Source organism: Amia ocellicauda, chromosome 7 (assembly GCF_036373705.1).
Source record: "Amia ocellicauda isolate fAmiCal2 chromosome 7, fAmiCal2.hap1, whole genome shotgun sequence".
NCBI classification, from domain to species: domain Eukaryota; kingdom Metazoa; phylum Chordata; class Actinopteri; order Amiiformes; family Amiidae; genus Amia; species Amia ocellicauda.
The window spans coordinates 35,987,318-36,059,406 of record NC_089856.1 but is presented as its reverse complement, the minus strand read 5'-3'; the positions used below and the strand labels follow the sequence as shown (position 1 = coordinate 36,059,406).

The following is a 72,089-nucleotide window of genomic DNA, read 5'->3' as shown; positions in this document are numbered from 1 at the left end:
AAGATCTGCCCTTTATTTAACTAGCCATTGCCAGCACACCGGGCCAGGTCTGAGAAGATGAAGTGAGGCAATTAACAGATCCCTGTTTCTCACTGATGCAAATTGGACTGGTTGACATTACAATTAAATAGACAATTTAAATGGATAATGTGAAATGTTTTATGCAGCTATATATTTAAGCATGACTGTTTTGAAAACATTCTTTAATTGCATAGGTGAGGCTAGGAGGTGTCGTTGTGAACTTGTAAAGCTCATTCTTCTTGTAAGTAAATATACCTTCCTCATTAATAAACAAACAGAACACAACTGTGCAGATATCGATTGTTAAAATTCCAATTAATGCCAAGGTAAATCTGGGATTCCACCTTTGGCCTCCTATCGGATTCATGCACCTAGATGTAAATCATTTTCGGTATGGGTCATTTCACACAAAATGAGAAGAATTTATAATATTCCACCTAAATGTCAAGTTCAAAGGGAATACGAGAAAAATGTGTCAGATCAATTTCACAAACGAGCTCAACTGTCAAATAAATAAATACGTAAATAAATCGATAACTGAATACTGTTCTGTCAGAAATTGCTTTACAGGGGGAGTTTTACAGGGCATTTCTTCAGGGGAGCTTAAATTTGCTTTTAACTTCAGTTACCCAGTTCAACAGTTCAGTTGTGAGTGGAATGGCAATATGTTTTACACTTTAGTGGATATATATATATATATATATATATATATATATATATATATATATATATATAGAGAGAGATATATATATATATATATATATATATATATATGTGTACACCTTCATATCTTTAGTACCAAGTGAGGAATATGATTTTCCACATTCCATAGCGTCTGAACATTTTTGTCACACCAAACATATATTTAAATCTAGTTTTAAGCCAACCATTGACAATACTTGATTTTGTCTTCCTACATTTTATATCTTATTTTGTTCACCTTTGGTCTGTTGTTCTTGCAATGTGTCCAGCCAACTGCCGTTCTAACATTTTCAATATTTAAATACACAGTTTTTGTTTTTCAGTCTCTTCTTGTGATCACAAAGATAGACAGACTACAGCACAAACACAAACACACACACACTCACACACGCAAACAGTGATTACCAATGATTAATCCCCAGTCATTTTACATGCCAGGTAAATATGAGACAATGTTGATGTGAGATTTATTGTAAGTATTCTCCGTCCGTCTCCACCAGCGGTGCATGACATTTTGCACAGGCTCTGTAAATGCAATTATATTTACTTATTTTTTAATCAGTGGCATCACTCCTCTCTGAGTTCTCCATAGTGTAGCCAAAAGCAAAGCAGCCTAGTTTATTGGCATGATTCAAAATGACTGCACTTGAAGTACCTGGAGAAATTGATAATATCAAGACATGAGTCAAGGAGAAGGTTTCAGTCTTATCCGCAGGGCGAATGAGATTGATGTAGAGGAACCAAGCTGTTAGATACCTATTGCTAATCTCTCCTGATTAATTTAATGTTTTTTTGTCCTCATGTCTAACACAAGGAAATGCACATATTGCTGTAATATACACAGGTGCTGATGATTTTTAATTATTATTATTGTTATTATTATTATTAAAACCAACTTTGCATGTTTATTACTCAGACAGAAACCAGCATTCACTTTTAAAGGGATTTTGCACAATTGGAGAGTAAGAAAAATCATAAATCACTGTAACATCACAGAAACACCTTTTTTTTATAACTTATAAATTGATGTCACCAAAATATAATCTGCCAGGATTTATTTATTCATTTATTTTTGCTAGGCCACTTTCCAGCTCACAGTATTTTGGGAGCATGCCAGCGAAGCCCTGATATGTGTCAAAGGAGTGCCATGGGAACTTTAATGTCCACAAAATAATTAGAGCATGGAAAATTGTCACCACTTAAATTATCCTATTTGTTAATAGTGTCAAACTCTCCAGTCATAAAATCTGTATAATGCCAAAACAAATGTCTTGAAGGGAGGTTAACACTCCACACATTTGGTGTTCTTTTGATATAACAAGCACTGAAAGTAACTTCATAAATGTCAGCTGCCTTTGCCCATTGTCTATCATTATGTTAATAGGATACACAGAACTCTGCCTGAACAGAAGTGTTCATTTTTGATGGTAAACAAACCGGTATTTATCAGGGCCCCTAATCATAACAATAAGTCTCACTTTCAGTTACACATGGGCCAGTGGTGAAGCAGAATATGTTCAAATAAAAGGAATCTAACAGTGTTTTATATAGAGACAATTAAATGAAATGAAAACTAGAGAGAAGTCGACAGAGTTGGTAGCACATGTACACAAAAAGGAGAGCGCTTTTACAAGTCTGCTATCCGTGCAAAGGGGGGCACTACAAACAACAGATCTTAAATACTTATCCCTCCAAATTCGTTGCCAGATATGTTTAAATTTTCAATTAGACTAAAATAGTTTCCGCTTAGGTCAAACGCTCTGTTGGAGTTTCATTAAGGCAAGCATAAGGTTTACACTAGAACTGATGAGAGCCAGCTCTGAACAAACAGAGAAACAGTAACCATTTAACTGATTCAAATAACACAGTCTTATGTGCATATTAATAGAAGGTCATCCATAGATAAGGGCTAGAAAATGCCAAGTGGAATGTTTTTTCCCTTCTTATTTTTTTCTTTTTTCAGGTGACATTGAATCTATATGCTGAAAAATATGGAATAAAATATACATGCTTTATATTATGTTCTGTCTTTTTCTTAAAGGGGAAATAGAACAGTACTCAAAATTATTAGTTCATATGCACTTATGTGTGTTAGTAGGAGTGTCTAAGTATAGTATCCTTGTGATATCTCTGCTCCATTGTATAATTTATGTAACTTTTAAAACTTAAAAAGTATAACCTTCATCACAATCATGGCTACTGTAAATACCCCAAAGAGAGCTCTTCAGTGTTTAGGATCTGAGGTCTCAAAACTTAGCAGAAAGCAGAAACGACTACTGGGATTTGCCAAATTGAGTCCCATTGCACTGCAAGAAATACATCGAATGAAGTCTCTAACCACCTTCAGAAAAATTACAGATGCTTAACTTATACACTACTACTAACACATGAGTACATATAAATCAATAATGTAATAGAACATGCTAGCTCCCCTTTAACATAATTTCAAACTGTTCTATTTAGCCATCTTGGTATTTAGTTTTACTCCAAATGTTGAAATATTAAGACTTCAAGAAAATCGAGCCTCATGACACATCTAATTGCATTGTTTTTAAAAAAAAATGCCTAACAGTGCTATATCTGTCTAAAATCAAAGTAACTGAAAGTTAAACAAGGTGTCACATTGCTTTTTCACGAGACTATCACATCCTGAAATAAATAAACAAACAAACAAATAAATCTATATATAATTTATGAACAGCTGCATTTGTCTTCATTTACTGAGCACTACGTGGAAAACAAAAATAAAATATTGACGTGTATGATATTTGAGAATCTACTTTAGTTGAATTATAGACCATCAGCACAAACACTGAAATAGTGCAAAGGTATATAATATGCATCTTTAATTATGTGCTGCCTTATTCATTCAATGACTTCTAGCATTTTAATTTCACACATGGCAGGGCTTAAGGTCAGGCAAAGGCAAGAGAGAAATGCCAGCCAATGATAACTACTAAGCACTGACAACTTCACCAATCCCACAGATGCCCCTGACAGTCAAACATGTTAATGTTGCAAATCCCCTTTCTGTCTCCGAATCCTCTCAAAATTCTTCCTTTGCTACTTGTGCTCTCCAAGGCAAAAGGTTTCTTGAAGCAAAGCCAGGGACAAAAGTGGAGAGAATACAAACTGGGGTATGATTTCACTCAGTATGACTTCTAATAAATGTTAACCAAGTTTGCAATATAAATACAAGGCATGATGTTATCCTCTGTTATTGGCATTTTATGTGACTCCACATTCCTCACAGTTCAAGGAAAAGCTGATCAGAATGCTGGGGGCAAAGAAAAACATTACAGTAATCTTAAAAAATGAAGAATTTGCATAAATTATTGATCTTCAGGAAGACAGCTACAAGTGGTCATTTTCACCTTTGTATAAACAGAATGACAGCTAAGGTCAGACAGAAAACAGCAGCTATGCTGAACAAATCAGTGCCAACGCTTCACTCTGCACAGTATACTTGTATAATACCTTAATGCCTGCTTTTCCATATTTCATTCATTCATTCATTCATTCATTCTTTCTTCATCCTTTTAGTTCTTTGTCTGTCTTCCAAACTCCAGCTGCTAATTAATAAATAACATTTGTGAGATTTAAATGCATTATGAGATTCCCTACATTTTCCAAAAGTATGTTACAGTAATAATAATAATAATAATAATAATAATAATAATAATAATAATAATAATAATAATACATGTATATAGTGTTTTAATTAACTGGATAATATATATACTTTTAAAAGTAATAAACTAATAGCAGATGACCTGCTACTGTGGTTGCACCGAGTTGCCTTTGGATGGCACTGTGGCCCTGGTGATATCAGTTCACAGAGATTACAGGGCCGTGATGCCTGACAGTGCTTAGCTCTTCAAACATTTGTTAGGAGAGAATATTCTCATTGTTGTATTGCATTCCATGAACCTGAATTATTTATAGTATTTTTATAGAGTGGTTATATAGTGTTCGTGCAGTTCTTTAAGACTCTGGTATGCTTTTGTAGTAGAGGAGTCTCTTTATAACTAGAGTAGACAGGGACCGAAAAACGTGTAGTGATACATTTTGACTGAGCTTTGAATTAAACTTTAAAGCAAAGTGTGGTTTTGGGTCAGATGAGCCTTCACGGAACAGATCCAAAATGCCACTTTTGCTGAACATGTAATGCAGTGTACAGCAAGCCGCATGTATATCAGGGCAGCCAGCTGCTGAAAGTTTTAGTGTTTACACTGTGTTCTAAACATTCTGAACTTGAATAACTGAAGATATCTTAAATTGAATGTGAGGTACCGATGGTATCCTAAATGAGGCTTTCAAAAGCCTGAGGCATATTTTTACATTTGTCACTCTGACCAGATGAGAGCTGACACAACATTATAGAGAAAATAAACAGATAATGATAAATATATTATTCTTTACACACACACACACACACATATATATATTTATATATATATATATATATATATATATATATATATATATACACACACACACACACACACACACACACACACACATATGTATATATACAGCTCTGGAAAAGAGACCACTCGAAGTTCAGAAATCAATGTTAAGTGGTCTCTTAATTTTTTCCAGAGCTGTATATATATCAATATGTTGTATTATATATAATATTACTAATAAGCAAGCACATGAGATTATTAAAAAAATGTTACATATTACGTTCATTTTTTCAAACCTTTTTTCCATTTGGGAGTATTTTAATAGTGATCAAGTTTCTATACATTTCACACATCAATTAAAGCGACTGTAGAGTCAAATATATTTGACTGCTCTCGTGCAACCTTTCAGATCTTGCTATTCTAACATTTTACATTTTATACAGAACCATTTCATCATTATTGGCAAATGGTGAGCCAAGGGATGATGTTTAAACCTATATGGGAAGGCTAACAGTAAACACTTTGAAAATGCCAGTTACCTCTCTTACTCATTCAGCAGTATCCCCAGCCACCAGCCCACATCCACCTACCTGAACTGGCAGCCTAATTACCTGTACCACACACATTACAACCCGCAACCAGTAAAGACTCATACAATAAACACTGAAATCGAATTAAATATCAAGAACTCTCAGCACTCCCTCAACCTGCTTACAACACATTCCAACAGTATTTCAGATTAAGCAGTAACTGTCATTATTTTGTTTGCCTCGCTTGGATATTGATAAGAAACTTCACAACGCCTCCATCCCCCCGAAAAAAAAAAAAAAAAAAAAAAAGTATGGTTTTACTTCAAACTGAGCATTGACACCTCTGCATTGAAGACCCCATTTTGAAGCCGCCTTTCATAATATTTCGGGAATGAATGGTGGCAGGTAAAAGAACAGAGACCTTTTTAGGGCATGACTAATGCACATCTGAGTAATCCTGGAGACATAAGCACTAAAACATTACTCACCTCCACAGATCACACATATTTTCCACAAATAAGAAGGATACTTGTAGTTGAAAATGTTCAATAGGTTTTTTCAGTTAGGTTTCTGAGGGGCAAACATGACTTTGTATCTCTATAATTGTTCACTTTTGCCAACTGTATATTCAGGTGCATAATGTTCATTTAGCTACCTTAGACTGATGAAGAAAGTCACTTTATGGGGGATAAGGTCTTTATATCTTACTCCTGTTTTCCAGGTGTTCTTAACAGTCCTATAACAAAGACACAAATGCTTCACAAACAAGAAGGACTTAAATCTGTGCCTTTCTGAAAACAAAATTCATACAATTAACCCAAGCGTTAGTTTAAAACAGATATAAATATAAGACTTCAACGTAAATTAAATGGCTTACAAAAAAAAAGAAGCTTGCCCGAGGCAGGAAGTGCAAAATTTTCAAGGCATGTTATACTTAATTACATATTGTTACAAGACAGATTAAGCATTTGTTAGCTGCAATTATATTTATGTCGTTGAAACGTCTACTGGATTCCCTTATTAGTCCTCAATGTCTTGTCCACCCCCCCAAGCACGTACAACCGCTTACTTGACAGCAATTTAAGCATATTAGTTTCTCTGGTAATAGTCTCCTTCCCTTCACTTTCCTCTCACAAATCAAAGTTTACATGTTCCTAATGGCACTGCTGTGCAAGTGATGTCGTTTTTTAAACATTAGGTGAAGCACTGAATGTATCTAGGTGCTTTAAAAAAAAAAAAAGGAAATGTTCCTATTATTATTACAGATTGTATAGTTAGTGACTTCACCTGCAGAAGCCGACACTTTCTCAATCTTGTTGTCTGCGTGATCTCATTCTGAATCTAATGAGGTGAACAATTTCAACAGTTCGTTTTCTTTTTTAAATTCTTTTCAATCCGTTAAATATATTCCTATAAAGAAGTAATACAAAACATCTTTATTTTTAAATTAAAAATAAAAAGAATGCCTTCTCACCGAAAGGTAGTGAGTTCAATATTCTTTACAGGTCTTTGGCTATTTATAATAATTGAACACAATCATTTTAGGAGTTTTTGAAATGTTCTTTTATTGAGTTATAATCTATTCTGGCATATGAGTCCCGATGCCTCACAGAGACGGCAAGATTGGAGTGGAGTTTGTGAGAAGTCATACCATTTTTGCTTTTATGAATCACACCAGGAGTTAAAGGTCATCTGCCCTTTAAAGTGGAGAGGTTTATAATTAGCATAAACCCTTCACATGAGCACCCCCAGCATTACTCCTAAATAATTATTCTGGATGTTGGGTGCATCACTGTATACTAGGCTTTAATTAATAGTCCCCTGATAATTTTGCAATCTGTTTTCAATTATTAGCTGTAAATGATAAAAGTTACCAAATGTAATGAGGGATTAACAAACAGCACGTTTTGTGGTTAATAGCTATTGCCTCTGAAACCAAATCTAGCAATTTACTAATGAGTAATCACTGAGGGGGAAAAGGTATGATAATTACTAGTTTTATGCCATGCTTCAGAATAACGTCGACTCAATTCAAGTTGTAACTATTATGATCAAAAACTATGTGGGCCACTATATGATTATGTGTATTTTCTTGTACATTTTTCTTTTATCCATTTGGGCAAAATTCGATCCCTAGATTTGTTTTCCTGACGTACTGCACATGGCCATCTTTTGGTATTACTTGTGTCCTTTAATGCCGCAGACAGGGATGTATACAATCCTTCCTCTTCTACCGGAAATTATACTCTTCCTTGTACAGGACTCCTGTCACAATGGGGACCCTCTCAAACTTCACTGAGCTAGAAACACATTCTTTAATGCATAGTTCACAGAGGTCCTGCAATAAATATCTATATTGCTTGAGGAATGGGACACAGTGGGAAAGAAACATTGTTGCCTTTTAAAGGTTTATCACCTCTGATAGCAAATCCATCTTTTCCCCCCCTCCCTCTCTCTCTCTGCAGAAGGATTCACGTTTGACAATCTCTTTATATGCAGAGTACTCTATAGTCTGCGATTTGTGTTTAAGCACATCACAATTTTGCATACCACAACTGAGGCATGTCCAGGACACTTTTACCAGATGGGGAAATCGGCGGGAGCACGTTTGCAAGCGGACTGCAGCAACTGAAACCCAAGAATGCCACTGTAAATGAAAGCAAGGTTGTATGACAGACCTACAGCCGGAATGTAAAGTGCGTATTAACATCAACTGGGAGCAGTTCGAATTACCAGGCCGTCATCCTAAATTAGCGCTCAATGTACCCCTTGGTAGAAACCCAGTAAATAAATCACATCTTATAATTAGAGAAGAAAAGCGGTTAATTCCAGCATACATGTGTTACATGGTGTAGCTTTGTCAAATATAAAGGTTTGGTTAATCAATTATCAAAGGAGCTGCACACAATATTTTGTGAACCAAACTTGCAATTAAAGTAAGCAGACATAGTCACACACCAAGTCTGGGCACAGAGGGGATTTGATTCCATTAATTCCAGTGATGAGTGGATGATACGACTCCTTCCATGGCCCCAGCAGTACAGCCTCCTCTCTCTCTCCTATTTTATTTCACGCTGATTAATTCAAGTGCTGAGCAGTCTCCAAGATTTAAACAATACACAGGAGGAAGGTTCACCACACTTTATTCCCCCGAATATTGTAAACACACATTGTTCTGCCCGGGATAACAGCCAGGTTGACACTGGAGGGTGTACCTCAAGTACCCTGTTGTCTGAATCTCCCAATACCTTTTTCTTCTTCTCCCTCTCTCTCTTGGTCTTCAAAAGCTATTCATCAGATTCAGCCAACTCAGCTCCATGCCTCACAAATGATCTATCCCTAATGATCCATACATCACAGCACAGTGTTACATCAACCCACTGCTCTATTCACCTAAGCCTATTGTACTTTTTGAGTTACCTACCTTTGCTTGCTGTTGGGGAAAGCCGGTTTCAGCACAATGTGAGAATGGTAGTGATGATTCAGCATTCGAGAGACCTTAAAAATGTGCTTGCCGACTCATAAAACACACGTTCCCTGTTCGTTGTCATATTCCATCATTGTGATTTTGCCCACTATGCAGGTAAAAACAGCTGGTTAGAATAATGATTGCTGAAGAATGTGTTAAGAGGGGTTTTCTGTAACTTGTAAAAATCAAAACGAATCTATACGGAGCTATGACATTACATTTTAAGGAACACACCAGGGCTTTTTGAGGAATCTAGTTTTATGGATGGGGGAAAAAAATTGCCAAGTGTAGTATAAATTAATAAAAAGGCTGGCGTCGATATTGAAAGTACCTCACAGTCTTATTTTTATACTCTGCTGTACTGTTTGAAGAGGGGGTGGGGCAAGGTGATAAAGTTGATTAGCCGACCTTGTTTGAGTTGAATGGCACTCTTTCAAAAATTCCGTTTCATCAAGTCCCATCTGATTTAATCACCCACGTGCTCTTCAATGTTTCAAGACAGACGTGGCACTTTTAGTGAGCCAGGCTTCAACTGTCACTGCTTTCCCAGAAACACTTGCATCCCCCTGTTTACGGCATGGTCTTGATTTACTGCCGTTCCATTAATGGGAAAATGTGCTAGAAGTGCAGAAAGATGATTAAAAATATATCTGACGTGAAAAATGCGCATAAGCGAACTCATTTGGAATCCTCATCATTCACAGACACGGGCTTCACTTCCGACGTTAACTTTTCCCGCACATTTGATGTATGAAGCATTTAACAGTACATGTTTTTTTACTAGGGACTTAAAAGTATACTTCTGTTTGCTTAACAGCCCATTTGTTCTTTGTTTTCAACCAGCTCCCTGTGCGATTGCATACAGTGAAACCACTGCAGGGGTCAGGGCAGTCTCTCTAGAGAGGAGACATAGTGTCAGTTCAGTTTCACGATGATGCATCTCAATAAATCAGAGATTCATATGCTCACTGCGTGCCCTCTAAAGACCCTGTCCACCAGCTTGTGAAGTCATTGGGTTAAACATATTTATATTTATACCACATTTGCAGCTCTAACAGTTAAAAACACATGGCCGGATATATAAATTAAATTTGGTTTCTCTCTGTACGACCACCAGACCAGTTCTCCACAGTTGGCCTTGGCATTTGAAACCAGAATGATTAATTTTGTAAAGAAAAAAAAAGAAAAACACACATATTGCTTCATTCCTTCTACAGAATTGTACTGAATCATCTTAGGCAGATGGAAATGAAAAGTTATTTATTTTATTATTTAAATAAAATACATTTCCTTATCATTCTGAAACCACATTACAAAACAGTGCGAGGAGGCAATGCAGACTGACAACAGCATGGTGTACTGAAGACTGAAAGATTTCTCCTTACCTTTTGTTTTGCTTGACACCGATTTTTTCCACTGATCGTTTTCTATGCATGTTTGATTTGCAGCCTTCAAAGGCCTGAGGACCAAAGCCTCATTACCTAAATATGCTTTAACACAGTCATGGTCATTTGTTTTGGACATTACTGCTGTACATTGCATGCTCTTTCAGGTCACTTTTGTTTACCATATCACATGTACAATGGCCAACTAAAGGATAGTAGTAAAGATAGTAAAATAAATGTGTAAAATAAATAAGACTGTGTTCTGTAGGGAACCAGGGAAAGTTCCCAAGTGGATGGTCTCATTTCCATTATGCTAGTAGAAATTTGTAAAAAGGCTTTGAAATGGGTGTTTGTCAAGTAGTGAATTTTGTATATGTATTATTTATAGCCAGCTGCCAATTGAATACATTCTTTTTTATTAAGTTTTTGCTGGTTCTTACAAAATACACTAAAAGTACATTTTTAACTCAGTGACATACACCCTGAAATTATACTATGGTCTAAATAATAATAATAATAATAATAATAATAATAATAATAATAATAATAATAATTGTAATTATTATTATTATACATTTTCGAAGCCATAATTCTTCTTTGTCAGAATAAAAAAGCAATGTCAGCCTTATTAACAGACAAATATTGTGGGTGATATTTTATCCAATGGAATTAGAAAACCTAATTTAGAGAGCTATCTGTGGTCCAGCTATTTAAAAAGGATTTTTAAAGTAAGAGATTTCTCCTCATTGCCCAAACTGAGCTTTCTTATCAGGTCTTTGCCAGACTGCTTGGGATGCCATTCAACCATTACTGATGACTGCACAAATGCTAACTGGTTTCTACTTAATAGTGCCTTAAGCCTGCACCTTTTCCCTACTACTTATCACCCCTTCTCATTCATTGGCTTCTACCTTTATCATACTTAATCTTCAAGCATTTCCAATATCCCTTTAAATAACATTTTGTATAATTTGAAGGTGGCTTTGTGGTATATACTTGTGTATACTAGACACTCAACTGAGGTCACCTTCACTGATGATATTGGGTATTTAATATATACAAACTCGAGGAATCTGATTCAGGAGGTATTGCCACGTGACGACAATGCTTCGGTACCTGAACAACACAATCGTTCCTGAAAAAGCAGAGAGAAATGCAGGCCCAAGAAGCCACCCCTACACAACCCTTCTCCAGCTGTGAGAAATGTGAAGAATATTCTAATTCTCGAACATGACGTCTGTTGACTGCATTCAGTGGAGGTTTATTTTTCAGTGGATACTGTTACAGTACAATGGCTATACACAGTATTGGGGAGCGATCATTCAGACCGTGCTCAAGGTTAGAACAAATTCCTGAAATTGTCGAAACTGGAACAACAATGCATATGTCCTTGTGTGAAGAACTTGACTTCATATTGGGTGCAGGTAATTATTTTAATATAGATTATTTATTTCTTGGTAACTGGAAAAAAATGTTTTTTTCTAATGATGACAAATATATATTGTATATCCTGTATTGACACGGAAAAACACTCTATCAACATGAAATCTGCATTCAAATTAATTACATTTAAAGCCTGATGAGTCCATAAATAGATATTGTTAGTCCTCTACCCTTCATCATTATTAGCTTGAGATGCTTTAATTAGGCTAATTAGCATGCCAAATTAAATACACATTTTTAAATCTAGAGAATTCTTTCTAGCATTCCATGCATTAGATTCAACAGTGTGTTCCCCAGGCTAGAATGCCATGTATCCTCTTCATTGTGCGATACACAAACAAACAACATTGTAATATTTCACAATTTGATTAAACACAGGTTATCAGGTTTGAGACTGAAGCTGTTAGATAACTATTAGGACATGTCATGGAAGGTGACTAATGGTGTCCCTTTTCACTTCATTGATTTATACACTTGTTCTTAGCCTATTTTTTTGCTTTTACTTTGCTTTTTACTATTCATTTATTTTGTACAAAATGTTGTATTATTGATTGTTTGATTCACTTGATTGTTTTATTGTTTATGTTTTGGTTAATCACCATAGTTGAAGAAGACACCTCCTGTCTGGCTTTGGGCGTCGGCTAATCCCGCCTACCTACAGCTGCACTCTGTAATTGCTAAATCTGCGAATGGTAAGTATTCGTTCAGAGTCTAACACGGGGGCGGTTTCTGTCTGTCTAGCTGAGCTTCTCTAGTCGTCTGCCATCCGGAGGAGGTGTGAAGGAGAGCAGAGGGATAGTGTCAAGATTTCATTATGGGAGCTAACCCAAGGGAAAGCAATTATGCTTACTTGAGTGTGAGTGGGATGAGCACATGGAAGGTGAGTTGGGCATCCATGCTTTACCCAGGGTGATTTTAACCGGTTGATGGTTTTATGGTTTGTCAGTTTATTTAGCGCCTCTACTGCGCAGACTTTACACTCATGACAAACACACTGAAACTTGTGCGAATTAACTTATAACCTTCATTTCTTAGTCCCCTAAGAGGGTACAGAATTATTTACATCTTTAGTGGATAGTTGTCATAAAACCTTTAAAGCCAAAAGTGTAACTACATTCTCTGTGTAAATTGAAAGGAAGAGGATGTTTTTCAGGTCTAAAACTCCATGAAGGAACCTCACAATGACACTTATAACCAGGAGGGCAAACACCAATCGCATCAGACCAGATTCAGAGATGCTTTGTAGTTAATGTGTTTTTTTTTTCTCTCAATCTTCAAAGTGATGTTAATAAATTAAGATTATTAACAAGATACACGGTAATCTAATTAAATATGTGAAATGGCTAATTGCTGAAAATGGTTTGGATCGTTCCATCATTCCATCCTTTCTTGGAGAAGCATTCTTTCAATTATAGACTCATATCCTGTAATTGCTGATTTTATTTGTTTATTCTCAATTACAGTTTATCGCTGATTTAAAAAATGAAACCTATTGCACAACAAATCAGTATTGATGTTGCAAGAGGGAGTTGTTCTCAGATGAACAGTTTTACAATCACCTTAGCTTTGCCTGAAGTTGTTGATAGTTGGCGATATTTCTTTCAGAAGCTAATTGAGTCAAATTACCTGATAAAAGGGTTTTTCATCAATGTAAGCTAATTAATATTAAAAAAAGGGCTCCCAGGCAATCAATTTATAGATTACATGTCCAATCCTAAGCGTATCAGAATGGGATTCCAGATGAGAGGAACACAGTTTTATCTATGTTGAATTTACATTTAGAAAATAACCGAAGGACACACTACGTTATGTGCTCCTGGATGTCAAGGGGCTGTCTGGAGTGTTTCCAAGGAATGTTATACACCAACTATTTCCCTGAGGATGTTACACAGTTACATTAAATCTCGAAGTGGCAACTGTTTACAGGTTCATACATACACTATAAATTATAATAAACCATTCTTGTTGTCTTAACTGAGATTTACCGAAGTGTTAATAAACACTAATGTAGGGGACAGAACATTATAGTGGATACCCTACAATTAAACCTTTCTTGAGAGGATGGATTATTGTATCCAACTATTAAAGTCTGTGCCTTATCTGTGATATTGATATTCAACTTGCCAAAATAGATGTTATTCTAAATGTGCTGTACAGCAGAATGATATCAGTAAGCAATGTGAAACCACAAAGAAACCATTCATTTCAGTTCACCTACACGTCATCCCATCAACCATTTACGTCCTACATTTATAGCCCCATACATCTCACTGAGAGATATCAAAATGGATGCGTGGACATTGCAGTGCATCACGAGATCCGAACCATCTCATCCAGAACATCCTAGTAACTGTGACTCTGAAACTGCCCCTGGGAATATATTACATTACATCATACATCAACACTTCCCCACTGGCTCTACAAGGTTAATTGCTCAGTGAAATGAGAAATCAAGACATTAAACATCATAACATATCAGTATGCAAAAACAATCTAGTTGAGAAGCCACGATATGGGCATGCTATGAGACATGGCAACAACAATAGTAGTGGTGGGGCTATATTGCTGTCTGAAGAAGTCTTCCAGATCTTGATAACCGCCAGAGCCAATTTCAACCTTGGTTTGTCCTACTTTTTTTTCTTCTTTTTTTTTTACCTCCATTAGAAATGTATTTTTTATTTCAGCCATTTCCCAGACACTGCCATCTAATGTGACTCAGGTAATCTATTTTAAAGTCAGATAAATCAGATGTGCGCACAGTCATCTGCAGCATTCAAATTAAACGTAGGCCTCATCGGTTCTGAGAGCAGAAATTCAACCTCTCTTCAGCCATGGCACACTGTAGCCGATGGCAAGAGATTGTTGTACAGCACTCAGAAATCCAAATCAGAAATGTCAATCCAGCTGTGACACCAGAGGCTTTATTTTATTTATTTTATTTCTTTGTTAGTACAGTATTTGCTTGTGGTGATAATCAGCCAATTCCAGTTCAGCTGAATCAAAATCCTTTAATATGTTCATGTGGTTGGAAATCAACCGAGCATCCAGGATTTAAGTGAATCTGTCATAGTGAGAAAAGCCTTCTCAAGTCAACTTTTCAAAGCATCCTTTGAATGAATGTATATTTTAAAGATATGTGACTATATGAAATGGGATTATTGTTTGGGCAGTGAAGAGTTTTGTTTGTTTGTTTGTTACATAATTTGCTATTTCAGTTCAAACCAACACAACCCCATAAACCTAATGCACTGAGAAACAGATGTCCCAGATAACAACTAGATCAGAATAACCTTAATAATGTATACATTAGCCATTACGGATGTGTACTACACATACAGCACTTGATAAATCAAGGCTACCTTCAGTACTGAGATTAGACAGTAGATTTCCACCACAAACAGGATGTTTAATTTTAGAATTCTGAAGAAAATTAATTCTAGTTAGAGTAAGGGTTAAGGTGAGGGTTTGGGTTTAATGTTTGGGCTAGAGCTAGTCTTAGGGTTAGGAACAGGAGTAAGGTTTATGATAAAGTTTAGTGCTGGACTTGGTTTTACGGTAAGTGATAGAAGTAGTCCTCAAAGGTTAGTGTTGAAGTGTTACACCTCAGATGTTATTGACTTGCTCAAACTGATCATTTGGTTGAGAAGTCTTATTTCCAGACTTATTTCAGCACCTATCAATGGCGTATTTCTGAAACCTACAGGAATCCGAGCCTCACAGCCTGGAGCTGCCCATCTCTGATCAAATCAAAAGTAAGAGAAATAACTCCTTGCTAATTTTTCATTCATTCAACATCCAGGTTAATATTTATATTAGGGCCTGACAGATATATCGGAGCACTGATATTATCGGCCGATATTGGCCTTTTACAGAAATATCTGTATCCCAATTATCGGTATCGGACCAAAAATAACAGTATCGGTCGGTCTCTAATTTTAATGTTATTTTTTTAAAGAAGACAAAACAAAAACAAACAAAAAACCAATTGAAACATACAAAGAAAATTGAACTGTAGTCAATTCTACAGAAACTCAACTATACTCATTGGAAGGCTGTAGTGATATGTGCTTTTATTTAGAAAGAATCCTGATTTTGTATTGTCCTAAGGGGGTCCAATAAAAATCTTGTACTGGATTATGAACCTATTTCTATTCCTCATATACTGTAATTGCATTTAATGTATTGAAGAAAGATATTAATCTAACCTAGATGGAATTAATCTTAAAACTATAGGGAAAATAATTTCCAAATGTGCCTTCCTGTTTATTGAAATACAATGTAATTTCTATTATAACAACCTCTTCATTTCATCTTATTATTTTCAATCCACCTTTTTTTCCTCAAATGCTTTTGTCTGACAACTTTGAGTAATGCCTTATCAATGCCATTCTTCTTACACTGTCATTATTTGCCTCGAAAATTAAATCATTTAGTGCAATGGCAGCATGCAATAATTTTTCTTTTTGCTCCACAAGGAAAATTCATTGCAAAACAGCATTGTAATTAAAATAAACAATGCAACCCAAAAGTCATACAAAGAAATCATTAGGATTAAATTCTACTAGATTGTTTTAGAATCTCATATCGGTGTGAACCTCCTACAGCAGTTATATTACTGCGTCTCCAGTGGCATAGCACAAACGATAAGTAGCTGAAGTTACCCTTTATATCTTTAGGTTATAATCAATAACTGGACATGCTTTTAGGATTGTTATTTTTTCAGGGATAACATTTTGCCTTTCAAGCTCATCAAGGTGCAGTAAACCTTTCTTATGATTGCTTTGCTTACGGCATTTCATGGAGGAGGGGGAATCATTGCAAAAATCAACAGCACCAGCAGCTAGCTATTCGATGCTGGATTCTGATTGCTTATAGCTTGCGAACATAAAAATACTGTATTATAAACCTTGATAATGGTACAAATAGCTCTACATCTGTGAACCAGAACATACCAGAGCAGTTAGAAACAGAGGCAGTGCACTGAAATAGACATAAGACCATCTCACGGGATTGTGGGTAGTGGTTAGATATCCAATTTGAAGAAACAAACAAGGTACATCTGCTTAAAGCGCACAGGCAGCTAAGAGACTTCAGTGTTGCAGTAAACCTATTGTGAAAAAAAGAACAATAAAAAGAGCAAATGGTCTACAAATCGGGAAAACAAGAACCAAAAAAAACCCAAAAAACACTTTGACAATATCTATATCGCTAATGAGGCCTTTAAATGCGGGAGGTCCCATATTACATGTTTCCTTTTTTGTCATTTATGCAGTACTAGCAGGCATTTCTTTATGAAGTGATCTGATGTCACACATTGTGCAGAATCCATGTTTTTCACAGTAGGTCCCTGTCACAGCCTGCCCTTCTGCAATGCACATCCCGATGTATCCCTTACATCACAGTCGGGAAGATGAGTCACTACCAGAACAGGGCGATTTTCAAAGCTCCTGACTCCAGAGCCCATTGTGCTCCCTGGTTTCTGAATGCAAACTGTAAAAGTTGAAAGTTGCAAATCTATCTGCAGATCGGATTATACACTAGAGAAGGACATCTGCTAAGAAAGAAATGATAATAAACAACACAAAATAATAATAAACTTGGTGAACAGGCTTGAGTCTCCCTTTTTGGAGGCTTTATTTTTCTCGCACAGAAGAAAGAGAGAAATCACAAGACACTTGATCCGACCGCCAGTAGCAGCCGCGGAGGTGCATGCTCTGTAGCGCAGGTCTGTGGGAGGGAAGCACGCTCACACAATCTGTTCTTTTGTGGAGGAGCAGGCAGGAGAAATGTTTTCCCTTTTATGTTGGAGAAAACTGTGCTCTCAAAATGGTTCTTGTGAACTTAGTCTAATTGACCCCAGGTGTCAAAATCGTGATCATGATCTTTCTGTTTGCAATTTATAAAACAAATATAACAAAAAAAGCAGCAACAAAGATTTTGCTTCCACCTTCTAGATGCAAGTGCTTGCCAGTAAATGCGCAAAAGAGATGTTAACACCATGCTTGCTCAATGGCTGGGACCTGTGGCACTGCTGTCAATTAACACTGATGTATTGAGACTTTTACTGCATTTGTTGAAGATATATTTGTAAACTGCCAGGAGGGAAAAAAAAAAAAATCTAATTATTTTATAATTTTGTCAAATATATAAAACATAAAACACAAACACCTCTGGCTTTATAACTCGAGGGGTATTTCAAATCTTTAAACACCCTCTGGAGAAAACTCACCTTTCATAGTCACATTTTATAAGTGCAGAAATGACTGGAAAAAGAAAACAAACAGCATTTATATTTAAACCGCATTGTTGTAATCTGGTCAATGAGCAGGGAGCTAATTAATTGAAAGTGATTATTTGAAACAGCTTTATCTGACTACTTTCTATTAATTAGCAATTATTTTTCTTCTGAATTGCATGGTATCAGTCACAACACTACAACAGCTTCGCATAATTTTATTCAGCCAATTCTGGACACAGGGAGTCTTTGGAGGCCTTTAAGCATGCTCTGTTACATAACTACAAAAGCAAGATGATTATTAAATGTGAGTGTGGCATTTTCTCAATATATTTAATTGATTGGAGCCCACTGTGGCTGTACTATTAGCTTTCAAAAGGTGGACTACAAAATGTATTAAGTGGTCAGAAAATGCTAGATAGCCAAGAGGTTACAATGAAAATGCTCTCTCTGCACTGTGACAAAACCCTTAATTACATGTTAATACTTGCATACTAACAAAGCTACAGTTATGTTCTGGAAAGTAAACTTTCAATGGCATTATTAATGATTAAAACAAATGACCCAATAACGAGCCCGGAGTCACTTAATTGCTTCAAATACTTGCCAGACTCCTACAGTAATCCCATAACTATTCTCAGGATAAAGCTTTTCTTAAAAAGATTTTGCCTGCCAAACAACTGCTAAAGGTTTGATTAAATGCATCCATCCAAGAGATTATGCATGGGGGAAAAATCTAAAGCAAAATCACCCGTTCAACCAAAATGGTCCAATCACAAGGTAAAACAAATCTTGTTAAAATATACTTTAAAACAGGCTTGATAACCACAAAAAGACACATGAATCTTGGCAGCCATGGCAGTTTATATTTAAATTTTATTTATTTATTTTTCTTTATATTTACTGTCTTGTTCAGGTAGTACTTGTTGTATCCATCAGATCCACAAAGGTAGCACTGAAATTCCTTTCAGCTGACAGATACTTTGAACTAATCCATATCAGTGTGGCATTCCAACAGCCTTGAAGTGACAGATATTATTTTATCTTAAAATGCCCAGGAGCAAGGATTATGTAAATGTAACAAGACGAAGCTTTGAACAGTGTGTGGCATTTGGAAGCTGTCACTTGTCAAAAATGGCGATACATTAGCATGCGAGAAAATCGTATAAACCATCAAAGTTTGCGTTTTTATTGTATATGTTATTGTTGTAAAGAAAACCAACTCTTTTGCTGCTATTACACTTCTGAAATAGACCAGCAACATGTGATAGGGTAGTATTATGATGTATATAGTGATATTCCTGACGTTTTACAGCTGATTGACAACTCACCGACTGATCCATCTACACTTAAGGAAAGCCAGACTTTCGTGATGTGCACGTCTGCTTGTGTTACAGTCATTTATCACAATACAAGCTGCATTTTGTTTTAAGATTGCTTTCTCAGATGGAATCTTTAGAAGAAAAACAAAGCAAAAAACAATACCACCAAGCTGTAGCATAATAATAGTCCATACCAGCTACTAAATCAAGTTCTTTTTTTTTTTCACACTTAAAATCAATGCCTCCTGAATTATGTTTTACAGAAGTCTTACACCTTGAAGTACTGTGCAAAGAGAAATGGTGCTTTGACACACTCAACCTTGGACTCCACTGACACGAGGCCATGCAGAAAAACAAGGTAAAAGACAAGTAGGTTATTGAATGCATTTGTCTGCCTTCCTGTATACATGTACTGGGTAGTGAGCCTTGATTTTCCACTGGTACAAGTACAATGGCATTTGCTATTGGTTCTAAAACTACTATACACCTCTAAATTGCCTTACTAGTACTTTATTACAAAATCACTTTAGTAGTTCATATTTTTCTGGGAATAATAATAATAGTAGTAGTAATAATAATAATAATAATAATAATAATAATAATAATAATAATAATAATAATAAAAACACGGACCGAAACCTAGCTCTGATGTGTAATCTTGCTCATATTTTTGTATTAGAATGCAATATATCTCATTCAATCATTTCACCCCAAAATATCCAACTGTCCATTGGCTTTAACAAAGTATCTAAAGTACTGAGTAAATGATGATTACATTCATACTGCATAGAATTGACATTTCTGGTTAGATACATCAGCAGATTGCATAGCGTTTTCATTCTTTGTTTTCAAAGGTAAAACAGTTGTGGAGATGACCTAGTTTCTGTTTGCTCTTTAATACCTTTATTTTCGTTGTGTTCTACTATTCATCTCAAAAGTAAGACACGGGGGACTCTGGCATGTGAATACAAGTCTAGATCTGTAAATTACATAAAAAATGAATGGAAGAAAAAAGAACAACAAACTCACAGACAAGATAATTGCATGTTTTTCTGTTCAAGTTTATGCTCATTTACAAAATTAACCTATACGGCGTACAGTTAAAGAAAAGACGGCAGTTGGAGGCGATGATCAAATGAAAATAATAGCAGCATCCCTGCTTTTGAAAAGTGTCTTCTCCAATGTCTTTGACTTCACTGGGCTAAGGAGGTTAAATAATTGCATTACATTAATCTGGTCTAATCCATATTTACACAGTGTGTTTATAGTTTTAATTTGAATGCATATTAATGTACAGCTGATCTGTTTTTGTTCAACACTCATTGAGGTACTTAAGGCACAGTTTACATCATGTCAGTGTTCTTCCTAGGTCATTGCTTTATCTTAAAGTAATTAAGATAATTTTGCCAGAACGTCTCGGTGGACTATGAACATATTGATTTCAATCGAAAGCATGTCTTACAGCATTCTGCAATTCTTTTGTAGGTGACTTTCTCAGAATTGTGTTTCATTCAAAACAGGCTGTCTACAGATGCCTACACGTTTGTTGTTATAAAATTGCAATAATTTTTTCTGTCTGTAAGGACAAAATGTAATTTTAAAATATAGGTTTATACCCATAGCTTCATTTAGTCAACTGTTTAGATTTTTGTTGTTGTTGCCGAAATCTCTCAATTCATCATCCATCGATCTTCAATAACCACTTCACTGAGTTCTGGGTCACAGTGAGCCAGAGCTTAACCCAGCAGACAGGGTACAGCTCGGATTGGACACCAGTGCATAACAGGGTTCAATTAATCATGACAAGCAATTATTAATTATTATTATTAGTAATTGTATTAGTATTATTATTTCAGAATCTGTGTATTCATTTTGTGAGGTCAAATCCCACACATTTTCAAATTATATTTAAATTTACATACGAATGAATCCTTTCATCTTTTTGTGACCCAAAGCTAATACAAATGAAAATACATTCAAAAGTATTGAATTTACAAAACCCTAATTCTTTCTTAAGCTATTGACTTCAGAGAGTGGTGGACTAAAGTTCTCTCATTCTGTGCAAACTATGTACTTCTTTTCCCTTTTCCAAAATTGACATTATTTCATAGACTAATTACAATGCTATCTGCTGTAATGATTGAACGGTCTCATTATTTGCAAGAGGAGCAGGCCCTTGTATCGACGACTGCGTGCAGTTCTGAGCACTGGAAACAAAGAATTATAAAGGACAACATTTGCCACGTTATAGCCTACATTTTTGATTATGCAATTTCCTGGAAAAGTAAAATATAACAAAATCCTTTGAATTTAGAGAAATGACCTAATGAATTATGGAACAGTTACTATTTCTTTATTATTATTATTTGACAGACAACTGCTAAGAATAATGCCAGCAAAGTTGAAGGTGATGACATTTTCGTTAAATTATGCAAGATTCATATTCAGATACATCTAGTCTCTTTTTGGTCCCAAGCGATATATAGCCTAAGACTTCTTGTAAATTAACTACAAACAAATACATGTGAAAACATCCATGGTGATATATATCACTGTATATTCTTTACTTTTGAAGTGTATGGCTATATAAAATGTATAAAGGCAAACTCAGTTTTCACTTCATGTAGCCCAAAGGTGAAGTAAACCCACAGGGTGTTAATTACTCCATACACTAAAGCATGCTTCATATTTGGTTTTAGACTGATGGGATATACAGCCAAAATGGTTCTCTGTAATGATCAATGGTACAAAGCCAATATATATATATATAAGGTTATGAGTTCAACCCAAACTGGATTTTAAGTCACTAGATTAATAAATTAGTTACATTTAGTTACATCCATAGTAAGAAATGCTGAAAGCAAGTTCTAGACAAGGCATATGACTTAAAACAATAACAGCTAACCAGGCTGTGGTTTTGATAGACTTTTCTTATGAGGATGAAATATCAGTCATTTATTGCACACAATGATGTTTCATTTGTTTTATGTATTTAACTAACATTATCATCTGTTTTACATTTTTCAGAACTGTCATTTGGCAAATTCTAGACTCTTTGCAAATTACTGGGTGTCAGTTAAAGATCAAACATTTTACCATTTTAATAATAAAAGGCAATTAGCATATCTTCAGCAACATTACTAAATGCTTTATAGCAAAATGACAGATTGGTCCACTGGTACACAATACAATAGCTTATGACAATTTGAATAGCACTGTTCTTGTATAGATGCAAAGCAAGACATGAATCAGCAATGAGACATATTTGAAAACAATAGAAGCTCAGTTGTGATAGTGACTTATATAAATGCATTGGCATTCTAGATGGTAAATTGTGCAGTTTTACTTAACATATAGCAAATTGCACATAATCTGTAAAAGAAGTAATTTTGAGAGTCATTAATACCAACTAAGCATATGCATTATTAATGGGTACAGACTTTTGACATTTATACTGAGAGAGAGAGAGAGAGAGAGAGAGAGAGAGGAATAAACATTCTGTTGAATCATCTGATATAATTTGGCATTGATTTATTTATTTACTGCTATTCTCAGAGGCTTTAATTCCAACGTTAAACATGCTGGACCATCTACCAAATTTGAAAAGGATATTTAATTTTCAGTTTAAATTTTAAACTCGATAAACAATTATAAGAGTGTTTTTATAACTAACACAATAGATTGTATTTACACAGGTAAGATGGAAATAGAGTTAAGGGAAAATTAACTTAGATCACAACAAGCTAATGTTTAGAGATGTCATGGACCAGGAAAAACACACTGCATAATCAAAATGTGTGAATATCCCAGTATAAAAGTAAAGAAAATAGAAAGTGATTTAAAAGCACCAAAAATTCAGTAATATTTAAATTATTAGTGTTTTCATCTGTAGGATGCTAGAAGACATTTTAATAGTTTTTGTGGGGGAAAATCCACCACTTGCACTTTAGGGTTATTAATGGGTTGAATGCTGACAAACCAACAACAAAAACTGAAGGATTTACATTTTTTCAATGTAAAATTCACTTTGCTTCAGCACTTTCTTGTGTAAAATACAATGTTTTGTTATGTACCAATCTTTTGCATTTATATAATTATTCACAGTGATAGTAATCAATCAGCACCTGTGCACCGGAGTTTAACAGTGCTGCTTATGCATGACATAAAAGCTTTATTTATTTTTTCCTCCCCTCAATCAGTGACATTATATTTTAAAAAGAATAGGGAAGATTAAAGGTTAGGCAGATGAACTAAAATTGGGGCAGATGGAGTCATGCAGATATTTCTATTTCTCAATCAAAACTAGATCAGTCTAATCACTGTGAGATAGGAGGGCGTGAGAATGACAGCTCTGCCCCCCCACCTACCCCCCCTGCCATGTATTGAAATGAGCGATTATCTCTTACCACGAGAGGCACGCTGTCACTCACCTATCATCTGTAAAAAAAAAATGACTCCACACATGATCTTTCATTCAAGAAGGAATGCAAACAGGATGAATAAATAGAGAACGCAAATCTGCTCCTTTCTGTGTTTCCAGAGGAATTTATTTAGTAGATTCCATCTTCTGTCAACGTCCCACTGGCAAAATGGTCTCCCCCATAGTGTGGTATATAAAGAGTCAGGCTGTGTCTTGTTCCATATGTCCATATGTTCACAAAGAGAGAGGGAAATTGACATTTATAAGAGTTGCTGCCTCTAGTAGGATGTGATCCAGGAAGTTTTGTTCATATACCGTAATCGCTTTAAAGGACTAACCTACTAGCAATCTGAATATAACAACCTGACAATGAATAAGTGTATTATTAACCTTTATTATACTTCATCACTAGTAAATGTTGAGACTATATTTTGAATGGTAGTGTTGGCTGTGAGTCAACATTTTCAAGATCTTCAAAGAATGAACACACTGTCAGGCATGTGTGGAGAAGAACCTGCATATCCTCAGAATATATAAAATATAAAAATATAAAACTAGTTAAGAATCTTTGAGGATTTCATTTGTATTTTTGCTTGAATGAATCCAAGAGGAGGTATTGGTCTCTCTCAAGGCCCAAGAAGAAAAAAAAATCTAAACAAAGAGAAGATTACAAAATCCCATCACAGCTTCTGCGCAATTCACCTGACCCAAACGTCAAAGACAAAAGACTTATGCTTGAACCCTATTTTGTTATTTTATAGTGAAAAAGGAAAATTAATCTAACGAAACCCCAATGGGGTGGTATTACTACAGATTAGGAAGAGCTTAGGTTTTCACAATGCCTAATAAGCCACAGTAATATATAATTATTCATTATTTCATGATGGCACACACTTTAAGAAAACCAAATGCATGCAGTGCACCATATTACAAGCCTTCTGTGGGTGTATGCATAACCTGGGGTTCTCACTGGTATGCGCTGGAAATAATAATCCTAATCATAAAAAACTACAGCATTAAAATAAGTTATATACAATCAACTTCTTCTGCCTATTAAAGGCCTCAACAACATTCTTCAATGTGTCTGGTCCAGACTCTGGGTAGAATATTGCCAGTGATAAAGAGAAATACCAGAGAATCTATTGATTACCTGGAAACAAAGACTTTCTGTCAGTAAATTGTCTGTTTCACAGACTTTTTTTTTTATCGTAGACTCTGGGCAGAATATTCCCAGTGATAATGGGAAATACCAGAGAAACTATCGATTACCTGGAAACAACGACTGTCAGTAATTTGTCTGTTGCATAGAAATATTCTTTATGGTCTATAAGTCTGAATGAATGTGTGTTCTATTGGAATGTCATTATTATAATTATGATATTTCTTAGCAGACTCCCTTATCCAGGGTTGATTTAAAAAATATCACCCATTTATAGAACTGGGTTTTCACTGGCACAATCTAGGTACAGTGTCTTGCTCAAGGTAACAGCAGTGTCCCTCACCTGGGATTGAACCCACAACCTCCTCACAGGAGCCCAGAGCCGTGACTGCTCCTCCACACTGCTGCCATAGTAACACTGCAACTGTGGTATGAGGTGGTTTGTACTAACCAATGAGCAACTAAACTACTGGATTAGATAAAACACTAATACATAAATTCATACTTAATATGAATTTCAGCTCTCCTTTTTTAACATAAGCTTCTTATATCATTTTTTTTCAACCGACAAATATGATACATCTCAATTAGACGTTGAATCTGACGAATATTAGAGAGAAAACAAATGACAAGGTTTATGCCAACGGTGTGATTAGTAAGCTTAGGGAGCATCTTGATGTCATCTGTTTCATTAGAGTGAGAGATTTGAATGCATAGCTTGACTTTCTTTCCTGATTTGACGAAGCACAATTCTGACAATAACGTGCAGGTGAAAAAACAGACCAAAATATAAATAAACAGACATGCGTCCATTGACTGCTTGGTTGCGTGAGAACATTTACAGATTCCACATGGCTGACCTCACTGTCCAATGCAACCTATAATGGGGAGATTCAGGACACCTTGATTCTGTCAGGGACTGGGGTGCAATAGTGACTGCTCCATGTTGGTTAAAGTAGCAGGGCCCAGGCTAGTTATTAGGGACGGGACGGTTACCACATAATCCTATCAAAGCAGACTCTCCAAGAAAGTCATGATTAATATGGATGCAGGTCTCTCAGAGTGCATCACATGCATTACATTATTGAAAGCTGTGGAACAACAATATACACTGCCTCAATATGGTGGATGTGAGGCTTGTGCTGTAGATCGGTTCAGCTCCACACGTCCGACCGATAAAGACCTGCAGGCTATACACTCGATCTGCTCCTTTGAGCTCTGACTGTGGTCTCTAACTCTCCCTTCTAATTCATTCAGAGCAATATAAATAATAGAGGTAGAAGTGGTAGCTTGACCTACTGTACGTTTATTAAAAAAAAAGGAAAATAAAGTGAAACAATATCAAGTGGATGTGGAAGCCAAGTGATTTTGCCTTGCTTTCTGTGTTTATAATCTAAAAAATGGGAAAAACAGAAGGGAGCTCCTGGGGCAATTGCATCTGGAGAAAAAACATAGATCAATAATTAGATAGTTAGACAGAAAAATAGCTTTGGATTTAAAGGGAAAGCTTGCTGTTCTGATGGTACTTCATCTTTATATCATATCAGTATGACCCAAGCCACCTTTATAATGCTAAAATATCATTCAGCATGTCAGTTCATCAGTAAAGTCTGATAAGAACCAGGTAGCCTAATGTAATATATATATAATAGATATTTCAACAATCATAACAAAGAATTTTAATTAGGGAAAAGGTCACACTGGCTCTTTATTATGCACAGCAGAACTGACAGATAACTGACACTTTACCAATGTTTTCTTGTTTTCATTTCTGATAGAAAATCTACACCTAAAATCTACATTTGAATGAATACTGTTCTTATTCTTATTTCTTATTGTTTACTTGGGATTATGATTAAATTACGTAATATAAACAATGACTTTCCTATATGTAAAATAGCAAATAATACAACATAGGTAGCCAAAAAATAATAACATTTATATATATATATATATATATATATATATATATATATATATATATATATATATATATATACACTCACCTAAAGGATTATTAGGAACACCTGTTCAATTTCTCATTAATGCAATTATCTAACCAACCAATCACATGGCAGTTGCTTCAATGCATTTAGGGGTGTGGTCCTGGTCAAGACAATCTCCTGAACTCCAAACTGAATGTCTGAATGGGAAAGAAAGGTGATTTAAGCAATTTTGAGCGTGGCATGGTTGTTGGTGCCAGACGGGCCGGTCTGAGTATTTCACAATCTGCTCAGTTACTGGGATTTTCACGCACAACCATTTCTAGGGTTTACAAAGAATGGTGTGAAAAGGGAAAAACATCCAGTATGCGGCAGTCCTGTGGGCGAAAATGCCTTGTTGATGCTAGAGGTCAGAGGAGAATGGGCCGACTGATTCAAGCTGATAGAAGAGCAACTTTGACTGAAATAACCACTCGTTACAACCGAGGTATGCAGCAAAGCATTTGTGAAGCCACAACACGTACAACCTTGAGGCGGATGGGCTACAACAGCAGAAGACCCCACCGGGTACCACTCATCTCCACTACAAATAGGAAAAAGAGGCTACAATTTGCACAAGCTCACCAAAATTGGACAGTTGAAGACTGGAAAAATGTTGCCTGGTCTGATGAGTCTCGATTTCTGTTGAGACATTCAGATGGTAGAGTCAGAATTTGGCGTAAACAGAATGAGAACATGGATCCATCATTCCTTGTTACCACTGTGCAGGCTGGTGGTGGTGGTGTAATGGTGTGGGGGATGTTTTCTTGGCACACTTTAGGCCCCTTAGTGCCAATTGGGCATCGTTTAAATGCCACAGCCTACCTGAGCATTGTTTCTGACCATGTCCATCTCTTTATGACCACCATGTACCCATCCTCTGATGGCTACTTCCAGCAGGATAATGCACCATGTCACAGAGGTCGAATCATTTCAAATTGGTTTCTTGAACATGACAATGAGTTCACTGTACTAAACTGGCCCCCACAGTCACCAGATCTCAACCCAATACAGCATCTTTGGGATGTGGTGGAACGGGAGCTTCGTGCCCTGGATGTGCATCCCACAAATCTCCATCGACTGCAAGATGCTATGCTATCAATATGGGCCAACATTTCTAAAGAATGCTTTCAGCACCTTGTTGAATCAATGCCACGTAGAATTAAGGCAGTTCTGAAGGCGAAAGGGGGTCAAACACAGTATTAGTATGGTGTTCCTAATAATCCTTTAGGTGAGTGTATATATAGCCTATGTGTGATTTGTACTGAAACAGTATGGTCAGGCTAATTTAAATGTTAATGTAAAATTAGCTTTCATATTGTGATTGGCCTCAAATTGTTACCCTACAATTATCAATACTGGGTGTTGATGTAATGTGTCCTGAATTAATTTGCTAATAAGGCTAAACACTTTATTGTTAAGTTAAGTAATGCTTAAATATGATATATCTTTTTCTGATGTACATAAAACTTTGGATGAAATTTAATAGTCACATTTTCAGTAAATCAGAAATGTATATGTTTTTGCCATTGTATTGGCTACGCAAACGTCTGGTAACAGGATATGAATTGTAGTTCACCAACACTTTAGAGAACACTAGCAAACAGCGATCTGTACTCTCCGAATTTGTTCTGATAAATACATAAACAGACATTACACTTTTTAAAAAGCACTAGGAGGAATGCATATTGTATTCTGCTGATATACCGAAGGCGACCGGTTAAGTGCTGTCAGAAGACAGCTGTTCCTATTAATTTTCCTTTAAGCTTTTCTCAGACCTGACCCATCAGTTGAATGTGGTTTTGCTCTTATTAAACCACACAAGGTTGCTTGTGTGTATAGTTTCATAATTGCTTTACAGATACAGTGAGGGAAAAAAGTATTTGATCCCCTGCTGATTTTGTATGTTTGCCCACTGACAAAGAAATGATCAGTCTATAATTTTAGTGGTAGGTGTATTTTTACAGTGAGAGACAGAATAACAACAAAACAATCCAGAAAAACTCATTTCAAAAAAGTTATAAATTGATTTGCATGTTAATGAGGGAAATAAGTATTTGATCCCCTATCAATCAGCAAGATTTCTGGCTCCCAGGTGTCTTTTATACAGGTAACGAGCTGAGATTAGAAGGACTCTCTTAAAGGGAGTGCTCCTAATCTCAGCTCGTTACCTGTATAAAAGACACCTGTCCACAGAAGCAATCAATCAATCAGATTCCAAACTCTCCACCATGGCCAAGACCAAAGAGCTGTCCAAGGATGTCAGGGACAAGATTGTAGACCTACACAAGGCTGGAATGGGCTACAAGACCATCACCAAGCAGCTTGGTGAGAAGGTGACAACAGTTGGTGAGATTATTCGCAAATGGAAGAAACACAAAATAACTGTCAGTCTCCCTCGGTCTGTCTGGGGCTCCATGCAAGATCTCACCTCGTGGAGTTTCAATGATCATGAGAATGGTGAGGAATCAGCCCAGAACTACACGGGAGGATCCTGTTAATGATCTCAAGGCAGCTGGGACCATAGTCACCAAGAAAACAATTGGTTACACACTACGCCGTGAAGGACTGAAATCCTGCAGCGCCCGCAAGGTCCCCCTGCTCAAGAAAGCACATGTACAGGCCCGTCTGAAGTTTGCCAACATCTGAATGATTCAGAGGAGGACTAGGTGAAAGTGTTGTGGTCAGATGAGACCAAAATCGAGCTCTTTGGCATCAACTCAACTCGCCGTGTTTGGAGGAGGAGGAGGAATGAGCCCAAGAACACCATCCCCACCGTCAAACATGGAGGTGGAAACATTATGCTTTGGGGGTGTTTTTCTGCTAAGGGGACAGGACAACTGCACCACGTCAAAGAGACGATGGACGGAGCCATGTACCGTCTAATCTTGGGTGAGAACCTCCTTCCCTCAGCCAGGGCATTGAAAATGGGTCGTGGATGGGTATTCCAGCATGACAATGACCCAAAACACACAGCCAAGGCAACAAAGGAGTGGCTCAAGAAGAAGCACATTAAGGTCCTGGAGTGGCCTAGCCAGCCTCCAGACCTTAATCCCATAGAAAATCTGTGGAGGGAGCTGAAGGTTCGAGTTGCCAAACGTCAGCCTCGAAACCTTAATGACTTGGAGAGGATCTGCAAAGAGGAGTGGGACAAAATCCCTCCTGAGATGTGTGCAACCTGGTGGCCAACTACAAGAAACGTCTGACCTCTGTGATTGCCAACAAGGGTTTTGCCACCAAGTACTAAGTCGAAAGGGTCAAATACTTATTTCCCTCATTAACATGCAAATCAATATATAACTATTTTGAAATGCATTTTTCTGGATTTTTTTGTTGTTATTCTGTCTCTCACTGTCTCTTTCACTAAAATACACCTACCATTAAAATTATAGACTGATCATTTCTTTGTCAGTGGGCAAACATACAAAATCAGCAGGGGATCAAATACTTTTTTCCCTCACTGTATGCATTATAAATATGTAGCCAAAACAAGTGAACATCTTAGAAAAACTGATACAGAAAAATGCTTCCTGTGATTCACATTCCTACAGTTACCGTCGTTCAACAAATCTATCCAAAAATACATGCATGTACATTAGTGTATTGTGTTTAATTATTAGGTTACTATGTTTCAAATGTACTAGGCTGCTGAAGTGACCATATGCTCCCTGTTCACTGCTTAACATTAACATCTTTAAAAAATCACCAGAACTCATTCAGGCTGAGCTGTGTCTTTAATATATTGCATGTTCATCCCCTGCAAAGAAATACAAAGATTTTAGAATGCCTTTAGGCTCTGCTTGAAAAAGTCAGAAGCCACAAAGTAGTCCGTTTTCTTGGCATGTACTGAAACCCATGAAGCCAAGCATGGCAAAAAGACCACTTTTTGGGAAAGTACTTAAAATAACAATTGCACTTCTATGTAAATATGCATATCTGTACAGAATGAATGCAATTGTATTAATCAATAGTATTGTTATTCTTATCGTTCTGTTATTAATTGTTGCCTAGATTTCTCTTGAATGCTGACATGATATAATATAACAATAAGATACAATCTCCCTACTTGGAGTATATTCAGTTCTAAATCTTTTTAATATTTTCATTTGTTGCCTCTGCTCCAGCAGTGTTCCTCCTGCAGAAGGTCCGTCCCAAATAAAATCATTGTAAAGAATAAAAATGACATACAAGGTATACTCAATTAGTTTGTTATTGTTGGTTATTTATGTTGACAACTAACATAAATGCTGCTGTTAATTAAGCACTTGAGAATTTGAAGGCAGATTGGAATGAAATCTAACCGCTACTGCATCCCCTGCAGGATTGACTGCTCATCCCTGGAAAGGAAAACTCTTTGATATATCCCTATTATTAGCACTGCATTTCCAATGATATAACTTGTATCTTTATCACTGGCTGACATGCCTTATTCAACACCTGTTTATCAGCTGTTTTAGGGCCTGGATTCAAAACATCAGCAGACCTGCCAATCATCAGAATCCAAGCATGTAAATTGAGTGCCTTTCTGTGTGCCAGTCTTCCTGCTCCCATCCAATTAAAATTTCAAATTGTTAATGAGTGGTCAGTCTGAGGATTTAAATCTGGCCTTTAGGTTGTTTTACAAACTGAAAATACAGTTAAAAAAATACATTTGCATAGTTTTTAAGTGAATATTTATGTTACTGTATAAGAAAAATGAAATCACCCTGTTGACTGTTTTGAATGATTATGGAGATTTTGCACATATCTTTTACATCTCTTGGTCAGCCACTGCTTTTTCCCATTATTTCAGACAAGTTGATTGTATTATTTTCAATTCTCATGTTCACAGCTGTTGCCAGTTTAGACCAAAAAGCAATTTATGAGCTCCAGGGCATTGATATGAGCAATTCATTTCTGATTTAAATTATAAAAATGCCCAGTAGGTGCTAGGCTGGTCATCAAAGAATTTGATTTATTTGAAAAATTTGTCCACAACGGGTTCTGGCAGGCACTTTATTTTTTTCCCCACCCATGCATGACTGAAAATGTTAAACTGAAATGCTTTAGATTTCACTTGTGGCTCTGTGTACATAGGAAGTATTTTCAAGTTAAAGTGTCTTTTTGGCTTGGGAGAGCATTTAGAAAAGACAGCCAAACAGAGATGATGGAAAGAGCAGTACAAAAGGGAAAAGAAGATTAAAATGGATTAGTGCAGCTCTATGCTGTATGTAATTGTAAGTCCGGTGGCATGCATGCAGCGGCAAGAGAATGATTTATTTTAATGGTCCTAATGTCTCAACTGGAACATGTTGTGTTGATGAGTTAAACACTTTAGAATTAATTATAGGGTGAGAAATGGCAGCCGAAATTAAATTGCATAAATCTTTATTTTTAAAATACTAAATTAAATTCTGCATTCTTTGCATCCTATAGCCAGGCACTACTGTGCTCTGCCAGGGTATGTATTTTTCTCCCTTGATTGAATAGTTTTAAATCCCCCTGTGCATACAGCAGGTCTCCATGTAAGAAAGGATCACAAGGAGCAGTGTATTCATTAGTGGTTAAGCACTGCTAAAATTCTGCACGACATTCCCTCAGCACTTGCTGCCAATGATTGTTTTAGAATGACTGGCAATAATTTAATTTTCTTTTCAGTTTGTTAAAAGCCAAACCCAATATAACAGTATGTAAGCCTGAAGAATGAAAAAAAAAAAGTTGTTAAAGCCAATTGTTATCAGCGAACCATTTAAATCAGAAATGATTCCGTCTCTATTGTGAAACAAACTTGTTGCAGAAGAACAGCTTCTTCCACAGCTACCGTGGGGGTAATTATTTATAACAAGTTTTAGCTGAATATAATTTCAGTGCTTAATTGCAATCAGACACTGAAAAAGAGGATTATGTTCTCCACCTTCCAACACTGCCTGATTAAATTTTGGTGTTCCATGCATGTTTACCAAGTCTGCTGCCAAAGAGCTTGCATTCTAAATTGGGCAATTTATTTCCTTAAAAAGAATTACACGCTCTATTTAAGAAGTTAAGTCATACTGTAAAACACTTTATGGCCAAGATCATCACAATATAAGCACTTTAATTCAACTTCTTTCTGCTTTACTTAATGTTGAAAGAACAACGGATCAAGTAAGCGGATTGATTAACAGTATGCTCTAGGATGAAGAAATGCAGAAGAAGAAACTTGGGAGATGTACGTTTAGAGATGAGTTCTGCTGGCATGATCTGCATCATAAACTTGCAGTCACAGCAGAGAAGATACCAACGATTTAAAGATTCAAAAGCTATATACATTGCTCTAGTTACAGTTGAAATCAGTCGTGAGTCAACTGGGATAAAGACGTATACTGAAAAGCTCTCGAATTAATTAATTACACAAATCAATAATAGTACTTTAAATTGTACGTCCTTCATATGCAGGTACCTCAAAATGTATCTTTCCTGAAAGGCATTTGCCTATTTATATTAAGATTATAGTCAGGGGGTTGAAAACATAATCACAACTAAGTTTTATTCTCAAATATTTTTGAAGATGAAAGGCTACAGAAAAGGGGGCTCTTAGTGTGTATCATTGTGTATGTGTGCAGGTTTGTGGGTAGGTGTGGAGGAGAACATTCGTTAGGTGAAAACTAGTTCTGTTCAACACTATGTGCACAACATGTTTCAGCATTTTTACATCATAAAACAGCCCACTCCCAGTACTGAATCATGGTGGTGCACACAGTTATAAATGCCTGGTTATGAGAGTGGAGACGGATGCATGGCACTGTATCATGTCATAATTGCCCAAAACCCATTATGCAATGAATCAAAGGTTGATGTAATACTGTATTTCAATTATGCAATGACTGGGTGAAAAATTTGACCATGACTCACCTAGGGAAAGTAGTCTTCCACTTATTAATGAAGCTCTTCCATTCCCAGGGGTCTCATGCACAATAATAGCAACATGCATTTAAAGACATAAATAGATAATAATACACAAATTGTGGATCACATACCACATGCACTGCCATTATCGTTGAAAGGATACGATTCTTCCTGGAATGAAAGCCATTTAAAGAATGGCTCGCCTTGATTTGCTTAAAAGGGATCGATTAACATTGGACTGTTTGAACAAACAGATGATCTGATGGTGATGAAAAGATTCTGACCATAAACATGTACAGCAGAGCCTGGCCATATTCAAATTAGCAGCAATTACATGCATGTTTTACAAAAGTAAGTACAGACCTGATCAGACACAAACACAACTGTTCAGGGTCCCCTGGCCTTGCAGAATTATATAACCTGCCACATGAGTTACAAAACAAGATGTCAACTGTTTTGGTAACATAATCTATATCCTTATCTATCAAGAATCATTCATATGCTGTTCATCGTGTCACACAAGAGCTGCTTAGACATCTTTGTGTTGTGTTAGTTCAGTTTAGAGTTTCACATCTTCACTTCTGATCTTTGACCAGAAGATGACACCAACCTTGGCATGCTAGTACACTCATCCAGTCAATGTTTATACAAAAACATGTTGTGTATACAAGAACAGATATGTGCCAAGAGATGTTTCTTACCCTTGTATCTTGCCCTCATCTTTAAGATATCTCTTGGCAAACTAAGCCTAAAACACTAAATACTGCACCATCTATCAGTTGCATCTGCCTTTTAAACAGCTGAACTCTAGCCTTAGAAAAAGGATCATCTCAATTTTTTTTGTCTTTTTATATCTTGGGCTACAGGTCAATTTAGAACTCTTTCAAGGTTAATGATGTGTATCTTTGAACATAAGGCAGCAGACTGAGCCAACTAAAACTACTGCATCCTGGCTCTCGCTCTACTCACAGCTTTGACTCACGACTGCATCTTCACTGGATGACCTTTATAGGTTTCATTATTAAAAGAAGAAAAGAAACTGTGACATCATGGATAGTATTTATTTTTTCAGCATGATCTTTTCTTTTCTTTTCTTTGTTTCCTCATCCTCGGTGTGCACTGCTTGGGTTTAAACTGGACGAACTGTATATATTATACAACAACATGTATTATTAGTATTATTATTATTAGCTGACTTTAAAAATCTGTATTGCAGGAATGGTAAGTGCTTGGTGGTTAACCCCCCAAAAACAAACAAACAAACAAAACAAAAAAAAACATATAAAGCTTTGATACGATAGTTTGTATTGTCCATGTAATCTAAAATTGAAACATAATTTTTCCCTACTTTTTAGTTATTGTAACTTAATGCTTTAATAGTAAAGAAATAAGGTATGTGACTGTGATTTATGTGAAAGTTATTTAGGAATAAAAACAGGACAGATATATCAACTATGTACAAACAGAAAACAACAGTATTTAAACCACCGACTGTAACTTAACAAAAAAATCTGCCTTCTGCATTTTTGTCTCACGCAATTAATAGACCTGTCATTGGTTTAATTAGTACATATGTTTGACTCAACGGGCATACAAACACAGCATTAGAGAGCAGGTTAATCAAAAACAGACCCTAATTAGGATGCTGCTTATCTATTACCTACTGTCATAGTTTAAAACACCCCAAAATTGATTCATACGGTTAATTTTCAGTTCCAAATGGATTTTCTTTCCTACTCTGACACTGGACTGATATAATCTAATACTTTCATTGCAGCTATAGATACTGCAGCTTTCTAGCATATTTCTCCCCTTACTTTGCTTGAGTATATATTGTTTTCAGGTGTTTACATTGCTAATAAAATATTTGTACTAGCTTATATCCAAGTGTTTTACTGTGTTAGCACTTAAAATGTTAATCTGGGCACAGGTAATTTCAGTTATTCATTTGAAGATGTTTTTTATTACCCTAAAGTTTCTGAAATACTTCCAGTATGATTCACTTAACACTTCATCATAGCTAACAGTTAAATATAAGTATTTATTGGATCATCAGTGCAAGAATAAAGGAACGTACAAGCAGGTTAACAGCAGTCATAAAATCACCATGTGGAGAGTAGTATGTCAACTCCAGTGTAGCTGACTCAGTTACAACTGCAATTATATGTGGTATAGGAAATCAAACGATTTTCATTTGTACTCCTAATGAGAGCATTGAAGTGTTGTCAATTACAGTTGAGCTGTATCTGTATGGAATTATTCCGGTAGGTCATTAAAATAAATTTAAACAATAAGTAATGCCTTCTAACAGAACTCAACATGTAGTCTAAAGATTAAATGAATAAGAAATTGTGCATAACATCAATGACTGACAGGTTTAAATGTACCGTAACATCTTCACCCTGTATAGAAAACATTTTTTTTTCAACTTTTTTTTTTAATATATATATAATTAGCAAACTCCTCCAGATATGTAAACCTGTTAATCTGCCTCAATGCTAAACTTATGAAGCAGGATGTCCCAGAAAGAAGGACAGCCAACAATACAGCCTGAACTTGAGAAAATGAAGTGAGGAACGGGGGCCTGCAGGTTCAGTAACCAGGTCCATTACATTCTCACCTCTGGAGGTCTTGGTCTCGATATGGGCTCGGTCAGGAATGAAATGAGTTCGGTAGTATCAGTTGGGCTCTCAGAGGACACAAGGCTACATGAAGAAAGAAAGAGGAAAAAAAAACTCAGGCTAGCTCAAATCGATAGGGGTTTTCTGCAGGCAGTCATACAAAATACAGTCCAAAGACTAAATGAATTAGAAAGCTCTCAGGAGCTCCTGTCTATCCTTCTGTGTTGCTCGGAGTCATACATTGTGTTGAACTGCATGGAGGAGTTCACACGGTGGCCACTGGTGTCGCTGTGCTGTGGAGTGGTGAACAATGCCAGTAGGCAGAGTTCAACTATCTCAAAGTCCTGTTTTTTTTCCATGTCTGAAAGGGATTATAATAAGCCCTGGAGATGTTTCCCTACACAATCCAATATCTGAACTGAAATCCCAGAGTAAATTTGTACTCTATTAAGTGAGATTGGTTAAAAAAACATGGTCAAAAACCTGACTTCTAAGTTAATTGGTTTAGTTCCTGCTGGCTTCAATATGAAATATTTTGCATGTTTCCATCTTTTTCTTGAGAGGAGGAATTATTTAACTTTCCACAGGAACTTTGAAAGAAGAAAAACTGTGTATCGGTACTAGTTGGGAGAGAGCAGTTTTTGTTGTTTTGTCTGTGTATTCTATTGGCACTCTATTTACAGTTTTTAACACCTTGTAGGTTGAATTACAAAATCACAGTTCGCTTGGTGCTATTGTCTGAAATAAAACCTGTAAAATATGCATTACTTTTTCTGTTACATTTTACATTATTCAGTGGAGGGGAACTTTTAGGTTGAGGCAAAGGTATTGTTCAGGAACATCCCGACCTTAGGAAACCTATTGATTTTTAGTGCATGTAAGGAAAGACCAGTCCCTAGAAAGACCAATCTTTCCAAGTCCAGCAGCTCTCAGAAGTTTTATTTGGACTTATTACTTAGTAAGATGGATATTTCTAGTTTCAATTTTTAATAGTATCAAAATCTTTTACTGAAGAGGCATTTCTAAACCACCTCACAGTCTATTGTTCAAGCTAGCAAAAAATAAATAAATAAGCTATATAAAAAATAAAAAAACACACACATGGATGGATTTCATTTAGCTTATCACATTCATTTAGTTAGTTACTTCATAACACTTACCTGGAGGGTTTTAGGGAGAAGGGTTTGTAAAGGGCAAATTTGTGATATACAATGTTATGCAGCTAATTTAATAAAGAAGATTAATCTTCTCTGCTGATGACGAAGCTTTATCATTCTGAACAGAAAATGCATTTAATAGGGTAATGATCATTTTATACTCTGGAAAATAGGGTTAGGAGCATTACTTTAACTGCCAAGATTTTATTCAGCTGTTACAAGGTGGTCCATCACATTGGCAAGCAAAATAAAAATGGATGTAATGAAAACAAAGTAGATTACAGTCTAGAGGTGTACAACATGTGTACGAAGTATGCCACAGTATCACATTTAGATTATATATTTTAAAGCTACACTGTAAAGATGGGCACTGATAACTTTGCCATTTAAGGAAATTAAAGTCAAGATTGGTATTTTGTTGATCTGTTCAAAATTCAGTGCCGAATGTCTTTTGCCAGGAAGGAAATGCATAATCTTAAATATATATGTAGGTCCACTGAGTTGATTCTTTGCCTAATTTGACTGACAGAAATTGCATTTTCATTTTCAAAATGTATTCTATTGCATACTTGCAGGACTGATTGCTGCTAAAGCCACATCTTAGTATGGAGAGTGGTGGCTATAGTATGGGGTTTGTCATATTTATAATATATATGTATTTTTTTTTTTTTTTTTGTATGTGCTTCTACTTTGCAAAGGCAGAAAGAAGCCACCAAGTCAGCAAAACAGCCAGGCTGACTACTGCAGATATTAGACTGTAGGGCATCCATGCGTTTTTAACCCATCATGGGAAATGTGCGCGATTAGATTGGGGAGAAGAGAAAGTGGAGGATGGGAGCTGCAGCTGGGATTGTATCAGCAACCACCATATGAGTCTGCCTAGATTTTTAATTAGGTTTGGGAGGAGGGATTGCTCAGTGAAGAGATCTTAACCCCTTACCCAGATTTCTGGTTTAACTTATAATTGCTGTGCTTGCTAAGTCTTTGCCCTGTTTCATCTTGTTTAAAGCAGAATACTCAATGCTCTTTACAGCAGTGTGTGTGCAAGTGTGTGTCTGTGTAAGTGGATGGGGTGTGAATACCCCTGTGTTTCCCTTTTTAAAACCTTCACGAGAAAATGGGAAATCTTAATAGAAAATAAAGAAATGTATGTGTCAGCAAATACATGTTTTCAATTTCAGTACATCTGAATGCTGACAGTATTTCCTTGTCATCGTAATGTCTTTGATTTAATTGTTCACCACAAAACATCACTCAGCTATTCTTATGCCGAACTGCTTTGCTCTCTGTAGGGGCACAGTCAAACTGGGCTACAAAAGCATACAAATATTAACAGAGTGGAACTGAAGTGGAAAACACTGTTGGAATCATACTGTTTGCCTTTCTTTACAAAAGTTTTGTCTGGGAAGTGAGGTTAGTATAAGGTCTTGTTAATCCCCCCTAATAAATAAATACATAAATAATAGATTTACATCTCTACTTCCTTTTGCAAGTCCCGAGTCACTCCTGCATGGCATTATGGATGCAACTTCGACCGATTTATAAATATGCAGATGCGTTTTGTCTGCAGTACCAGATATCGAGCTGCGTCATTATGAAGCGATATCGGGGGCACTCCTAATGAGATGCTAAGTCTACTAATGACGTCTCTCTGTAGTGATGCTGCCCAATTATTATTTGCATATTTAAAAATAATTCACAAAGTACTACAAGTTTTGGAGAACAAATTAGGACACTGAGAAGAAGGTAATGCTACTTTTTTACTTTTCTTGAAGGTGTGGAGAATTGGGGAAAAAAATAATTAATCCATATTACATAATTATGAGAGAACATTATTGCTGAAGTAATACAAACATGATCTAATTATGAAAATAGTAATTATAAAAAAATATATTTATCGTCATCAACAGCCCAAATAATACTGTATTGTGAACTTAATTACTTCAAAAGTTCTGGTTTTATCCTGCCTTTTTTCCACACGGCATCTCTAATGACATGAGAGGAGCAAAAACAGTGGCGCTAACAACCACTGGACAAGATATTAAACATGAACTTCCCCTGGCACTGAGGCAGGACAGACATGACACTACTGTAATTTAGTTTGTGCTTTAGAACACATACATAAATGTCACATGCATTACCATCAAGAGGGGCTCTCTCTTTCCTTCCTCACTGGTGACAGTATATAAACACAGATCAACCTGAATCCAACTGAGCTGCAGCATTAGTCCAAGGAGATGGGCTGCTGTCTAGAACAACCTGACATTTCCTGACGCTTCACGGGGATCTGGGATAATGGCTAAAAAGGTCTGCGATGCACGGACTGTGAAGCTTTTATCTAATCCGTATCCAGTGATTATACATGTGGTCAGATTGATGGACTTGCATGACATGCCATTCACCCACTTCTCCACGGAGGAGCCCAATCTTAGCAGGGGCCAGTTTTTCTAAATGGGAGCCCACTTCTCCGGGACAAATGATCACCTTCTAATGAGATCCCAAAGATGTTTTTTTTTTTCTTCTTGGAAATGAAATCCACCACTGGATGTCACTGAACTGAACAGAGTCCGTCCTCCTGTAAGACTGGCACACTACACTGGAGAACACACTCGAGGTAGACCGAAGAACACTAGTGGTAACCGTGGTTACAGAGTCCTGCCGAATTCCTCATGTTAAATTCTACACACGGTTTTCAGCGAACAGGCGTGTGAAGAGATTTGTGAAACAGCCATCAAAAGTTGTAATAACTGGGAAGTGAAATTTAAACATATATACATATATACACACATTCCACCTCCCTCTTGTTTAAATGGTACATACACTATTGTTATTTGATGTCATTCCAGGATACTAGCAAAACAGTAAAAAACAAACAAACAAACAAAATGGTGGGTGGGGGTAGGGGTGGGGTAAAACGATTTTCCTTCAGGAATATTAACATTCCTTACTCCAATGCAGTCCGCCCTTTTTTTATGAGGTATAATTGATTGGATGTTGCCTTTGTTGTGCATATTAATAGTTGCTGTGAGTCATAGAGATTTAATTCACAGCAGCAGTATAGTTTTGGGGAAAAAGTAACATTCTATTTAGGGATACTGCTCCTGTAGATGTCACTAGTGTACTGCAGTTGTGTGGGATTTGGCAGTGCATTGTGGGACACAGGGACAGGTGAAAATATCCAGGAGCTGTCAAATAAGGCATGTTGGCTAGAACTAAGCTGAAGACAAATAATCCCTCATTTTATTCAGTGCAAACAAACGTAAGATATTAAAGCCTTATCCTTTCACTAAAATAATCCCATCACACAGTGGGGTGTGGATGTCATTTGAGGTTAATCGTTTTATTACTAGCATCATTCTTGATGTTGTTATTATTGGTAATAAATAGAATTGGCTATGTAAGTATAAAACAAGTTTATCATCACTGAAGGTCTTAAAATGAGTGCAAAACAAAGAAAAACCCTTGACAAACTTCGGCCACAGTATCTTCCACCAGGTACATATAAGAGCAAGAGCTTACTAAATCAGCTCATCTTGGTGTTGAATCCAATATAATCTATTTAATTGTGCTTTAACAAACGTTGCAAGTATCAGCAGCATCTTCTGTCTAGAAATAAAATGCCCTGGATTTAGTACCATTAATAACAATACATACTCCATCAGCAAACTATAATTTATGGTTTACATGTATGTGACATTGAGTTTTAGATAAATGGATGTAATTTACCAATAAATAAACAAACAAACAAATAAATACATACATACATTCAATAGTCATACATTGAATTGCATTTATGACTTCTTTCAAAGTTAATTTAGCATTTATGTGGAATATACAACTCTTGTGAGCACAACTGTTTAGGTCTTGCTTGAGAATTTAATGTTGCTCGCTAATTGGCACTGTGACATTAATAAAACAGAATTCAGCAGAGAACAGCACAATATCTCACACATGTATAAAACTGCTATATTCAGAGTATGTAAACAAAAGAAAAATAAAATGTCAGTGGCAAATAAAACCAATCTGTGCTAGTTTTAAAGACCTTTTCCTGGAAAAACAAGCTGTGCTGTTTAAAAACTGCATTTGGATGATTAATGTGAGGCTGTCTGAAACATACAAGAGTGTACCCGAGCACAGAAAATGCCAGGTGCAGCAAGTCTATGAAGAGACCCAACAGAAAAAAAAAGGAATCCCTATTGACTTATGATCATTCCTGGAGAATTCACAATGCCAGAAATTAACAGAAGGGAAAGGAGGTTTACTTCTACCATACCTGCTGGATGAAAACAATCCAAAAATAAAGAAAGTCTATGAGCATTGACAGTCATGCACACATGCATGCAAATGCACAAATGCACAAACACACACATGCACACATTACTGTCACATATGAGTAACTCCCTGTAATGAATATATAATATATATATATATATATATATATATATATATACAGTGAGGGAAAAAAGTATTTGATCCCCTGCTGATTTTGTACGTTTGCCCACTGACAAAGAAATGATCAGTCTATAATTTTAATGGTAGGTGTATTTTAACAGTGAGAGACAGAATAACAACAAAAAAATCCATAAAAACACATTTCAAAAAAGTTATACATTGATTTGCATGTTAATGAGGGAAATAAGTATTTGATCCCCTATCAATCAGAAAGATTTCTGGCTCCCAGGTGTCTTTTATACAGGTAACGAGCTGAGATTAGGAGCACTCTCTTAAAGGGAGTGCTCCTAATCTCAGCTCGTTACCTGTATAAAAGACACCTGTCCACAGAAGCAATCAATCAATCAGATTCCAAACTCTCCACCATGGCCAAGACCAAAGAGCTGTCCAAGGATGTCAGGGACAAGATTGTAGACCTACACAAGGCTGGAATGGGCTACAAGACCATCGCCAAGCAGCTTGGTGAGAAGGTGACAACAGTTGGTGCGATTATTCGCAAATGGAAGAAACACAAAATAACTGTCAGTCTCCCTCGGTCTGTCTGGGGCTCCATGCAAGATCTCACCTCGTGGAGTTTCAATGATCATGAGAATGGTGAGGAATCAGCCCAGAACTACACGGGAGGATCTTGTTAATGATCTCAAGGCAGCTGGGACCATAGTCACCAAGAAAACAATTGGTAACACACTACGCCGTGAAGGACTGAAATCCTGCAGCGCCTGCAAGGTCCCCCTGCTCAAGAAAGCACATGTACAGGCTCGTCTGAAGTTTGTCAACATCTGAATGATTCAGAGGAGAACTGGGTGAAAGTGTTGTGGTCAGATGAGACCAAAATCGAGCTCTTTGGCATCAACTCAACTCGCCGTGTTTGGAGGAGGAGGAGGAATGACCCCAAGAACACCATCCCCACCGTCAAACATGGAGGTGGAAACATTATGCTTTGGGGGTGTTTTTCTGCTAAGGGGACAGGACAACTGCACCACGTCAAAGAGACGATGGACAGGGCCATGCACCATCAAATCTTGGGTGAGATCCTCCTTCCCTCAGCCAGGGCATTGAAAATGGGTTGTGGATGGGTATTCCAGCATGACAATGACCCAAAACACACAGCCAAGGCAACAAAGGAGTGGCTCAAGAAGAAGCAAATTAAGGTCCTGGAGTGGCCTAGCCAGTCTCCAGACCTTAATCCCATAGAAAATCTGTGGAGGGAGCTGAAGGTTCGAGTTGCCAAACGTCAGCCTCGAAACCTTAATGACTTGGAGAGGATCTGCAAATAGGAGTGGGACAAAATCCCTCCTGAGATGTGTGCAAACCTGGTGGCCAACTACAAGAAACGTCTGACCTCTGTGATTGCCAACAAGGGTTTTGCCACCAAGTACTAAGTCGAAGGGGTCAAATACTTATTTCCCTCATTAACATGCAAATCAATTTATAACTTTTTTGAAATGCATTTTTCTGGATTTTTTTGTTGTTATTCTGTCTCTCACTTTTAAATTCCACCTACCATTAAAATTATAGACTGATCATTTCTTTGTCAGTGGGCAAACATACAAAATCAGCAGGGGATCAAATACTTTTTTCCCCCACTGTATATATGTGTAAACACACATTGAAAAATGTTGGAATCCATCGCAGTTTTTTGATTTACTGTGCAGTACTGTGCCTTACATGTTATCCTTGGATTTATTTCCATTCTGTTCCTTGCGTGCCACTCTCCTCAGCCTACAAGGTAGAACAGCATCCATACATTTCAACGTAGGCTACTGTGTGCGAACAGCAATTGTTCTGATCTTAGGAAATGGTGTTGTGTTTTATTGTAGTTCTTCCAGAAGAAACCACAAAAGTTTAATTATTTTTTTGTAATACAATGAAAGAGGAACCTTCAGTAACATACATACTACACATACTATACTGGAGAATGTTTGATTTTCACAGTTAAAGCCAGTGAGTTTAATGTGATTGAAGGTTTTTTTTTGTGTCACCCACCTTTTTCCATTATCTTATTTCCTACTTGCACATTTTGTGTGTATTGTGCATTATCATCTTGTTCAGAGATTACTGACTTTGATAAGTGTTATACAATACCCTGGAAAGCCTTTCTGAAGCTAAATTATTACTTTTTTGGGGGGAAGTATATTTGTGTATCATTTGTTCCCCCTATTTCTTTCTGGTATTAATCTTTGGGAAGTGTTTGTCAACTGGAACAGTAACAACAGCAAAATCACCAACATCAACACACACACACAAATATATACAGACTATTCAAAAAGTAAGAAAATAATCATATTTCATCATTTTATTAACTCTTAGGAACCCAGTGTGACATCATGTATGTCACATACAGAGTCCTGTTAAATGTTTGTGACATATACATTACATTGGGGGATCAAAGAAATTCAGCCTGTTCAAGGTAGCTGTATGGAATTGAACAAGGCCATATCGGCACTATTAGGTGCACATAAACCAATCAAAGATCCCAGAATTGATCGTATTGATTTTTGTTATATATTTAGAGAGATTTTAAAATGAGTTTCCAGTGGAAATGTATTTTCTATGTAAAATTTAAATTACAAACAATGACCCTTTCTCTCTTCAGAAACATCATTGTCATGGCAATTTCTGATTAGCTTAATGGCAACGGAATGACTGGCTTAAGCATAAGACCTTGATTCTGAAAGGTATTATTGTAGTACTACAAATGTGTAGCATTGTGAAGTCTTTTCACTTTAATATTCAAAAAGCTGGAAGGTGTTTCAGTGGTGCTTTCACCTTGAAGGCTTTCATTCATAGTTGAAATTTGTTTTGGATAAGTTTATTGCATTCAGACACGTTTTTGAATTATAGTTCTTATTTTAAAGATATTAATATTGACACACACAAAAAACATACATACCTTGTCTCAATACATGAATATGAATACATTTGGCTTAGGCATGCTGATTGGGACTGATTTCTGAATTCCTAGATTAGCTAATAGTCAGCCTATACTTCCTTTTTTGTTGTTTTTATCAGGGCATCCTAAACTTACTTACTTGGGTCTTGTAAGGTCTTGACTGAGTTGGGCCTAAATAGTGTGGGTTGAGCAATCGTTTCATCCACTAAACTCTCATAGAGAGACACATTATACAGTACTGAGGTGGGGCACAGACAAAAACAATCAACAATAATGCTGATACCCATATATTACGCCCAAGAGAAGAAAAAACAAAAACAAATCACAAATCGTCAGCACTCTGTGAGAAGCAGTCACAGACTTATTTGACAGTTTACAGATTAATTTATAATAAAGTTTAAGCACAACATATCTGTGTGCTATTAGTTGGGCTCTAAACATCTGTCATTGATGAACTATAAATCAGGGATGGAAGGCGATTACTCTCGGTGGCAGAGAGTTGATTATTTTGTTTCTCACTGATGAGAAAAAATGGAACATCAGGCTGTGAATTATTTGGATGAAAATGCTCAGCGCCTTGACCTACAAGCAGACAAGGTCGAGAAACAGTGGTGGAACGCATGACAATATGCTGATAACATTATTCCCAAGCAACTACTGCCACAGGTGATATTTCGAGAGTTCAGTGTTGGCTCCGACAACATAAAAGACAAAGATTTATCAGGGTGTTACTATTTACATAAATTATCTTGCAGCCATTATTTTGAACCTAAACCTTGACTTAAAACTATGCTGAAGCCCGTTATAAATATAGGCAAGCAACATTCGTTATGACAGATGTGGAACCATTAATGATTTGATTCAAAAAGCTGCAGCATCAGACCTACAATGCGGAGGCAACTTCACTGTACTGTGAATGATACCTTTTGCTAAATTAATCAGGATATTGAACTGAAACAATTTCACAGGGTTGTAGAGGTATTCATCTGGCACCAAAATAATAGGTATGATAGCAGAACTCAATATACAGACTTTATAAAATATGGTATCTATTCCTTTGAAACAAAATGTGATAAAAAAAAAATCTATATTTTCAGCTTTGTAAATTCATAGGAACTTCAGGAGAATCTTATCAGTATGCATTCATCAGACTATTTCTGTTTGTAGGGAATTGCTTTTTTCTCCAATATACACTAAATCTTTAGATGACAATGTTAAAGAACAGTGTAAAATTCTTGACATTTTATTAATCATAAATATAAAAAAAAATATTTTTCTAGTAGTGAAATTGGTGTAGACTTGCTTACCTCACACACAACCTGATTTGGTTCTGTTGCTCTTGTTCGAGGGACACCTGTTTCTGAACATCCCTTTAACCAAGAGTCCATTAAAACCGTAGTCATGATGTCTCAAAATGACTCCTCCAGAAATAATAATTAAAAAAACTAAAAAGCAATGGCAGTTTGAAGAGACAGATGTGAAATATTTTTTTCAGACTAACTTTTGGTGAAATAAAATAAGTAACTTAGGTTTATTAAGAAACCATGACATTTTTAAGCTAAATTGATTCAACAAAGCTGTCATCCATCAGTTTTCAAGAGCCACTTCATCCAGTACACTGTCAGTGAGACAGTCTAAACCGGCTATCACAGGACACAAGGCAGGGGACACCCTGCAGGGTGTGCCAGTCTGTTGCAGGGCGGCACACAAACCACACTCACACAGCTACATGGCGATTTAGAGGGTCCATTCAACCTAAGGGGCCAGTCTTTGCCATGTGAGGAAACTGGAGCAGCCAGAGAAAAAAACACAATCAAACCCATACATTGTGAACAGGACATAAGCCACAAAATGCATGCATACTTGGGTAAAAAAGATTATCTTTGAATACTGAATACTGAGTTTGCTAAACAAATATATAGTTACATAATCTAAATGAGACCCAAAGTACAAACATGAACTGACATCCTAAAATCAGTATATTATATATGATCTTAAACACACCAGTATGTAGACCCTGGAACAACACTCAGATGGACAATAGAAATAAACAATGTTTAATCACATTACATTACTTTTGCAGCAAATTAGAAAATCAATATTGTGATCTGAATATTATGTCAAATGATGCAAATTTGAAGTACATAGTGTTTCTGGATAGTGAAATTGAAAATTGACTGAATTATTTCTTTGTTTCTAACACACAAATTATTTATTTTTACTAAACAAATCTTAGTAATCTTAACGTTCATTGGTTAAATATGATATGTTGTCCAGGGTTGTTGTCACTGGAACAAGAGCAACAGAATAAAATCAGGTTGTCCTGTAAGCAAACATCAGAGAATGCTAACAGCACAGAGAAAGGTCACTGTACCTTGAAGTTGAATTATTATTTATAGGGGTGCCCCAATATAAATTGCATAATATAATATAAATACATTATTTGAAAAATCCTTGGGGAAAGTATTTGCAGTTCTACAGGACGTGCAAACATGAACTGTGCACAAAAACAACACATCAAAGCAACTATAATGAGGGCGAAACTCCTCCTCACTCTTACAATAGAATCCACAGTGGAAATATATTTAAATCATGATCTTGGAACAAGACAACAGCAGAATAAGACTTGAGAAAATGAGGCCCCACGTCCCAAAATAATCACGGATTATCCTCAGTTAACTATGAAGACAGTGTGCTGATTTTTTCCATTCTGCTAGCACAATAAGTATGTGAAGAGAAGGCATACTTAAACATACCCCAGCTTGACAGGTGTATGTGTGATGTATACCAACAATATTTTATTAATATCAGCAGGTTTTTAGATGAAAGTCAGTGTTAAATGTACAAATATCAAATACATGATTTTACAAATTCCTCTGTTTATGGTATACTTCGAACAGAGGTTTTAGCTCCTTGTGGTTCTGCAAGGATGCATAATTACAGTATGTTTCACCCTGAGATTTCACATTGTTCTACCTTTTCTTTCAGTATGTTAAAGGCATTTACCCCCATTGAAAACACAGGCAACCCTTTTCTGAAGCGCCAGTCCTTTAGGGGCTGCTAGAAGTGTCACATCTTAAAACAAAACACCCAGTGTTTCTCCCACAAAGGCAGGCGAATGTACCCATGTATCCTTTCAGCGCCCACGCTTATTCCATGGGATTGGAAAACACAAGATCAAAGGCCTTCTAATAACATCATCAGCATGGAAGTAAGGGGAGTTGCCTGGTCTGCAGTTGCCTCCTACTTCAAAAGAATTAAACAAACAAAACCCCTGTTACAGCAGCGTCAGGATAAGTACACAGATACTCGGCATGTGACAGATGAACTGGAGTTGAAACGTACTGTCATATTTTAAGAAGATAGATTTCTACATATGTATTTCCTGGTTAATTGTATGTGTTCGTAAATTTCGATTCAGAGAAGATTTTGGCATTGTTGTAATAATAATAACACTATATTGTTTTTTTTTTTAACTTTTCATCTGGGAAGTATTCTTTAGACCTTGACCAGATCTTTACACTATCTTACCCAGGTTAGGAAACATTAACTAAACTGCACATAGAGTCGGAGCACTTAAAGAGAGTTAGTTTCAGCAAAGTAACATCTGTCTAAAACATCATTACCTCAGGATTGGGGAATCCTACAAAATAAATAAATAAATAAATAAATAAATAAATAAATAAACAAACAAACACAATAAACGATAGATACTTAGAGCGTGAACTGGGTGTAAAAGTGTCAAGAGATAAGTGCTATTGGTTGACAACTGCCCATCCAGATGACAGTGGTAGTGCATTGCCGACGCCTGGCTAAAGACAATTTATTATACGTATTTTGGCACCATGTCGTTTGAAAGGTGAATCACAGAATTCTAGTGGGGAAGTTAATATTAAGATCATTCAAGTCAGTCTGCAACCCAACGGAAGATCAGCACTGAATTATCCAATTATCCTTAGAGAGCAAAAATATGATCTGCTTTAGAAAAAGAAGAAATCCAAAGTAAACTTAGCACTCATTTCCTTAGGGTGACCTAGAAAGCAGTATTTGACAAACAGAATGCATTAACCAACAAAGCAAGCAGTAAGAGACATTACCATTAATCAGTGTTTATTGGGGGCATATGCATTTATTGGCTCCTCTTTGGTTTAAAAAAAAAGAGCAGTCATGCATATCCTAAGCATTTTGTTAGGGAGCAAAAGTCAGGTTCTAAGCAGAGTGTAGCTGATTTTATGACCACCTTATAAGTCACACAGAAGAGTAATGTAGCGTGAAAAATGTTTTAACAATTGCGATACAAACAATCCACAGGTGCATGGGAAAATATGCTGTTCTGTATCTGACCAACCATTTGCATTGTCTGTGTCTGGAATGCTAATCTCGTATGTCTATAGCCTAAACGATCTTCCTCTGCAATGTTGCAGAACACCCCAGGTTTTACAACTCACTCGCCATCTGTCTGCAAACACCGGTGGAGCATCACACCTGACTGAAAAGTGTATTTAAAATGAAAATTAGTGTTGTGTTTAGGGTCTCATCTTGGGACATTGCTCTTTGAAAGCAGAGTAAACTGGAGATTTAAACTCCAGGAAAGTTGCTGTTGCTTTTACCAAGTGCACGACTGCTCAGATAAAGCATCCAGCTCAACCTTATAAATAATCACTTCAAATGTGTATCCCCTACACATGCAATGGTCTCTTGCCCCTGGCAGGCATAAGGGTCTTAATTGTACATTGCCTATTCTTATGCAAAGACGTCATGTATTATGAAGAATTTTTTCCAAATCATTTCGAAATCAGATGCCTGCTAGGGGGGGATTTTTCAAACAACTACATAACTGAACTATTAATAAAGGAAAGCCACCTCGATATCTGTGGAGAATGTGTAGCACACGATGGTCATTTAGGAACCAAGAAAAAAGTTACTGCAGAGAAATAGGTAACAAGGTATGTTACAGAAATGATTTTTGTAATAATTGTTATAGTTTTTACATATCCTTCCTGGCAGAAGCAGTGCATGGGATGATTCATCTCGGGACTGTTGGCTCTATATATTTCTGTCAGCTAGTTTTTCCATTTTAATGGAGAAAATCAGATTGAATGTTGTGTGGTCTTATTGTGCCCCCCCGAACTACAGCGTTAAGACAGGTGTGAAATGATGTTCTTGGTGTATTTCGAAGGCTTAAGACAGGAAACAGCAGCGACTGACAGAACTAGAAATAAAAAATCTGCGTGAAGCAGTGTGTGAACTCATACTCCTGATGACGGTATGAGATGAGTAAAACAAACACATTAATTAAGCATGAAAATTATGATAATTCTATTGATTTAAATGATAAATCGAGGATTATTTTTAAAATAATTTGAAAAATCTAATATAACTACATCAGGTGAAATCTGGAAAACATTTTACATGTTTATTAGATTTTGTGCATTGATGTTCCTAAAGACATCAGGCAACAAGTTGTTAATTTAAAGGCTTGATCCAAAGATGTAAGGAACAAATACAGCACAATCACCTAATACTAACACAGATGTATGTGTTTCTTTGATGTAGCCTGACCTACGCACATTATTTAAAAGGTAACATGACGTATAAAACTAATGCTTCTATACACATAATAATCATATCCTAGATATGGCAGTGGTGACTTCTGAAATGTTGTTTCCCCCTAAAATATTCCAAGAAGTATTTTTCCATGTAGACTTTCATAAAACACTTTTTACTCCCTGTATATGAAAGGGTTTTTTACAATACGATTGCAGTGTTATGCTGACACATGAACTCTTCTATTAACATTCAAATAACATTTACATTTTCTTAAAATCTCAAGAGTTTTCTTTGCAGAGCCATTTTTTGAATTTTTGCTTTATCTAAATCCTCTATCTAGATTCAATTTGCAGACTCATTCTACCAAGATTGAGAAACTACAAACATGTTCTTGATTGTAGTAAGAGTAGAAGAAAGATACATGTGACAAAAAAGTCACAACTGAGTATAACTTTGTATTTTTCTATTAGCAGGTGAGTCCAAATTTAGTTTTAATCTGGCCCCTGGCTATGTACCTATCTTTTAAAGCTGAACAACACTAATCTTTAAGTTGCAGGAAAAGCCAATCTTAATTGTATTACATTACACATTTATTAAACTTAAATCAAATTGAGTTTAATTTACATATCTTTTCTGAGCAGCATAAGATTAATTAAATCAGACAATCAAAGGGCAAATAATTGTATATTGCTTTTCATGTTAGTGTCAATCACATGCTTACAGATTGATATTATATGGAGAACTTAATAAGCTTAAAATACAAAAAGCAACAGAACAAACAAATATGCCACAAAAAAAGCAGAAAATGACTCTGTAATATCCACTGAAGTTTCTTTATTGACAAATGTAATCTCCTGGCCCACGAAGGATGGTTGCTTCCTTAGCAAAGAGCTGTTGTTTGACGGGATGCTGGTGTAAATGGATTGTCATGGAATTATTACAGGGGATCAGAAAACAAAAACAAAACGCAGTCCAGAAGGACACTGAGGCATTTGTCAGGAGAAGATTAATTTAGGTCGGCTCCACTGAGGAAACTTATAAATAGAGAGATCCAACTGGAAAAGGAGATTAAAGGGTTAGAACAAAAACACGCTGAAAATCTAAACTGCAAAACTGGTTGGCAACATTCAAATTGAAAATGGGGACATTTGAAACAACAACAACAACAACAACAAAACAACAGCAGTGATCTGAACATTTCAAAGGGGGAGGGGGTACTGGGAAAGAGATAATTTTCTTACTGAAGCGCTAATTAATTAAGCATATTTACAATATTAATCTGGAGGGGAAGGAAATAAACGTAAAGAGTTTGAGATCGTACATGGTTATCCTCTAAAATCAGAAACACACACAAGTGCACGGACAGATATGTGTTTTAAGGTTTCAAGGTTTCAAGGGGTTTACTGCCATAAGCACTCAAGGATAAATTATTGCCTCTGAAAATCATAGTCATTGTCTTTTCCTTAAAGCAAGCAAATAAATAAATCAATCAATAAAAATAAAAAAACAAATGATGTTGTAAATGCAGCAATTATAGGCCCATTTCATAATTGTGGATTTCATGTCGTATTTCGAAGACAAGTCCAGGCTTCGTCCCACTAAGCAGTCATTAATGAGATGTGATCAATGAACAGTTTGGAGAAAATAGCACTTCTGCATATGAAACCTGAAAAATTTCGCACTTAGCTGAGAGGATAACAAACAGCGCATCTCCTATTATAACACTCTTCATAAATATAGAGTAGGCATTCTATAGAGCGGGATGGCATTTTCTGTATTTCACTCTTTCTTTGTTCTTTGTTTACCATCTCTCCATCCTGCTGGGCATGCTTATTAAACAGTCTGTGAAAGGTCTTGGTTGTCACTGATGGGCTGTTGTTTTCTCTGCCACTGCAGCATGAGACAGATATTTCTCCTCTTTGCATTTAATTACTATGCCTCTGAGACCTCCAGCTATTACAATTCAAAACCCTTCGTACATAAAAAAAAAAGACACTGGGATGAAGAGAACCAGGATGGGATTTTTCCTTAATTCTGCGGAGCACATATTTCTGACCCCTGATACTTCACTTTGATCATGTTTGCTGGACCAGACAATGTTGTTTTCCCAACAGAAACACAAACACAAGACAATGAAAAGTCGTGTAGCCTTCCCGCCATGCGCCTTTGCAAATGACATTGATGTGCCGAATGTACGGTCAACAACAATGAGACTCATTAAAATTAATAAGAACCATTCTTTCTTTTACTTGAATTAAACCCAAAATGTCAAGATCGCGATATGGCGCTTCTGTATTTGAGTAACTGTAACCACATGTTTTAATTCTTAGTGAAATAATGTTTGTCTGTTGATCACAAGACAGTGGGAATTAAACAGTGTGCAAATATTTTCACTCAGTTAAATGCAAGTCTGACATTATGCACTTGCTTTCAATCGTAACGCATGCTATGGATGGAGTAGATGGGAACGATATTCAACTGTATAAATTGTTGACAAGGTAGAACACAGAACATATTATACATTTCAATGGTTATTAACAGGGCAAAGTTAAAAATAAAGTTTGTTTGCATATCTTATTGTAAAGATCAATACATTACTCTATTATTATTAGTAGTAGCAGTATTCGTCTGTAAGAATAAACAAACAAACAAACAAACAAATAAAACATGATGTTCCAGGAAGCTATGTTCTGTATATTACATTTTTAATCTTGTGGTTACAAGTGTCAGCATTCATCAAGAACTGTAGTCTTCATTTTGACAATATTTCCCAAGGACAGCTGTTGTAAACGAAGCAATGAAGGCAGTTTTGAAATTGAGGATGACACCCTTGATATTTAAAATACCTTCTGCAGATGTTTCTGCTCTGGAATCACTGCCATTGCACTGCTGTCATTATTGCTGTGATGTAAAACTCGAATCAATGAAGAAATGGATTTTACATAAACCTTTTATTAATGCAGGTGAGAAACTGACAGATACTGACAATCACATTTTAGTGAAAATTTGTATTATTTTAGAAATCTTTCTTGTTCAGAAACACACATTATGGCTTAGACTTTACGAACAAATAACATAGTTCAGAAGACGCCAGATGGATCGGAAGGGATATTCATGTGTTTAGAAGACATGTTTATGTCTTGGCATGTATTAAGATCTGTATTGTGTGTATTGCTCAATTCTACGCTTTGATGATGTCATAATCTCAGAATGGCATTTCTTGTTTTTTCCCCCCATTGCTTACAAACAAATGCAATTTCTGAAACAACTAAGAAGTATTTTGCAATATATAACCAGATACAATCCTGATCTGGAAGGACGTAATGATTTCCTAAGGGACCTAAATTAATTGTTCTGTGGACAGATGCTAAAATTATAAATAGACCAAAGTTGTTATCAGTGCCTTCCATTAATTACTGTGGTGCCTCCAGGTGCTGTCAGACTTTTCTGTTAACCTCTGCCCCCCACAGAAGACCTCAGCAGTACAAAGAGGTCATTCTATCAATCATGATTTTGGACTGAAATTACCCAGCAAAAAGAAAACAGGTGTACTGTAGAGCTTATTACAAATGCATGGCACATAGACTAAACTAAAACCAAGGCCTGTTAAACATAAGCACCCCCCAAAAAAGTAGTTTTTCTTGCATCAATCTTAATCTATTATAGACTCATAGATGGGGATGGGTGAAGAATATGCCTCCTACAAAGGCAATACCCAGCTCTAAAAGTGCAGACTGTTATTTTCTGTGCAAGTTACAGCAACACAGTTCATTATTTGGACATACACATATTTATCTGATTGATGTTTCTTGAGATTTGAGACTAAATGTACAACTGAAAGTACATTTACAACAGTATGGTCTTTTTTAACTGTTTTCATGTAAAAACAAATACTTTTGTCTCATTCTGTTTACATTAATTTCTGAATTCAACAGACATTAGTGAACACAACTAAGGTGCATTAAACTGAAAATGAACTTGAATAATGAAAAAATATAGACTGGATCCATTTTTAAAATACATTAGTAGCTCTTGGAAAAAAATATTGAACAGACTCAAATTTCAAATGTCTTTTGTTAAATAATGTATCCTTCCTCACTTCAGACAACTTGGTAGACCCGATTCTACTACTGTTATCGCTTTTAGGCTAAATAAAATACAGGAAACATTCTTTTGAGAACAGCTTTCTTAGGTTTTAATGTGTAACACACTGTTTAAAGTAAGTGCTTGCCTAAATAATTAATTCAACTGTTTAATATGTATTAGGAGCTGTACAACAGCATGCACATGAAAAGATTCCGCAAACAAGTTTGAAGAAAAAAACAATAATAAAAGCACACACATTATAGCATTGATATTAAAGGAGGATACATTTCACAATTAGTACTCCCCCCAATTACTAATGAGCAAAGGATGTAGACACTATATCCATGCACTGATACAAATGTCGATATTCCTGGTTCTGAACAAACAGCATTGTTTAAACAAGCATTTGCTGTACATTATTACTGTAGCCGTGCCATGCTTTAGTTATATAAACTGGGGAGGTTAATAAATCATACAGCACAGACCATACTAGGCACCTCCAGCCCTCCAGATCTACATGAAGGATGAACTACTAAATAAAAAGTTTATGAAAGCGAAACTCTGATGCACCATTAGGTCCCTACCAGAGGGTTGCTCAGATATATAGAGGTTGGGTGCGTCCTTTCTCTCCAGCTCTCCCAGCAGAAGGACACGTTCTAAGAGAGTCAAATCTAATATGTGCAGGTGTCAGTGAGCCAGCTCCGTGGACAACACAGGGTGGCGGGAGGGAACTGCTCTATGAAGCACATGTGTTGTCAGAGGCAGGAGCCCAAGATCAATGCTAAACAGATTAGTGGAGCGATTCCTTCCAATAGGAAGAGAGGCAGATGTCTGACTTCTGAAACCATGCGCTAAGATGTAAATATCATTCTCGATAGTCACTGAGCACTACAGGCAGCCCAGGCACCACAGGTGTCAGAACCGATTTCATTATACAAATTAAAAGAATGTTCCACCTTATAAATATGTACTGAACTGTAACATTAGAACAGTACATATTAAAATACAACAATGCAATCTATATAGCATGTTAACCAAATGCTATGCACTAATGCTAAGTGTCTATTTATTATCAAAACTCTGAACACTAGAGGAAAAGTGGAGGATTGTATTTATTTTGGATTTCTTTAACAGTTTTAAAGTAATAACAGGACTGAATTGCAAATAGATATGTCATACAATAAAAAGGCAGCACTGAACTATCATATGGATAGATCATGGAAAGATTGCATTCCATATCTCCATATACAATAATTCAATTTATGGCTTATTTTCCTCCAGTAGAACCTCAACATTATTCAGACCTTCCTGATTGAATTCAAAGCGATGTCTGTCATGAGAAGCATGAAACAATCCCAGTCATTATGCTGTTCTTGCAGTAAGGTTTTGGGAAAGTTAGAAAACGTTGCCTAGTTGCCAAGTTTTCAGAAGAGATATTACTCCTTGAAACAAAGCCTCCCTTTCCTTCTGATTATTTTTTCCTGTGTTGTGATTTTCAGAGGTTGACTCTGAGAATGATGGAATCACTGGAATTGAAAATTATGTATTCCCTAAGTGGTCTGCATGCTAGAATGTTTCTTGAAAGGCAAGTGACAGAGGTTGTGATTGCTGCTGGAATACAAAGAGATCAAAGCCACACAAATCCTGCAAAGTATGCCCACTAGAGTTGGTTTCTTTGTTTGTTTTTTGTCTCCTGGATTTTATTATTTCCATTTTTATTTTAAGGACCACCTTTGCACAATGGTCACCACAGGAAAAAACATGTTTGTGTGACTTATATTACAACAAGACATACCCCAAGTACAATACACGAGTACTGTAAATAAGTACAACACAAGAGAAACAATGATCAAGTTATGAACACATTTCATAAGGCGTTTAGATCAGACTACCATAGACAAAAGATTGAATACAAGTCCCTCTACAGATCAAGAGGAAGGTTATATATCTAAACGAATGCTGGGCAAGGTTATACGACATTAACAGCTATAGCAGCGATAGCAGATGTTCCTGCGGTTCAGATGTGAACGCGGAGAGCGTAGGGGTCTCTTTAATGTTACCCGGCAGGGGGATCAACAGTGTGTGAGAGACCCCTGTCTGTAGGGCAACCTCAGAAAGAGCTGCTGAAGATGAACCATGTGGAAGGTAAAGTGCTTGAGACTTTTATCCATAGTTTACAAATATTTACTGCTGGCATCTACAGTATACCAGAACAAATGTGTTTCATTGCAAAGGGTAAAAAAAAAGCTGAAAATTTGATTTGGGAACATTTCAAAATAGACTGGATAGTATCCTTGGATCACTCAGTTATTAAAGGACACCAAACGAGCACAATGGGGCGAATGGCCTCCTCTCGTTGGTAAACTTTCTTATGTTCTTAAAATACATTTTCAGCAAAATAAGGAACCTTTTTGTGCAGTGTTTGTAAAAGGTTGATTTTTTTAGGATTTGCTTGTGGATATTTGAGGGTAAGTGCATATGTTATTATTTTTACAAGATGTATTCATTTGTAATAAATATATAAATTAAAGGATTCAACTGTATTAAATGTAGGGAAGCCTTTTTTCTGCTTGGCATTTATAGAGATTGCTATTTTATCTCTGAACATTATTCAGAAGTTATGACCTCAGTGGTATTTGCATGGTATGCATATCATTATGACTCCAATTTAATCAACGAGCATTCACAGTTTCATCCTGTATAGATGACCCTTCTTGCAGTTCTGAGTTTACTTTTCTAATTTCCAGATACTTGAATCCCAATGAGACTTCCTACTGATCTGGTGACATTTTTGTTATTCAGTTTCAATTTCAGACTGTTAATTCACTATATATATATATATATATATATATATATATATGTCTTTGACTCTATATGGCAATTAAACTGACTTTCTTGGGGCTGTATTTATCAATGAATGCAAAAGCAAAGGCATACATAAGAACACATTTTGATTCTATGAAGCCCGAAAAACAGAAGTTCACATGCTCTGCTTTTACAATTCCTTTCATATTTCTGGCAAAATAACCTTTGCTCTTGAAGGTCATTAATATTGAAAGGGTTTATTATTTAAAAAAGAAGAAAGAAAGTGAAAGGGTCTAAAAGAGCACCATTGAACCTGGACTCGTTCTTTATACCAAAAGATCGATGTTTCACGCTAGGAGGAAACTGACGTTAATCATTCATTATATCTGCTGTCATTTCATCATGGTTACCTTTTCTTTTAACTTCCCCTGCTATTAGACACTGTTTTAGATTTCATGTCATTTCCAGTTAACATCATTTTTTTTTCCTTTAAAGCTTTTACTAATGGCCAACTGTAACAAAGGCTGGAAACCCCAACACTTGTCTACACCTCCAGCATTTTCTGCCCTTTAAACATCAAGAGGAATGAGTGGCAAACACATTACAAGTCTGTCCCTTCATCGCTTGGAAGATACAGTATAATTTTAAAAAAGAAAGTGTCAGTGTGGGGTAACACCAAGTAGCCCGAAGCAACCAGTAAAATGAGACTCCATGCACAGTACAAAAGTAGCAGCATTTCTCTGATATGAATGGTCATACTACGGCAGCTAATAGTGTCATTTTAAAACTATTTACTTTATTTTAAGACAATGCCAATATACAGAATATATTTGACACTTGTTTTTTTAACAGCAGAGCTAGGTGGAGGTCAATTACTCCTATTACTTAAATCTTACTGTAATATAAATGTTCTCTTCCCCTTGTAGGTTGATGGACACTTTACGAGTTCTCCCATTTCTGTACAAGGGCTCTGGCAGGGCTTAAGCAGTGCAATTCATTCACACCGCATCTGTCATTGAAGTTATTTATTTGGTAGTACCAGAGAATCCAATTTGTTCTTGCACAATTCAAACAAGGGAGCTAGTGAAAGTTAAAGGAAACTGATACACTGATAAGAAGAGATATCTTGCAAATGGGGAATGGAAAGAATTTGGAATTATCTTCCACATGCAGCTCCACGATAAAGCACAAAGCATAATTCTACCTCTCACATGTGAGTTGCAAATTCTGCAACTCTAAATATAAATGGTGGAGCCAAGCTAGAATTTGGAGAGTCATTTCTAAGGGCAATTTGAAATAATTCTGAATTTTGATACTGTATTGCAGTTTTGAGAACATACACCATATATCATTGTATTAAATCAGTAGGTTACCTGCTACATTTTAAGCCCTATAAATAATTGTATTATACCAACCATATCCAACATCAATATTGCTAGCTAGACCCATGAAAACCTACATATGATTCACTCAGTAGAAAAGCAACCCCAACCTTAACCAACGTCCAGCGTCTTTATTGGGGACTCTAACCCTAACACTAACTGGGACTACAATGTAAAACTAATTTGACCAATAAATGTTATAAATAAATAAAAACTCAAAATAATATTGTACACATGTACCAATTTCTACCTTCATTTGCATGTCTCAATAGAACATTCCAATTGCCAAATTTTCTAATTTTCTAACCTTTTTTTTTCTTTTCTTAAATACACAAATCTTCACTTCATACGGGAGTTCATATTAATTAGTCAAATATCCACAACAGATATCGTAGCTATTCATCTACTTCTTTCTAATTCCTTATCTTTTCCTTCATCTTGTCTTGTTCATTGTAGCCTAGATAGTGAGGTAACATTCTGTAATGTTGTCCTCTCCAGTCAAAAATGTATTAAAATGATACAAGAGCTAGTCTCGGGCATTATTCCTCTTCAACATTAAGCATTGTCTAAAATGCAATGTATCCTGTAACATACTTTCCCAGTTATGTATCTTAAACACAGAGACAATTTCTTCTTTCATATTTCATAAGAATTTCTGAAGTTCACATCGCGTTTTCCTGTGCCCCTGTGCATCTGAAATGTCGCACAGGATTGAGACCAAACGTGCCCTGGAGACTTTCGAAACGTAAAAGGTATTAGATTTCTGTACGATCTTTTCTGGCTTTCCGTTTTCCATCTTAAGGGCAAAATTCAGCCATGTGTTTAACGGTTTGATAACAGGACAGCGATAATATGTTTCATTACTTATCCCATTATAAGTGTTAGCCCAAGCAATCTATGACTCTATTAAAACAAAGGACCTAACAGCTCTAAGGTTAAATAATAATAAATTAGATTGTTCTTTTTCTGCCATGGTCCAGGACCTATCGTTGTAGAGTTTCACCTATATCTACATACAAATTACGATCCCAACTGCAGCTAAATTCACAGATGACTCCAGTACTGTAAATTGATTTAGCTCAAAGGTAATTTGTCTTATGACCTGATTAGCCTAAATTTATTTTCAGCTGAAAATACTAAATATAAGAGTCATCATTATTCATAACAGTGTGAATACACTTTATTTTACCCTCCTATGTGAAATCCCAGCTTCATTAGACCTCACATAGTGCTCAAGAGTTGGCATAGAAAGTTTATTTAATTTGTATTGTTTCCAACCTCCAAACATTCCTGTGAAGACCACTGGTTAAATATGTTCCACAATCTGATCTGAAAACTTACTAGGAAGTAAAACATTTCCACACCTGTTTCCACACATTTGATTTTCGTTTCTTGCAATTCAATCCAATTGATCATCATTCAGGGGTCTCTGTAACTTCTGTAGTATTTCAATGTACTGCAAACAACAAAGTTTATTGTCTTGCCAACTACTGTGATCCACACATATCAGACGATACAAACATATTTATTTCTCTAACAGAAGAAAGAAGAAAAAATATGCAAATGTGATTAGGACAGATAGGACAATAGGACAGATATATACAACAGAAACATGACAATTCCCACATTCTCACAATTTACAATAATTAACGCTTCGAATATAGTCCCATCTGTATTAACAGAACAGCTTCTATACTAGAGAAGCAGTAAGCTTGTTGAGCTGGAAAATGGAATAGACCTCATGAATGTCAGCAGCATTAGTGCACTGTAAATGGCAACTGCTGTATAATGTTTTCCATTGACACCATTAAAATGAAAATGTGAATATAATCTTGCATTTGTGTGTAGATATGAATTACCTTACTGTTCCCATATGTCTATTTTTGATATTTATTGTTAATTTATTTATAGTGTCTTGGGATTCAAACAGCTTTTTTATTAGGCAATACAATGTTCCTCTCAAGCATAAAGAAGATGAGACTGAAAGCTTGTGTTGCCACACAAAGTTCAAATTTTTGGCTCCTTTCTTGCTCTGCAACACGCAATCAAATTAAATTCCATGCATAATTGATGCGATCTTCTGTCAAACCTGTGGCTTTTATAATGTTTTTGAACTTTCAGCCTGTTTACTAAACATGTGCTAAGGGATTTTATTTTTAATAATTTTAATTTTAATTATTAAATGTATATACGTCTTTTCGTAAGGGTGATACACATCGAAAACACATATCACATATATGAAAAGGGTTGGGCATAATGACTTTCCTCACTTGCCTCTCATCTCTACCACTAAGCTGTATCTATTCTCTATTTTATATTCTGTTGGAGCTGCTGTGAGAGGGTGACTGGGTGATTTTGATTTTATATCATCCTAGTCTATGTCTATTTCCATTGCAGACTGATGCATCTAAATGTGAAATACACATTGCCACACATTTCACATTTCTATCAGACATACCAATGAAACAAGCTGTGATCATCTCTTAGGCATCCAAAATGCCTAAAGCAATATTATGTCTATTGTATTTATTGACTATGCTATCTCCTCATTTAGATTTATTTAAAACCTTTTTCATTAACAAACATGCCAAGGAGGTCCTATACCTTTTCAGAAATTGTATATTTTCCATTTTATTGTATTTTATTAAATTAAAGATATGAAAGGTAAAAGCAATTCAAACCACTACAACATTTATTTTCTATTGAAAAATAAAAATTGTAAACCATAAGAAACTATTTAACAGTGATGGCTTTATAGTGCCCTTGAGGCTTTAACTATGACTTTGAACGACCCCTCAAAGGAATATGGTGGCCTATCTGGAGTTTCAAGTATGTATTACTTCCTGAAGTTACATGCAACTAAATGGCCAGCAAGTGGTTTTTAATTCATTCTTATTGTACCCGCTGTGTGCTGTTTAAACTGTCCTGCTGTGAAATAACCAACAGCTCCTCCCATAGAAACGTGTGTGTGTGTGTGTGTGTGTGTGTGTGTGTGTGTGTGTCTATGTCTGTGTCTGTGTGTGTATGTGATGGAGGGCAAGAGAAACCCTCAGTGCTCTTTGAAGACTCCTCATGCCAGAAGCTGAAATACCAGGCCCACTGAGACGCAGGTCTGCTGTACAGAGAAGGACATGCCCGGGGGTGTAAGCCCTGCAGAACTGTCATTAGTAATCATGCAATATTGTCTGATATTCCACCAAGCAGAAGCCAGAACTTCTCAGCAAGGGATGATATCTCATTCAGACACGAGGCCTCTTCACGCTGAGGACGCAGATGTTACCCTCCTCTGTCTCAGCGGACACTGAAAAGATGCCCTTGTAAGATCAAGCAACATCACCGTGTGTGACAGGAGGGCTCAGTCACAAACCCTTGAGTTGTTATGCAATTTATTGTTAACAAGCGTAAACAGTGCAGAGCAGCAATTTAACTATTGCAATGGTTACAATTGGGCATTTACTTCTGTGTATGGCATTAACATGCTCACTTAGCAGCTACATGGGCATGTGCTCTGCGGCAGGGCATGTATTTGGACTCATTGGCATACTATTTTGACTTTGATTGATCCTACACTGAAGACCACAGATATAATCTCCATAATAGTGGGCTGACAATGTAGCTTTCATAATATGATAGGGCTCTAGATATAATTAACCTGATAGTGTAGGCTTACTTGAGAACTTAAATCACTTCCAATTTTTCTAAAGTGTAATTTATTTGCAGACTTTGTAGGATACAGATCATTAATAATAGCTAAACTTTTCCCATAATTGGCCTCGCATGCCACAGTAGCTTTAATTCCTGTGCTGTCATTGCTGGAATCTGTGCTTTATTTAACTAATTTAAGTCTGCTCTTTTTTACTCAGATGTCTAATGCTGCATGCAATTCTCAGTGGACACAGCTTGTCCATTTATAACTTAATTGATGAAAACCCAGTGAATTTCTGCTTGGGTTTGATTAGCCGATACTATAATTAGTGCTGTGCATTAGCAGATCTCATATGTCCTAATACAGCCTTACCAGGTGTGCAGGAATCCACCTCACACCCAAGGTTATTTGACGTATGGTGCCACTTTCAGTAATTTCAAAATGTATCAGTGGTGTAGAGCCTAGGCTAAAAGGATTAATCTTGGTTAAACAAGGCGCAGTTAATTCTCTGAACGGAAGCTTAACTATTAGTGAATAAAGAGCAGACTTCTTGTTATGGAGAAGAGATGAATAGGTGAAAGGAGGGATACATCTGTTAGCAGGCTTCTTCAGAGCACAGACAGTTATCAAGAATAGTGCACATCCACTTCATCAGCTTTGAAGGTTCACACCTTCTGGACAAAGACTCCATCCACTGAGAACAGATTCTACTTCCTTTGCTTGGGCATTTATCTCAGACACCACAGGCTCAAAACAGGCAAGCAGCCGATAACTTGTGTTACCATAAATTGTGCTACAGCTGTGCTCTATCATTCTTCACAGAATGTCTCTGGAACATTCTTCCTCTCGGGCAACAGCCTACTCAAAGGTTAATACTAATGTGGGTATAAAACAGATCCCAGACCAATACAGGATTGTAATATTACCGAAGGTGATATATGTCGGTATTGAATACAATTTCTTACAAAATCAAAGTCATACAACAGGTACACCCGAACATCCAGAAAAAGACCAAATATCTGATATTCCAGGAGAAGAAAGACTACAACCAAATTTGAACAAAGAAATAATAGTTTGTCACTGTTCTTTAGATCAAAGTCTTTTGCTTGGTAAACTTTTGGTGCAAGAGTCACCTGTATGTGAATCTGTGCATGCAACCTGTCATTCACCACCACCTGGGTACACTGGTGCTATGGAGATGCTGCCTGTGGGGTTTGTATGACAATCAGTTATTAAGTCAGTTAAATCAACTTTTTCAATTGATCTAAACAAATCTTCTTTACCTTATGGCTTGGAGGTAGATTGGCAAATTAGCTGGTCCATCTGCCATAAACTGTTTAACATCCTTCTGTGATGAGAAAAAAGGGCTACCTTTAGCATCAGGCAGCATTTCAGCAGGCTAGTGCTGTGAATCAGAATGACTTGAAAAAGACTGATCTCGTTCCAATTATAATCCATTTCATTATGGGATCCATTTACCTTGGGCTCTGTGATGACCTGCAATAAACACATGTGGATTTAGCAGCAGGTTTATTGATATTTAATAGTTATGTAGATATGGGTGAAATGTAATTTTGTATGTTTAATCTGAGCCTGATTGACAGCATGAAGCGAAACTGCTCGTCTGGATTTGATTGACGCCTGTGTCTTTACCAGTTGGGGAGGGATTTCACAATGTGAGATTTACTTTTTTCCCACAGCACTGCTTGTTTGAAAATATTATGTGAAAATGATTCAAATGTAACATCCATACAAATTAAATGTTTACTTCATAGGTAGCACTGCATTTTTACTTATTGTAGTTGATATTAAAATGTTTTGCATACAAATGTGTTATAATGAACAAAGAGACATGTAAAACAGTTTAATCAAAATCTAAGCATATCCAGCTCGGATCAGGGATATATTAATGAATTTGATAAATTTCTCAGCATAGTTACATAACAATTTTAAACTTTAACTAGTAAAGTACTAATCATTTGGGAAACATTATCATTAAAAAAGCTAAGTTTAAATGTATTGAAATCAGACAAGATTTTTGCATTTTTAGATAATTTAGATTCAAGGTCTAAATAAAGTAAATCTAAATAAAAACACCCAGAAATAAGATTGTGAAACCACATACAGAAATAAAAATGTGTTAAATTAACATTGTAAGTGATATGAAACTTGTATGTTAATTTATAATAATAATTTAAATAATTGTTTGAATGAATGCACAAACATTGTTTTTTATAGTTATGGCCCAAGTTGCTTTTTTTCTATCACTGCACATGGAAATTAGGACGTGCGCATGAAATACTTTACTTGATGACATTCTCTTGTGCAAACACTCATGAGCAGAAGCATACAATATGCATAATGTTACTTATTGTTTGAACCTCATTTGTGAAATAAAACAAAAATACAAGATTTAGAAGTAAATTATTTTATTCTCAAGGCTCCTGATGCAATGAATATCAATGGCATTGCATGGTCAGTAATATTTAGTTATCATTCAAGTCAAGAAAACTACCCAAAGGGGGTGGGACATTGCATGTTACCATGGGGAACGAGTTTTGTAACATAGCTGCCTATAGGCCGCTGTGCCCTGTCACTCAGGCAGACCCTCCCTCTGCCTGCATTAACTAATACAGCACACAGCAGCCTATAGGAATCTTTCATTTTCAAAGTTTAAGAATGCAGATTCTAGAAACAGGAGAAATGGTGCTTTAAAAAGCAATCCTGATGTTAACATTTATACAGCAGCAAATTGGTCCTTTGGTATGACTGGTGGAGGGAAGCCATTTTTGGTACGGAGCTCTGCAGGCACTCAAGCCAGCTAATATTTATATCTCCTGCTGCCTTTGCTGTCGCAGAAGCAAAAGTACAACTTTCCAACTCAATTACAGCTTCCTCAAGATGTCTCTGCACAAGATTATGTTTAGCTTTAATAAGAATTGTTTTAACTCTTTAAAAACTTTTACAAACGTCTTCTGTTCTGGTTTTGTCAGAGACGTAATCATACATTATTCAGCAAATAATATGTTCTGCTGCATCTTACTGTAGCACCCTAGCGTGGCTTCAGTTTAAATTTTGATCGGAGTTGTGTACATCACAGGAACACTGAGATTAAGCAGGAAAGTGAAAACTTGAAACTGAAGCTAAAATAAAGCATTAGGCAGAAGCCAAATCATAGGATACATAATACACGGATTGTTTTCCAAATGATGCAAAAAGAAACATGGTGCTATACATTCCTGCTGTGGTGAAAACCTTTGCCAAATAAATTACATTAGGACAGTTACCATGAAAGTGAAAGTGAAAGTGTACTTGTTTTCCCACTGTGCCACCTATACACACTGGGGCTCATCCTAATGATGTAAAACAGTGCATTTTGCAAAGCAGACCAAATTTAACTAGCATATCCCTTTATGAAAAATGTATGTGTTTGATTGCTGTGTAGACACAAATTAATTAATATTTTTGACACTTTTGTTAATTAAAGACAACAAAACTGTCGATGTGATTATTTTGGCAATGTTTTTTATGGGTGAAATTGGAGTTGGAGCATACCATATGTTCAAATCGTGCTATGTAGTAGTAATTGAACAACCAGACTGTGACCCTAAAATGGTTAAATAGAGGTCCAATTTGTTTTCTTTTTTCTTCTTCAAACATTCTAGGGAAAATATCAATTATTATCAAATTAGTGTCAGCACCCCCCCACCACTTTAGATTTATTTTTAAAAAAAAGTTCAGCAGATGGATACAGCTATAAATGCATTTGAAAAACTGTCACTTTAGGGAACATTTCTGTGTCAGTGATGTTAAAGTATAATTTGTAATGCAAGGATTACACAACATGTGTGTTGCTTAAGCCCTGTTATCCCTCTAGGAAGATTTTATCATATTTCACAATTTGTAATTTTGACACCTAGATTTGAGGTTATCTCGATTCTGTAAATATTTTTAACTAAATGAATGTAGGCTACGCATTCCAGATATCAAATTCTTACAATACAATACTTCAAATTGTTGGAGATAGTGTTTAATAGCCTGTAGCATAGTATTAGAAAACCCAAATACTTCAGATACATCTCTTGACTGAGGCCTGTGGCTGGCAGGAGAAGCACACGTTTGCTGTCAGCTAGATGGGGCTAAATTGATCAAATACCTAAACTGTTCTTTAAACAATTAAAAGCTCCATATTACTGCAATGAACAAATTTTCTGCAGAATAGTATCATAGAACTCATATTATGTTATCAATGAGGCAGTCTTGCCTGTCTCTTTATAATGCATTATGGAAAATTGTATCCCCAGGAGTTCAAATATTTTTAGACCAATTCCTCTGGTGACGGCCTTTTTAATGTTTAATTTGATCCTTGTGGTACCATGAGTCCCGTGGTGACAGCAGTCACATTAAATAAATCATCTTCCCAACAATGCAGATTAATCCAAATGAATGGAAATCAAATGGGGATCAAATGTCAGGACAGCTTTCTGTTGAGTTTCTCCGGGATCAGAAAACCCCAACCAGACCACTGATATTTCCCTCAGCCAGGATGATACATTGAGGTTTGCGGGAATGCAGGGAAGCAATGATTTGGCTTATTGTTTCAATAGGATTGTCTCAAGCCAAATGTAACCATCCAGGTTAATGATTGAGACATTGCATTGGTAATCAATATATCGTTTAAGACCTCAATATAATTTACATTGTAATCCTCCATTTAAAAACATATACCAAAGTTAGCAAAACTGATAATAATAATAATAATAATAATAATAATAATAATAATAATAATAATAATAATAATCACATTCTGTGTAGAAATTAGATGTAATTTGGTAAAAGTTAATACAAGACATTTTAACAACAAAATTAAAGTGGAATCATGCTTTGGCTGATGTAAGGAAATGCTTTGTGAGTTCAGTGAATAAGAAGAAAAGATTAGCTTTTGTAATTAATAGATAGTTAACCTCCTTGTCCTCTATCCTTTGAACACAATATAAAACTAAGGCCCTGTTATGTGCAACTGTGCGGCAGTGGTTTTTGCATTTGTCCCCTTCCTAGTGCATGGAGGTTGCTTTGGATAAAAGCATCTGCTAAATGAGTTCTTATTGGAAGCCAGATTTTTTTTTTTCCTCTCTCAGCAAAGTAAATGTCAAAAAGGAGAATGATGGGAGTATGTCATTCTCAGAATTTCAAAAGGAATAACTGCACCCAATTGAAGGGAGGCAAAAATATAATTTCCTCCAAAACCTGATACAAGTATTAATACAAGGAAACTTAAATGGAGAGATGTACAGGATAATCTGAAGACACCAGACAGGAATTTCAACATAAGGTTCTGCTACTAAATTAGGAACTTGAATGCACATCTACACTGCTAACTAAAGTTGAACTTTTGGCTCTACCTTATAGAAGAATGTATAATAAACTGTTTTCATGTTGAACGCAAGCTGATTGGTCTGCATACAATCAGTAATCTATGCTTTCCTCTCCTCTTAATTGTATCTTAATCAATAAACCAACTTCTGCTTTAACCCACCCCCAATTTACAATATCTATTTGGAAGCTGATAATCTGTTTCGGCTACTTGTTCTTTCAAGAGAACAAGATTTCATAAGAATAAAAGGTAAACCTTTCAATTCCCAATTGACCTGTGATTGTATTGTGATTGTACACTAAAAAACCCCCCTGGAAAATTATATGTACCTAAATAAACAGAGATTAAAATAATTATAATAATAATAAAAAGTGTAATTGGTCTTCAGTCCACTCCACTTCACACTGATGGAAATCAAATACTGGAAGTCACAGGAAGTGTATGGTCAAATAACAATTGCAAAACAACAAACCAAGGCTAAGTACATATCTGTAGATAAAAAGTTTATATAAATAATTTAAACTAGTTAAGAGCCATGACTTTTAAAATATTTAGCCTTGCATAATAACAATAACAATAACATTCTGTAAGGAATAAGTATTACTGGTCCATGAAAAATACATCATTCTGCTGCTTACCATCCATGTATTCAGAATAAAACCATTTTGAATAAACAGTGCTCTGCAAAATGAAATATGCACAAGCACATCACCTCTGCACCACAAATATGTAGTTACACACAGGGAAAGTAGGCTCAGGTCGAATGGAATAAAGAGCAGCTGCATCTGAAAGCAGATCGATGCCCCTTTCACAGCCACACACTCGCCATGTCAAAGCCAGATAACAATATTGCAAATAATATGGTTATTCAAGAGCCACTGTAAACAAACTAAGGATGTGTCGGGTTGTACAATAGACTAATCGTCAGAGGCCCCGCCCTTCCCCCCCCTTCCTGGTGTTTTTCATTGTCCAGGCAGAAACTGTGAGAACCCATCATTTCCACTCCCACCTCCCATCCCCCCGGTATTAATCTTAAAATCAGCTTCTAGAATGACACCTCCGCCAACATACATCCATGCCTAGGACACTGACCAGTCCTCACTGCGTCATTGGAAAAACAATGACTCGAATCTCCACGACACTGATCTGAAAACTCATCCCTACAGTCACTGGAGATATTAGTCAGATCAGAGATTGTGTGAATCTATAGTTGTTTTGTGAAGAGCAGTACACAACAAGGAAAACCGTGGTGGCGGCAGGCCTGGGAGACGTGTATTTGGCTTACATGCCAGTGTAGCTCCAACAAAGAAAACTCAAGCAATTTACTTTCACAGAAGAAAGAGAGAGAGAGATGAAGAGAGTGAATTGTTAAGTGTAGTATTCAAGACTAACATGTTTTATTGTACCAAGTCTGTAAAAGAAAAACAACCTTGAAAGTGTCACAAAACAAAATAAAGAATGATGTAAGCTGAAGTGCATTCAACTCTAGGCACATAAGCGTGATTTTAAACAAGTTGGACTTTAATTTCTGGATAGCATTAATGCTGTATTGGTATGCTGCTGTTTTTCATCCAAACAGCAGCTATTGATATTAGAAAGCCCATTCCCAAGTTACCCAGCAAGACTCGGAGCACACAAGTTCCCATCCTTAACAGAAATCGTTTTAAAGTCTTGGAGTGCAAATAGGTCATCTCTCTCTTTCCACACCATCAATGGAATGGACAAAGACGGTAAATGCCTGATCTGGAGTTGTACATCCTTAGTGATTGAGTTTGCTGGTTATATCCAACACAGAGAATTCAAAGATTTTGACCTTTGCTCCCACTTTTTGTTTGTACTAATTTGTGGGGTAGATTATTGATGAATAGATTTTAATGTACGGCGCCCTACATCAGCTCCACTTCAGGCTCAAGATGTTTCTCTGTTTACCATTCTGACTTCCTTAAGGCAGATTTATGTAGTTTTTTTTCCCTCTCTTTTTCACCAGCATTAAAACATTGAACAAGACGTGTTCATAGGCCAGAACTAAATACGGATTTCACATTAGGTAGATTGATGCACTTTCCTTTTTTCATATTTTAATTTTTTAAGATTTTTTTCTTTTCATCATTTTAACTAAGCATGTAATAAATCAGCTGCTGCTCCCGTGATTAATTATCTCCTGCAGTCCCACTCGCCAGAGCGATGTTCTGCTGTTTGTTTGTTTGTTCGTTCTACTGGGCTTCTGCTAACATCTGCCTTTCACTAGACCATAACTTCACATAAAATTGACAAACTGTGTTTTACCGTGCAGTTACTTTATTCTGTTATTATTTGTGATGCTCTTCAGTAATGATGCCTTCCGGAAAAGAAAAAAATAAACAAACACATAATAAGAAAGAAAAAAAGAAAAGAAGAAACAGGTTGAAAGTAGGTAGAACAGCCGCAGAACAGCAACCAGCCACGGCATTAATTGGACTCTACGGCATTAAGATGCAGAGGCTGTATTTGTGAACTGACAAGCCAGTGAAGGAAGTCAAACTCATTCTCCCTGCTGTCACGGAAAAGTGTGTAAGTCAAGGTATGGCACAAGTCACAGACGGTCTGAAAGGGCACTCTGACACACGGATGCCCAAGACAGAGTGCTCGTCTCACAGTGGGAACGTTTATTACCGCAATATAAATTACAATGCAAGAGAAGCAAATGAAGTTGATCCTAGGGAATGGGTACAGAGCTCGATAAAAGGGGAGGCATGCAAAGGAGTCATCGGTGCTCTTCCTTGATGCAGGAAGTTAATAACTTTGGGAGAGTAATAATGAAAAATGAAAATTAGCAATTCTCTCTCCCCATCTCATTTTCTCTCTCTTCTGTACATGATTAGGGGGGGAGTCTGGATCAGAGGAAGTGATAGAAGAAGATGCCAAACCATCATGCAACACATGGAGCTGTATCAATTCTGTATTCTTGGGAGATCACCTGGCACTTGATGATAGTGGATGTAAACCACAGTAGACTTACCCTCTGTTGCTTAAGGGAGGGCAAACCTCAATGCAGATCTCCTGAGAAAGTCACATCATGGCAACTGATCAGTCCTTTTTCCATAATTTCACATCATGTCTAAAACATCACATTCACGTTCATTGATATACAGACATAGATGCATGTATTCACATCCTTTCTTTTGAACTAATGCCAGTCTGTGATTCTTTTAGTTTAATACATATTATATAATATATATATATATATATATATATATATATATATATATATATATATATATATATATATTAAATAATATTATTGACCATTTTTTTAACTTAAATGGTTTCTGCAGAGTTACAGCTTGTTCACACCCTCCCCTGTATTGACATTTCAGATGAAGGGTGTGAACATTTTGCACTTACACATAAACATGTGTCTTTGACCTTAAATAAAAGCCTTACATGCTTTTGCACTTGTCAAGTGTAATATGGCTGGAAATAGCAGTTTACCACTGAAGATGCATAACTAACATGCAAGTGTCATGAACAAAAAGCTGCTTCTTTGAGAACGTATAATATAGAAAATATTATATTTGTTATTGCTTATTCAGCTCCATTAAGTACAATTAATAATATAAATAAATCCAATACCCAAATGTATAATAAAAACTAATTGAAAACACAGGACTTCGAGAATCAAAACAAATGAAGCTCTGAAACATTGAATTAGTAACCTAAACACAGCTGAAATATTACACAGTAGATTTAGGAAATTGGGCCGGGAGACTGATTTTCATATTTATATGAAAAATACATATTAACCTCAGTAAAACAGAAAACAGAAATTAGATTTTTGTATGTCTCAATTCTTAACTATTTTAGTATTCTTTGCGGTTTGCGGTTTAACCAGAAGACTTCATAATTTATCACCTAATAAAAGTAAACCTCAGTAGGTTATATATATATATATATATATATATACACACACACACACACACACACACAAACAACAAACAAGCACACACATGCACACAAACATGTTCCGACTGCTGAGGTTATGATTTAAATCTTACAGAGTGAGTAAGAAACATTTGAGCAATTTTAACAATTCAATTAGAAGCCCAAATCTTCAGGACACTTTATTGAACTGTCTGCAATGGTTTGGAGTGTGATTTGGGGAAACTTGGGCTCTGTGAAGGAACACCAATGTTCTAAGGAGGG

General features: G+C 36.2%; 1 long non-coding RNA gene across 2 annotated transcripts; it reads left to right on the top strand.

Annotated features, from left to right (window-relative positions):
- Positions 1–11,850: 11,850 nt before the first annotated feature.
- Positions 11,851–71,077, top strand: LOC136754095 (uncharacterized). 2 transcript variants are annotated; one of them, XR_010817536.1, is made up of 4 exons: positions 11,851–11,940; positions 12,564–12,651; positions 19,780–19,874; positions 70,769–71,077. It is a non-coding gene; the product is annotated as an uncharacterized LOC136754095 (long non-coding RNA). The 2 variants fall into 2 exon arrangements; XR_010817537.1 differs by lacking the exons at positions 11,851–11,940; positions 12,564–12,651 and adding an exon at positions 12,688–12,839.
- The last annotated feature ends 1,012 nt before the right edge of the window (positions 71,078–72,089 follow it).